The sequence below is a fragment of the Mixophyes fleayi genome (assembly GCF_038048845.1).
Source record: "Mixophyes fleayi isolate aMixFle1 chromosome 1 unlocalized genomic scaffold, aMixFle1.hap1 SUPER_1_unloc_2, whole genome shotgun sequence".
Taxonomy (NCBI): Eukaryota; Metazoa; Chordata; class Amphibia; order Anura; family Limnodynastidae; genus Mixophyes; species Mixophyes fleayi.
Genome location: NW_027445876.1, coordinates 983 through 73071, shown reverse-complemented (window position 1 = coordinate 73071; position 72089 = coordinate 983). Strand labels below are relative to the sequence as shown.

The 72089-nt window shown below is 47.6% G+C and overlaps 3 protein-coding genes and 1 long non-coding RNA gene across 11 annotated transcripts in view; 1 reads left to right on the top strand and 3 right to left on the bottom strand.

The window, feature by feature from the left end:
* Positions 1-1388, top strand: part of LOC142109488 (uncharacterized) — a 24356-nt gene extending 22968 nt beyond the window's left edge. For all 8 annotated transcript variants that reach the window (XM_075193661.1, XM_075193664.1, XM_075193663.1 and 5 more), the window contains one exon: positions 1-1388. This exon is cut by the window's left edge and continues 222 nt beyond it. In XM_075193661.1, the coding sequence (XP_075049762.1) occupies positions 1-1164 (1164 nt within the window). In that variant the 3' untranslated portion in view covers positions 1165-1388.
* A 1566-nt stretch (positions 1389-2954) lies between these two features.
* LOC142109491 (retinol dehydrogenase 11-like) lies at positions 2955-28287 on the bottom strand. Its single transcript, XM_075193667.1, has 6 exons — positions 28069-28287; positions 21783-22022; positions 18636-18725; positions 11893-12084; positions 9386-9495; positions 2955-3376 (listed from the first exon to the last, which is right to left on the bottom strand). Exons 1-6 carry the CDS (start codon positions 28223-28225, stop codon positions 3182-3184), a joined length of 984 nt encoding a protein of 327 aa, XP_075049768.1. The 5' UTR covers positions 28226-28287; the 3' UTR covers positions 2955-3181.
* Positions 28288-55613: 27326 nt separating this feature from the next.
* Positions 55614-62891, bottom strand: C1H2orf81 (chromosome 1 C2orf81 homolog). The gene is made up of 3 exons (XM_075193653.1): positions 62636-62891; positions 61981-62187; positions 55614-57491 (listed from the first exon to the last, which is right to left on the bottom strand). The coding sequence occupies exons 1-3, from the start codon at positions 62858-62860 to the stop codon at positions 56487-56489; spliced, it is 1437 nt and encodes a 478-aa protein (XP_075049754.1). The 5' UTR covers positions 62861-62891; the 3' UTR covers positions 55614-56486.
* On the bottom strand, positions 60327-60839 carry LOC142109493 (uncharacterized). The gene is made up of 3 exons (XR_012680396.1): positions 60608-60839; positions 60516-60552; positions 60327-60460 (listed from the first exon to the last, which is right to left on the bottom strand). It is a non-coding gene; the product is annotated as an uncharacterized LOC142109493 (long non-coding RNA).
* Positions 62892-72089: the final 9198 nt, after the last annotated feature.

Here is a 72089-nt window from a genome sequence, read left to right as displayed (position 1 = left end):
GATAGTAGAAGGGCCGGCTTCTCATGCCAGGCTCTGAGAGTTCTGCTGCTACAACATGTGAAGCCACAAGGCAGCCCCGAGCAGTGGGTGTATGCCTTATGCTGTGTTTTACTGGCTCTTCCCAACATTGAGCAACTCTCCCACCCGTCCCTACCCAATGCCCTACGACTCATACATACCAATCATTTTACCCAGAGTGGAATCTCCTCTGATAGCTTCCTTTCCCTGGCTGAGGTTGTACTCACCAGAGCGGAGAAAGAAAGTGAGTGTAATGGACTAATGAATGGGAGGGACAAGAATGTGGCATCTCCATCGAAAGCAGAGTATGATCAAGGTTCAAATACATTCAGAGGAAAAGTCACCACTAGGACCAGCCTACGTCTAAAAAAGCTGGAAGACCTAGAGGAGGAGGATGTGTCCAAGCTGGGATGTCTGTGCCAAGAGGTGGAAGAGGCCGTCATCTCTCTTGGGATACGGACAGGGAGTACTTGGAGTCTTGTACAGTGGCCAAACCTCAGCCAGCTGACTCTGCATTGCCCAGAACAGCCAAACAGGACATTGGAAGAGATTTTGACCAGTTTACATGCTATCGGGAATAGTCTGCGTGTCCTGTCGCTCCAAAATCTGCTTTGGTGCCAGCAGGAATCATTGTCTACCCTGCTCACCCTGTGTCCAAACCTGCGGAGCTTCCAGAGTCATCTCACTGTGCTCTACCAAGCTTTATTCCACGATGACCCTGAACCTCCTCCCTGGCCGAGTGACCCCCTTCCACTATCTCATCTGCACACCTTCAGCTTTCTTCTGGAAGGGGAAGATTCTTCTCACCCCACCTTTCAACATAAACTGGGAGGCTTCTTGGTGTCACTTTTGAAGGGGTGCCTCAAACTGGAATCCCTCTCTCTCTGTGGTGTTCCTACATTGCTTGACAGGGTGCTTGAGGTCGTTTATGCATCAGGCCCACCTCACCCTCTCCAAAAACTACGTATGGTATCGCTGTGCAGCAGTAATGTCACCCAATGGGGAGCATCTCTGCTACTTAGGTCAAACAATGACTTAAAGAACCTAGACTTGTCCCATTGCAAGGACGTCACCTGCAGAGACTACCACAAGCTTCAGGAGAGGGCACGAAAGGAAGGTTTAAGTGTCAACATCACATGGCTGTAACAGCGTTCACGGAAGACTTTAATATCTCTCTCTAAACATAGATTTGTTTGCCTTTGCCTAGTTTGTATAGTGGTACGAGCGCTCTTACTGATGTGGGATGATGTAGGATTGCTATCGACTATTTCACTGATGTCGTTATTGTAAACTAAATGAGTCACATTTCAGACCTCGGTGTGATCTTCAAACCAGTTACCACCTTCTAAATGTTTTCTTGTCCCACATTGCACATTACATTGCAGAAGCCATTCTCTCTCCTCTAGGCACTTACCTGCCTCATTATATTGTTATACCTGCACTGTCTTCTATGAGTACCTGCACCTTATTTGCACTACCCCATTGCAGTAACCAACCTTTCTCCTCTAGGTACTCACCCGTACCTCACTACATCACATTGCAGTAACTCTTCTCTTTGCACCATCACATAACCATCCTCTCTCCTCTAGGCCCTCTCATGTACCCCTCTCCTCTAGGCACTTATCTGTACTACACTACAACCTTACTTTGCAGTAACGATCCTCTTTCATCTAGGCCCTCTCATGTACCTCACTACATCACATTGTAATAACCATTCTGTCCTCTAGGCACTCCCGTGGAACAACACATTGTAATAACCATCTTGTCTAATCTATTCACTCACCAGTACCTCACTCCACCATCACATTGCATTAACTCTCCCCCAGGCTTCATCGCACTGTCACCCCGTCTCCTCTAGGCTCCATCGCACTGTCACCCCGTCTCCTCTAGGCTCCATCGCACTGTCACCCCGTCTCCATCGCGCTGTCACCCCCGTCTCCTCTAGGCTCCATCGCACTGTCACCCCGTCTCCATCGCACTGTCACCCCGTCTCCACTAGGCTCCATCGCACTGTCACCCCATCTCCTCTAGGCTCCATCGCACTGTCACCCCGTCTCCTCTAGGCTCCATCGCACTGTCACCCCGTCTCCTCTAGGCTCCATCGCACTGTCACCCCGTCTCCTCTACACACCAGGTTATGAGCACAGGTCTGATGACAGTATGTCTGAGAAGATATATATCTATATACATGCACACCAGACTGAGATGATCTATCTGGGGCACAATCACCACAAGGTTTCACCTTCTAGCTTGACCAGGGCTCTGTCCACTGTGCACCACCTCCGTGCCTCACGTTACACCAGCACAGACTAATACTGGATGTATGGCTACAGGGATATAATGTATTGTGATAATGAGAATGGATCTATTTATGTGTATCCAGGGCTGCTTTGTGAATATTGTTTTTATGTTAGTATTTTATAGCAGTTTGTGAATACTACAAGGGAAGACTTTATATCCTTCACAGGTTTATAATATTTTTATCATTCTAAAATATTTTTAGTTTTTATTATTCTTCAGAATTTATAAAGCCAAATTGCTTAGATGTCTTTAGCACTTATGTTTAGGCTACTAGGAAGCTGATATCCTACCTCTACGGTACCCACCTCCATCCCGACAGTGCCCCGACCCTCACTTATCACCAACCCTAGTATTTCCTATGTGCCTTTTATATAGGTTGTAAGCTCTTGTGGTTCTGGAGCTGTCTGTGTGGGGTACCACTCTCCACACTATTATAAGATGAAAATTTATTTTTATTATGTTTACAAATATCTAATAATTAAATGGTTATTACATAAACTGTGGTGATTCTCTTCTCACTCGAAGGACAATGACGTCTCCATTGCTATCAGTGTCTTTATGTGTTGTGTATCTGCGGCAGCTGCTCCTGGGCAGAGATGTTATTCACAGACGGAGTGAATGAAATACACACAATACAGATAGGAACGTTTATGTTTATTGAGGGTCTCCGGGGGTCCACACTGGTTAATGATCCACCAGTTACTGTCTGGACGAGGTGATATTGGTCAGATCCAGAATAATACAGGACATTAGCTGCCACTCCAGCGACAGATGTTGATCACTCTCCCACATAGTTTTATTTATTAATTTCTAACTAAAATCTCATCTGTTGCACGTGTCCACTGAACGAACAGTTTCTTGGTCATTTTCCAAATTCAGCATTTAGATTAGTCGCTGACTCACAGGCCTCCCAAAGTTTTTTGTTAACAGCCGGATCCCGAGCCTTCTCTGAGGGAATTACAATGGAACATTCACTTTCTATGTACTTCCCAGTCAGCCCCTCAGCCTCCTCCGATACAGCGCTGTAAATAGTGCTGACAGCTCCCTCCGCAGCGGTCTAAGGGTGAGACAGGTCAGGAACGGATGAGTGAGGACAGAGAATCAACGAGAGGAACAGATTAAGGAGAAGGATAGAGAACCAATGAGAGAGACAGGTCAGGAACGGATGAGTAGGGAGGATAGAGAACCAATGATGGAGACGCGTCAGGAACAGATTAAGGAGAAGGATAGAGAACCAATGAGAGAGACAGGTCAGGAACGGATGAGTGAGGACAGAGAACCAATGATGGAGACACGTCAGGAAGAGTTGTGTGAGATGGGATTGGGAAACAATGAGTAAGGCATGATGGTGAATGTATGAGATGAAACAGGACGAGCAATGCATGAGAGTTACAAGATGAGGAACAGGGGAGTGAGGAAGATAGAGAACAAAGAGACAGGTTGGGGAAAGGATGAGTGAGGAGGACAGGGAACCGATGAATGAGACAGGATGGGGAATGGACGAGTGAGGAGGACGGGGAACCGATGAATGAGACAGGATGGGGAATGGACGAGTGAGGAGGACAGGGAACCGATGAATGAGACAGGATGGGGAATGGACGAGTGAGGAGGACAGGGAACCGATGAATGAGACAGGATGGGGAATGGACGAGTGAGGAGGACAGGGAACCGATGAATGAGACAGGATGGGGAATGGATGAGTGAGGAGGACAGGGAACCGATGAATGAGACAGGACGGGGAACCGATGAATGAGACAGGACGGGGAACCGATGAATGAGACAGGACGGGGAACCGATGAATGAGACAGGATGGGGAATGGACGAGTGAGGAGGACAGGGAACCGATGAATGAGACAGGATGGGGAACCGATGAATGAGGAGGACGGGGAACCGATGAATGAGACAGGATGGGGAATGGATGAGTGAGGAGGACGGGGAACCGATGAATGAGACAGGATGGGGAATGGACGAGTGAGGAGGACAGGGAACCGATGAATGAGACAGGATGGGGAACCGATGAATGAGGAGGACGGGGAACCGATGAATGAGACAGGATGGGGAACGGACGAGTGAGGAGGACAGGGAACCGATGAATGAGACAGTTCAGGGGAACGGATGAGTGAGGAGGACGGGGAACCGATGAATGAGACAGTTCAGGGGAACGGATGAATGAGGAGGACAGGGAACCGATGTATGAGACAGGATGGGGAATGGACGAGTGAGGAGGATGGGGAACCGATGAATGAGACAGGATGGGGAATGGACGAGTGAGGAGGACGGGGAACCGATGAATGAGACAGGATGGGGAATGGATGAGTGAGGAGGACAGGGAACCGATGAATGAGACAGGACGGGGAATGGACGAGTGAGGAGGACGGGGAACCGATGAATGAGACAGGACGGGGAACCGATGAATGAGACAGGATGGGGAATGGACGAGTGAGGAGGACAGGGAACCGATGTATGAGACAGGACGGGGAATGGACGAGTGAGGAGGATGGGGAACCGATGAATGAGACAGGATGGGGAATGGACGAGTGAGGAGGACGGGGAACCGATGTATGAGACAGGATGGGGAATGGACGAGTGAGGAGGATGGGGAACCGATGTATGAGACAGGATGGGGAATGGATGAGTGAGGAGGACGGGGAACCGATGAATGAGACAGGATGGGGAATGGACGAGTGAGGAGGACGGGGAACCGATGAATGAGACAGGATGGGGAATGGATGAGTGAGGAGGACGGGGAACCGATGAATGAGACAGTTCAGGGGAACGGATGAGTGAGGAGGACGGGGAACCGATGAATGAGACAGGATGGGGAATGGACGAGTGAGGAGGACGGGGAACCGATGAATGAGACAGGACGGGGAACCGATGAATGAGACAGGACGGGGAACCGATGAATGAGACAGGATGGGGAATGGACGAGTGAGGAGGACAGGGAACCGATGTATGAGACAGGATGGGGAATGGACGAGTGAGGAGGATGGGGAACCGATGAATGAGACAGGATGGGGAATGGACGAGTGAGGAGGACGGGGAACCGATGAATGAGACAGTTCAGGGGAATGGACGAGTGAGGAGGATGGGGAACCGATGAATGAGACAGGATGGGGAATGGACGAGTGAGGAGGACGGGGAACCGATGTATGAGACAGGATGGGGAATGGATGAGTGAGGAGGACAGGGAACCGATGAATGAGACAGGACGGGGAATGGACGAGTGAGGAGGACGGGGAACCGATGAATGAGACAGGATGGGGAATGGACGAGTGAGGAGGATGGGGAACCGATGAATGAGACAGGATGGGGAATGGACGAGTGAGGAGGATGGGGAACCGATGAATGAGACAGGATGGGGAATGGACGAGTGAGGAGGACGGGGAACCGATGTATGAGACAGGATGGGGAATGGACGAGTGAGGAGGATGGGGAACCGATGAATGAGACAGGATGGGGAATGGACGAGTGAGGAGGACGGGGAACCGATGTATGAGACAGGATGGGGAATGGACGAGTGAGGAGGACGGGGAACCGATGAATGAGACAGGATGGGGAATGGACGAGTGAGGAGGACGGGGAACCGATGTATGAGACAGGATGGGGAATGGACGAGTGAGGAGGATGGGGAACCGATGAATGAGACAGGATGGGGAATGGACGAGTGAGGAGGATGGGGAACCGATGAATGAGACAGGATGGGGAATGGACGAGTGAGGAGGACAGGGAACCGATGAATGAGACAGTTCAGGGGAACGGATGAGTGAGGAGGATGGAGAACTGATGAATGAGACAGGATGGGGAATGGACGAGTGAGGAGGACGGGGAACCGATGTATGAGACAGGATGGGGAATGGATGAGTGAGGAGGACAGGGAACCGATGAATGAGACAGGATGGGGAATGGACGAGTGAGGAGGACGGGGAACCGATGAATGAGACAGGATGGGGAATGGACGAGTGAGGAGGACGGGGAACCGATGAATGAGACAGTTCAGGGGAACGGATGAGTGAGGAGGATGGAGAACTGATGAATGAGACAGGATGGGGAATGGATGAGTGAGGAGGACAGGGAACCGATGAATGAGACAGGATGGGGAATGGATGAGTGAGGAGGACGGGGAACCGATGAATGAGACAGGATGGGGAATGGATGAGTGAGGAGGACAGGGAACCGATGAATGAGACAGGATGGGGAATGGATGAGTGAGGAGGACGGGGAACAGATGTATGAGACAGGACGGGGAACCGATGAATGAGACAGGACGGGGAACCGATGAATGAGACAGGACGGGGAACCGATGAATGAGGAGGATGGGGAACCGATGTATGAGATAGGACGGGGAATGGACGAGTGAGGAGGACGGGGAACCGATGAATGAGACAGTTCAGGGGAACGGATGAGTGAGGAGGACAGGGAACCGATGAATGAGACAGGATGGGGAATGGACGAGTGAGGAGGACGGGGAACCGATGAATGAGACAGGATGGGGAATGGATGAGTGAGGAGGATGGAGAACTGATGAATGAGACAGTTCAGGGGAACGGATGAGTGAGGAGGACAGGGAACCGATGAATGAGACAGGATGGGGAATGGACGAGTGAGGAGGACGGGGAACCGATGAATGAGACAGTTCAGGGGAACGGATGAGTGAGGAGGACAGGGAACCGATGAATGAGACAGGATGGGGAATGGATGAGTGAGGAGGACGGGGAACCGATGTATGAGACAGGACGGGGAACCGATGAATGAGGAGGATTGGGAACCGATGTATGAGACAGGATGGGGAATGGACGAGTGAGGAGGACGGGGAACCGATGTATGAGACAGGACGGGGAACCGATGAATGAGACAGGACGGGGAACCGATGAATGAGGAGGATGGGGAACCGATGTATGAGACAGGACGGGGAATGGACGAGTGAGGAGGACGGGGAACCGATGAATGAGACAGTTCAGGGGAACGGATGAGTGAGGAGGACGGGGAACCGATGTATGAGACAGGACGGGGAACCGATGAATGAGACAGGATGGGGAATGGACGAGTGAGGAGGATGGGGAACCGATGTATGAGACAGGACGGGGAACCGATGAATGAGACAGGATGGGGAATGGACGAGTGAGGAGGACAGGGAACCGATGAATGAGACAGGATGGGGAATGGACGAGTGAGGAGGACAATGAACCGATGAATGAGACAGGATGGGGAATGGACGAGTGAGGAGGACAGGGAACCGATGAATGAGACAGGATGGGGAATGGACGAGTGAGGAGGACAGGGAACCGATGAATGAGACAGGATGGGGAATGGACGAGTGAGGAGGATGGGGAACCGATGAATGAGACAGGATGGGGAATGGACGAGTGAGGAGGACGGGGAACCGATGAATGAGACAGGATGGGGAATGGACGAGTGAGGAGGACGGGGAACCGATGAATGAGACAGGATGGGGAATGGACGAGTGAGGAGGACGGGGAACCGATGAATGAGACAGGATGGGGAATGGACGAGTGAGGAGGACGGGGAACCGATGAATGAGACAGGATGGGGAATGGACGAGTGAGGAGGATGGGGAACCGATGAATGAGACAGGATGGGGAATGGACGAGTGAGGAGGACAGGGAACCGATGAATGAGACAGGATGGGGAATGGACGAGTGAGGAGGACAGGGAACCGATGAATGAGACAGGATGGGGAATGGACGAGTGAGGAGGACGGGGAACCGATGAATGAGACAGTTCAGGGGAACGGATGAGTGAGGAGGACAGGGAACCGATGAATGAGACAGGATGGGGAATGGATGAGTGAGGAGGACGGGGAACCGATGTATGAGACAGGACGGGGAACCGATGAATGAGGAGGATTGGGAACCGATGAATGAGACAGGATGGGGAATGGATGAGTGAGGAGGACGGGGAACCGATGTATGAGACAGGACGGGGAACCGATGAATGAGGAGGATTGGGAACCGATGTATGAGACAGGACGGGGAACCGATGAATGAGACAGGACGGGGAACCGATGAATGAGGAGGATGGGGAACCGATGTATGAGACAGGACGGGGAATGGACGAGTGAGGAGGACGGGGAACCGATGAATGAGACAGTTCAGGGGAACGGATGAGTGAGGAGGACGGGGAACCGATGTATGAGACAGGACGGGGAACCGATGAATGAGACAGGATGGGGAATGGACGAGTGAGGAGGATGGGGAACCGATGAATGAGACAGGATGGGGAATGGACGAGTGAGGAGGACAATGAACCGATGAATGAGACAGGATGGGGAATGGACGAGTGAGGAGGACAGGGAACCGATGAATGAGACAGGATGGGGAATGGACGAGTGAGGAGGACAGGGAACCGATGAATGAGACAGGATGGGGAATGGACGAGTGAGGAGGATGGGGAACCGATGAATGAGACAGGATGGGGAATGGACGAGTGAGGAGGACGGGGAACCGATGAATGAGACAGGATGGGGAATGGACGAGTGAGGAGGACAGGGAACCGATGAATGAGACAGGATGGGGAATGGACGAGTGAGGAGGACGGGGAACCGATGAATGAGACAGGATGGGGAATGGACGAGTGAGGAGGATGGGGAACCGATGAATGAGACAGGATGGGGAATGGACGAGTGAGGAGGACAGGGAACCGATGAATGAGACAGGATGGGGAATGGACGAGTGAGGAGGACAGGGAACCGATGAATGAGACAGGATGGGGAATGGACGAGTGAGGAGGACAGGGAACCGATGAATGAGACAGGATGGGGAATGGACGAGTGAGGAGGATGGGGAACCGATGAATGAGACAGTTCAGGGGAACGGATGAGTGAGGAGGATGGAGAACTGATGTATGAGACAGGATGGGGAATGGACGAGTGAGGAGGACGGGGAACCGATGAATGAGACAGGATGGGGAATGGATGAGTGAGGAAGGACATAGAAGATTTAGATATTTAGCAATTGAATAATGACAAAGCACTGATGAAGGGGTTGGACACAGTGAAAGGAATATATGACGAGTTCACATTTACTTCTCATGACATCGTTCTGACCTTAAAGAAGAAGAATCCAATGAAGTTAAAGATCCATCTCATTGCAAAGTTGTAGTTCCGCATGGCTTCTGTCATCACAATTCCAGGATTAACGCTGGTCACCGTCACTCCTGAAGTTATAAAATTAAATGGCATTTTATATTAAATTCTGGGGCAACTAAAATTATTTGAAATGTGGGTGGCAAGGAGAGTCACGCAATGATTACAGGGGTCCAGGATGGGAGCGATGAGGAAGGTTTATATGTGCAGGCCCGGAGCTCCCATTAGGCAAGGTTGGGCAGTTGCCTAGGGCGCCGGGCTCTGGAGGGCGCCACAGAATTAAAATTACTTTAAAACTGTGCGACGACCGCTGACCATACCTTCCACGGCCGCCGCACAGCTTCAGATAAATCCACGGGGAGGGGAAAGGGGCTATGGATCACCACCGCCGCCCTCCCATCCAACAGCTGATGGGGCGCTCCGTCACCTCCCCTCCACTCACTGACTGTCAGGCGTGACATCATCATCACGGCCCGACAGTGTCAGTGAGTGGAGGGGAGGCGACGGAGAAGAGAGGAGCAGCTTTATGGAGGCAAGATAAGGTAAGGAAAGACGGGGGGGTGGGGGGCGGATTTTGAAAGTGCCTAGGGCGCCAAGGACCCTAGCATCGGCCCTGTATATGTGTATCGTTCTACATGGTAATGATGTATACCTGTGTATATGTGTATTATACCGTATGGTAATGAGTGTATACCTGTGTATACCTGTGTATATGTGTATTATACCGTATGGTAATAAGTGTACACCTCTGTATATGTGTATTATACCGTATGGTAATGAGTGTATACCTGTGTATATGTGTATTATACCGTATGGTAATGAGTGTATACCTGTGTATATGTGTATTATACCGTATGGTAATGAGTGTATACCTGTGTATATGTGTATTATACCGTATGGTAATAAGTGTATACCTGTGTATATGTGCATTATACCGTATGGTAATGAGTGTATACCTGTGTATATGTGTATTATACCGTATGGTAATGAGTGTATACCTGTGCATATGTGTATTATACCGTATGGTAATAAGTGTATACCTGTGTATATGTGTATTATACCGTATGGTAATGAGTGTATACCTGTGTATTATACCATATGGTAATGAGTGTATACCTGTGTATATGGGTATTATACCGTATGGTAATGAGTGTATAGCTCTGTATATGTGTATTATACCGTATGGTAATGAGTTTATACCTGTGTATATGTGTATTATACCGTATGGTAATAAGTGTACACCTGTGTATATGTGCATTATACCGTATGGTAATAAGTGTATACCTGTGTATATGTGTATTATACCGTATGGTAATAAGTGTATACCTGTGTATATGTGTATTATACCGTATGGTAATGAGTGTACACCTCTGTATATGTGTATTATACCGTATGGTAATGAGTGTATACCTGTGTATATGGGTATTATACCGTATGGTAATGAGTGTATACCTGTGTATATGTGTATTATACCGTATGGTAATAAGTGTACACCTCTGTATATGTGTATTATACCGTATGGTAATGAGTGTATACCTGTGTATATGTGTATTATACCGTATGGTAATGAGTGTATACCTGTGTATATGGGTATTATACCGTATGGTAATGAGTGTATACCTGTGTATATGTGTATTATACCGTATGGTAATGAGTGTATACCTGTGTATATGTGTATTATACCGTATGGTAATGAGTGTACACCTCTGTATATGTGTATTATACCGTATCGGTAATGAGTGTATACCTGTGTATATGGGTATTATACCGTATGGTAATGAGTGTATACCTGTGTATATGTGCATTATACCGTATGGTAATGAGTGTATACCTGTGTATATGTGCATTATACCGTATGGTAATGAGTGTATACCTGTGTATATGTGCATTATACCGTATGGTAATGAGTGTATACCTGTGTATATGGGTATTATACCGTATGGTAATGAGTGTATACCTGTGTATATGGGTATTATACCGTATCGGTAATGAGTGTATACCTGTGTATATGTGTATTATACCGTATGGTAATGAGTGTATACCTGTGTATATGTGTATTATACCGTATGGTAATGAGCGTATACCTGTGTATATGTGTATTATACCGTATGGTAATGAGTGTATACCTGTGTATATGTGTATTATACCCTATGGTAATGAGTGTATACCTGTGTATATGTGTATTATACCGTATGGTAATAAGTGTATACCTGTGTATATGGGTATTATACCGTATCGGTAATGAGTGTATACCTGTGTATATGGGTATTATACCGTATGGTAATGAGTGTATACCTGTGTATATGTGCATTATACCGTATGGTAATGAGCGTATACCTGTGTATATGGGTATTATACCGTATGGTAATGAGCGTATACCTGTGTATATGGGTATTATACCGTATGGTAATGAGCGTATACCTGTGTATATGGGTATTATACCGTATGGTAATGTCCCTTCGTCTTACCGGTGTCGTGCAGTCTCTTCGCCAGCTCATTAGCGCAGATTAGGTTCATTAGTTTGGTACAGTTGTATGAGTTGTTCATTTTATGGTTCTCCAGATGTTTCCCCCATAGGTGTCTCGTGTCTATATTCCCGTTTCCATGCATGAAAGATGAGACAAACACTATCCGGCTCGGTGCTGTGCGTTTCACCAGACCTGATGGACAAGAGAAAGAATTTGGGCGACACCAGTACGGACTTTACTTGCTCCTCCAGATGCTGTACTATGGGCACATACATGTGGTTCCATGACGTCCGCTGTAATGTGCACACGGGCTGGGACATACCAAGGGGCTATGACCAAGCTGACCCCATCTATAGGGACAGATTGGCTGCGTGGTCCCGACAGACATAACCAAATTTCCAGCCACTACAGTAAGAAATCTTCGCTCATTTTCGCCTCACTTCTCTATGTAACGTTACACACATATCCTGGTACCTTCAACCGAACTGATTCTTCCCCATAGCGTCCCCTAACTTACACACGTGTGGGATAAAGACATAAGAACACGAATAATAGAGGGAGGTCAGATTACAATATTGTGGGAGACTGCCAGGTACAGTCGTACACTCGGGGTATCGCCGGGTACAGTCGTACACTCGGGGTATCGCCGGGTACAGTCGTACACTCGGGGTATCTGCGGGTACAGTCGTACACTCGGGGTATCGCCGGGTACAGTCGTACACTCGGGGTATCTGCGGGTACAGTCGTACACTCGGGGTATCGCCGGGTACAGTCGTACACTCGGGGTATCTGCGGGTACAGTCGTACACTCGGGGTATCTGCGGGTACAGTCGTACACTCGGGGTATCTGCGGGTACAGTCGTACACTCGGGGTATCTGCGGGTACAGTCGTACACTCGGGGTATCTGCGGGTACAGTCGTACACTCGGGGTATCTGCGGGTACAGTCGTACACTCGGGGTATCGCCGGGTACAGTCGTACACTCGGGGTATCGCCGGGTACAGTCGTACACTCTGGGTATCGCCGGGTACAGTCGTACACTCTGGGTATCGCCGGGTACAGTCGTACACTCTGGGTATCGCCGGGTACAGTCGTACACTCGGGGTATCGCGGGGTACAGTCGTACACTCGGGGTATCGCGGGGTACAGTCGTACACTCGGGGTATCGCCGGGTACAGTCGTACACTCGGGGTATCGCCGGGTACAGTCGTACACTCGGGGTATCGCCGGGTACAGTCGTACACTCGGGGTATCTGCGGGTACAGTCGTACACTCGGGGTATCTGCGGGTACAGTCGTACACTCGGGGTATCGCCGGGTACAGTCGTACACTCGGGGTATCGCCGGATGAATGAATACAGTTGGGGAAGGGGGGGTGTTGTGTGTTTAACGGATGCTGAGGTGGGGCCATTACTTGAACACCTCTCGGGGTGATGATATCTTCACCCTCCGATGCTGATAACAATCACAGTCATTGATGTAAATCTTCAGGAACTGCTCAGAAGATACTGAGATGAAGCTCTGCTAAGAGATGTTACTGCGCAGTGACGTCGGGGGGACCACCCTGCTCACAGAGACCTTGGGGCAGGATACTACAGAGGTACAATGTAAGATGTAAATACCATGTTAGATATCTGGGGCCTGATTCATTAAGGAAAGTAATACAAACTAAATATTAAGTTTTCTCCTGGACAAAACCATGTTACATGCAAGGGGTGCAAATGAGTTTATTATTTTGCACATAAGATAAATACTGGCTGTGTTTTCATATAGCACACAAATACTTGATAGCTTTATTTTTACATTGAAATATACAATTTATCTAGCTCCTAACCCAACTATAAATCTGTTGCACATTTTATATTCACCTCCCCTCCAATGCAACATGGTTTTGCCCAGGTGCAAAGTTACTAATATTTTTTTGCTTCACTTTCCTTAATGAATCAGGCACATGAAGTTCTACCAAGGTACGGAAACCTTTACCGTAAGTACAAGAGCTATGGACAACATATATGTACTTTTTCTTTAATAAGCAGATTTGATGAAGTTGCCTGTTATGTGTAGTTTGCTGTATTGGCCAGCAGGGGTCACTGTGTATATAAAGGCTCAGCCCACAGCTGGACTCTATTAATAACATATTACAGAGCTACAGGACAGGGCAGACATCCGAGCCCGTGAGAAATCAGGATATACTCCAGAGACCCATGATGAGGACACACTCCCCTGCCATAGATATAGCACACGTAGGGGTCATTACATGGATGTAACACACGTAGGGGTCATTACATGGATGCAGCACACGTAGGGGTCATTACATGGATGCAGCACATGTAGGGGTCATTACATGGATGCAGCACACGTAGGGATCATTACATGGATGTAGCACACGTAGGGGTCATTACATGGATGCAGCACATGTAGGGGTCATTACATGGATGCAGCACACGTAGGGGTCATTACATGGATGCAGCACACGTAGGGGTCATTACATGGATGCAGCACATGTAGGGGTCATTACATGGATGCAGCACATGTAGAGGTCATTACATGGATGTAGCACACGTAGGGATCATTACATGGATGCAGCACACGTATGGGTCATTACATGGATGCAGCACATGTAGAGGTCATTACATGGATGCAGCACACGTAGGGATCATTACATGGATGCAGCACACATATAGGTCATTACATGGATGCAGCACACGTAGGGGTCATTACATGGATGCAGCACACGTATGGGTCATTACATGGATGTAGCACACGTAGGGGTCATTACATGGATGCAGCACACGTAGGGGTCATTACATGGATGCAGCACACGTAGGGGTCATTACATGGATGCAGCACACGTATGGGTCATTACATGGATGTAGCACACGTAGGGGTCATTACATGGATGCAGCACATGTAGAGGTCATTACATGGATGTAGCACACGTAGGGGTCATTACATGGATGCAGCACACGTAGGGGTCATTACATGGATGTAGCACACGTAGGGGTCATTACATGGATGCAGCACACGTAGGGGTCATTACATGGATGTAGCACACGTAGGGGTCATTACATGGATGCAGCACATGTAGAGGTCATTACATGGATGCAGCACACGTAGGGATCATTACATGGATGCAGCACACATATAGGTCATTACATGGATGCAGCACACGTAGGGGTCATTACATGGATGCAGCACACGTATGGGTCATTACATGGATGCAGCACACGTAGGGATCAATACATGGATGCAGCACACGTAGGGATCATTACATGGATGCAGCACACATATAGGTCATTACATGGATGCAGCACATGTAAGGGTCATTACATGGATGTAGCACACGTAGGGGTCATTACATGGATGTAGCACACGTAGGGGTCTTTACATGGATGTAGCACACGTAGGGGTCATTACATGGATGCAGCACACGTAGGGGTCATTACATGGATGTAACACACACAGGGGTCATTACATGGATGCAGCACACGTAGGGGTCATTACATGGATGCAGCACACGTAGGGGTCATTACATGGATGTAGCACACGTAGGGGTCATTACATGGATGCAGCACACGTAGGGGTCATTACATGGATGCAGCACATTTAGGGATCATTACATGGATGTAGCACACGTAGGGGTCATTACATGGATGCAGCACACGTAGGGGTCATTACATGGATGCAGCACACGTGTGGGTCATTACACGGATGTAGCACACATATGGGTCATTACATGGATGTAGCACACGTAGGGGTCATTACATGGATGTAGCACACGTAGGGGTCATTACATGGATGCAGCACACGTAGGGGTCATTACATGGATGCAGCACACGTAGGGGTCATTACATGGATGTAGCACACGTAGGGGTCATTACATGGATGCAGCACACGTAGGGGTCATTACATGGATGTAACACACACAGGGGTCATTACATGGATGCAGCACACGTAGGGGTCATTACATGGATGCAGCACACGTAGGGGTCATTACATGGATGTAGCACACGTAGGGGTCATTACATGGATGTAGCACACGTAGGGGTCATTACATGGATGCAGCACACGTAGGGGTCATTACATGGATGCAACACATTTAGGGATCATTACATGGATGTAGCACACGTAGGGGTCATTACATGGATGCAGCACACGTAGGGGTCATTACATGGATGCAGCACACGTGTGGGTCATTACACGGATGTAGCACACATATGGGTCATTACACGGATGTAGCACACGTAGGGGTCATTACATGGATGTAGCACACGTAGGGGTCATTACATGGATGTAGCACACGTAGGGGTCATTACATGGATGTAGCACACGTAGGGGTCATTACATGGATGTAGCACACTTAGGGATCATTACATGGATGTAGCACACGTAGGGGTCATTACATGGATGCAGCACACGTAGGGATCATTACATGGATGCAGCACACGTATGGGTCATTACACGGATGTAGCACACGTAGGGGTCATTACATGGATGTAGCACACGTAGGGGTCATTACATGGATGCAGCACACGTAGGGGTCATTACATGGATGTAACACACACAGGGGTCATTACATGGATGCAGCACACGTAGGGGTCATTACATGGATGCAGCACACGTAGGGGTCATTACATGGATGCAGCACACGTAGGGGTCATTACATTGATGCAGCACACGTAGGGGTCATTACATGGATGTAGCACACGTAGGGGTCATTACATGGATGCAGCACACGTAGGGGTCATTACATGGATGCAGCACATTTAGGGATCATTACATGGATGTAGCACACGTAGGGGTCATTACATGGATGCAGCACACGTAGGGGTCATTACATGGATGCAGCACACGTGTGGGTCATTACACGGATGTAGCACACATATGGGTCATTACATGGATGTAGCACACGTAGGGGTCATTACATGGATGTAGCACACGTAGGGGTCATTACATGGATGTAGCACACGTAGGGGTCATTACATGGATGTAGCACACGTAGGGGTCATTACATGGATGTAGCACACGTAGGGGTCATTACATGGATGTAGCACACTTAGGGATCATTACATGGATGTAGCACACGTAGGGGTCATTACATGGATGCAGCACACGTAGGGATCATTACATGGATGCAGCACACGTATGGGTCATTACACGGATGTAGCACACGTAGGGGTCATTACACGGATGTAGCACACGTAGGGGTCATTACACGGATGTAGCACACGTAGGGGTCATTTTATGGATGTAGCACACGTAGGGGTCATTACATGGATGTAGCACACGTAGGGGTCATTACATGGATGCAGCACACGTAGGGGTCATTACATGGATGCAGCACACGTGTGGGTCATTACACGGATGTAGCACACATATGGGTCATTACATGGATGTAGCACACGTAGGGGTCATTACATGGATGTAGCACACGTAGGGGTCATTACATGGATGTAGCACACGTAGGGGTCATTACATGGATGTAGCACACGTAGGGGTCATTACATGGATGTAGCACACTTAGGGATCATTACATGGATGTAGCACACGTAGGGGTCATTACATGGATGCAGCACACGTAGGGATCATTACATGGATGCAGCACACGTATGGGTCATTACATGGATGCAGCACACGTATGGGTCATTACACGGATGTAGCACACGTAGGGGTCATTACACGGATGTAGCACACGTAGGGGTCATTACACGGATGTAGCACACGTAGGGGTCATTTTATGGATGTAGCACACGTAGGGGTCATTACATGGATGTAGCACACGTAGGGGTCATTACATGGATGTAGCACACGTAGGGGTCATTACATGGATGTAGCACACGTAGGGGTCATTACATGGATGCAGCACATGTAGGGGCCGTTTCTATTTTCTGCGTCAGTAAATGTCTTCCTATTATGGCCACTTTCACAAGAGGTGACCGACGCTAACACTGACATTATGGCCGATACCAGAAGACGCAGAGGAGACGACATACACAGGACAGAGATAGACTAATATTATTACTGCTTATTTATAAAGGTACCGAGCAGAGCTCACAGGAGACGTAATACATGTTAGAGGAGGTACGGATCATACATGGAGCGCTCTCTGCATTACATATGTCCTGTTCTCTTTATGCCGGGTGCAACGCTCAGTATCTGGCCTTATTCTGTGTATATGGAGCGCTGCACATTACCACTTCTCTTGCTCTATTTGCTGGGTGCAATGCTCAGTATCTGGACTTATTCTGTGTATATGGAGAGCTGCACAGTACCACTTCTCTTGCTCTGTATGCCGGGTGCAACACTCAGTATCTGGCCTTATTCTGTGTATATGGAGAGCTGCACAGTACCACTTCTCTTGCTCTATTTGCTGGGTGCAATGCTCAGTATCTGGACTTATTCTGTGTATATGGAGAGCTGCACAGTACCACTTCTCTTGCTCAGTATGCTTGGTGCAATGCTCAGTATTTGTCCTAATTCTGTGTATATGGAGAGCTGCACAGTACCACTTCTCTTGCTCTATTTGCTGGGTGCAATGCTCAGTATCTGGCCTTATTCTCTCTATATTGAGAACTGCACAGTACCACTTCTCTTGCTCTGTATGCTGGGCGCAATGCTCAGTATATGGCCTTATTCTGTGTATATGGAGAGCTGCACAGTACCACTTCTCTTGCTCTGTATGCTGGGTGTAATGCTCAGTATCTGGCCTTATTCTCTATATATGGAGAACTGCACAGTACTTACCCATCAGCAGATTGGTCAGCAGGAACGGGCCCAGATGGTTGGTGGCAAATGTGACTTCTAGTCCCTCCGGCGTCATGCCAAACGGTAGTCCTGAAATTACATAATTCATGCACACATTACACACGTATAGAGGGAGCACCTGAGCCGTGTATACATTACACACGTATAGAGGGAGCACCTGAGCCGTGTATACATTACACACGTATAGAGGGAGCACCTGAGCCGTGTATACATTACACACGTATAGAGGGAGCACCTGAGCCGTGTATACATTACACACGTATAGAGGGAGCACCTGAGCCGTGTATACATTACACACGTATAGAGGGAGCACCTGAGCCGTGTATACATTACACACGTATAGAGGGAGCACCTGAGCCCTGTATACATTACACACGTATAGAGGGAGCACCTGAGCCGTGTATACATTACACACGTATAGAGGGAGCACCTGAGCCGTGTATACATTACACACGTATAGAGGGAGTACCTGAGCCCTGTATACATTACACACGTATAGAGGGAGCACCTGAGCCGTGTATACATTACACACGTATAGAGGGAGCACCTGAGCCGTGTATACATTACACACGTATAGAGGGAGCACCTGAGCCGTGTATACATTACACACGTATAGAGGGAGCACCTGAGCCGTGTATACATTACACGCGTATAGAGGGAGCACCTGAGCCGTGTATACATTACACACGTATAGAGGGAGCACCTGAGCCGTGTACACATTACACACGTATAGAGGGAGCACCTGAGCCGTGTACACATTACACACGTATAGAGGGAGCACCTGAGCCGTGTATACATTACACACATATAGAGAGAGCATCTGAGTCGTGTATGCATTACACACGTATAGAGGGAGCACCTAAACCGTGTATACATTACACACATACAGAGGGAGCACCTGAGCCGTGTACACATTACACACGTATAGAGGGAGCACCTGAGCCGTGTATACATTACACACATATAGAGGGAGCACCTAAGCAGGTACAGGCTGCAGGCAGGGTGAAGTTTTGCACAGTAAAACTCCTAGGTTTAACACACACAGGTGGAGAATATGGTATAATTCTGTAATTAGACCAAAGGGAGAGGTTTAGGGTATGTAATGCGTATGTGTAGTGTGACCAATTCCAGCTGGTTGGCCGGTGACTTGTGTGTAGCTGGAGCGGGTCGTCTGACAACAGTGTGATGTGATATTTGTGATGTGAACAATAAAAGCAGCATTTTTCCAAGCAAGAAGTTGTTGTATCTGATCTGCGGTCTGTCAGTATCACAGTGATGTCATCCTGGGATTACAAACCTCAGCCAGTTCCCCGCTCACTGCCCAACCAACCAGATGCAATGGTGGTGAGTGAAATGTGTTCAATCCCACTATCAAGTAACAAACAGCTGTAAAACTGGAATGGGGAATTGCTGTGTTGCAGACACAGTAAAACATGATTTCTGCTGAGCAGCTTTCTGTTTTGCAGAGAAAACAAAAGTTTAAAACATTGCTGGTTATTGTAGTGCCACACCTGAGGATTCACTAAGTTGTGCCAAGGAGCTTGGCCACCGGCCTGTGGAAAGTGCTGGACGTATGGAAAGATCGAGCCTGTTTAAAGGCTTCAATAAAACAAAGGGAAGTTATTACCAGTACTTCAGCCAAGAAAAAGAATAACGTGTGCCAAAAAGAAAGTTAGTGCATGGGTATGTCTGAAGCTCAGTGCAGCAGGGTGAACTGGAATCCTTCCCTGGAGGTGGGAGATGAAGTTGGAAAATCTTTTGGCCTCTGAAAATCTGTTGTTTCCTGGAGTAGATTATGTGGCCAGGGAAGAGTTTGATTGCATGGAAAAAACTTTTAGAGAAGAAAATCTGTGGCTTGGAAAAGAGATGTGAAACTCAAAGCAACAGTTGTATGAATTACAAAAATCATATTAGGGAAGTGGGAAAGAAGTGGAAGCTCTTGAGTAGGCTGATAAAGAGATTGCAGTAGAGGAAGATCGAGAAATTGAAACAAAACCTTGTGATGGTTCAGAAAGAGTCAGTACCGTAAGTTGTGGACTTAGAGGCTTCGTCTAGCTGGAAAGCTTGAACAATTGCTCCAGGAAGAAACGACTCTTTCTGATAGATATACCGAGGAACCAGAGCAAGCGATAGCCTTGGCATACTCTCTGAGGGACTTGGTAAGCACTACGGATGAGAGCCTCCAAAACTGTGAACCCCAAGTCCTCCAAGAGCGAGTTCTGACAGACACCTCAGCAATTAAGTCACTGTCCAAAAGCAAAAGCTTGAGGATAAGGAGAGGAGAAGGGTCATGGGGGAGAAGGGTCATGGGGGAGAAGGGTCATGGGGGAGAAGGGTCATGGGGGAGAAGGGTCATGGGGGAGAAGGGTCATGGGGGAGAAGGGTCATGCTCTGCCATCTAAAAAGATGGGAGGAAAAAAGGTGAAACCAGCACAGAGTCATTGGTTGCCCAGACTAGAGCAACCAATAGCCGCAATGGCTGGTAACCATACAGAGGAACCTACCTTACCTTTGAGTGAAGCTGGTGCCAAACTCTGCACATGGCCAGATAGATGATGTGACTTTACAACGTGTCTTTAAATAATAAAATTGGAGATATTGCAATACCTGCCATCTCGTCAGGCTGTATGTCATTATATGTTGTCAAAAATTATGTGTTTCGAATTACTGCTGCGAAGGGGAGAAAGGTAGAACAATTAGCAGTTCCACAGGTTCATGTAGTGTTAGAGACTGCAGACACTCAGGTGGGTGGCGGACACTTAGGGGAAGGTAGAGCGAGGGAACAAGTACCATGCAGGTTTTACTGGCCATAAAAAGATTCTGCAGGACTTTTGCTGTGAGCCAGAAAAGCCGTCCCACTGTCACATTACCGGAGCGATGTACATAGCACACACATGTATCTCTGGGTAACGATCTGGTTACTGGAGCGGTGTACATAGCACACACATGTATCTCTGGGTAAGATCGGGGTACCTGAGCGATGTACATAGCACACACATGTATCTCTGGGTAACGATCTGGTTACTGGAGCGGTGTACATAGCACACACATGTATCTCTGGGTACCGGAGCGGGGTACATAGCACACACATGTATACATAGAGCTTTGGAGTAAAGTTTGGGGTACCTGACGCTCCAGCGTTATTGACCAGGATGTCCAGCCTCTTCTCCTCCTGTAGGATCCACTTGGCGAAGGCTCGGACAGAGACCATACTGCTGGTGTCCAGGATCCCCAGTACCACATTCCTGTTCCCCGTCTTCCTCTGGATCTCCTCCAGCGCTCTCTGACCCCGCTCACGGCTCCGACATGCCAGGATCACCCGGGCATTCCTCCGAGCAAGGTCCTCGGCCACACACTTCCCGATGCCTGTCACAGTAAGATCAGATTTCATCAGTAACAACTACCCAATGTACACCATTCAAATATAGCGTCTGTGTCTCAGGGTGTGCCCACCACCGTACTATATCACACTGTGCCCACCACCATACTATATCACACTGTGCCCACCACCATACTATATCACACCGTGCCCACCACCATACAATACCACACTGTGCCCACCACCATACAATACCACACTGTGCTCACCACCGTATTATATCACACTGTGCCCACAACCGTACTATACCACACCGTGCCCACCACGTATTGTACCACACTGTGCCCACCACCGTACTGTACCACACCGTGCCCACCACCGTATTATACCACACCGTGCCCACCACCGTACTGTACCACACCATGCCCACCACCGTACTGTACCACACTGTGCCCACCACCATACTATATCACACCGTACCCACCACCATATTATACCACAACGTGCCCACCACCATATACCACACTGTGCCCACCACCGTATTTTAGTAGACTGCCCTGCTCCCATATAACGCCACACTGTGCCCGTCCCCATGATATACTACACTGTGCCCTACACAGATATTATACCCCACATGCCCTGCTCCCACGTTATGCCCCACTGTGCCAACATAAAATCAAATGAACTTCTTATAAATATAGATAAAACACCACAATGTATATGGGGACTCTTATTAAATAAGTATGATTAAGTAATGAATGGAGGGAGAAGACACAGGATGGATGAAACAATAACTAAATAGCAGAATAATGAAATCCTTAGAAGAGAGGCAAAATAATGTAATTAAGCAGTCGTGTAGGGAAGAACGACGGAACCAACAGAGTGTCCCTCCGGCACACAGTGGCCCCTAAAAATACTTGTCCAGAGCCGGAAGGGCCAGGTCAGACTCTGGGCATGTGGGCAGGTGTGGCCCAGTGGAAGCGAGTCTGAATGCAGGCCTTCAGTTCCACTCATTTAAAAATAATAATTGTAAATAAAAAAAATATCTTAATATATTTATAAAAAGGAAAAAGTAAAACTAGTGACCATTCTTCCGATGAATAAAGGGGTTTTCCAGTGATATTATAGTACATGTAGACCACAAGATTTGTTACATACGGTTATCAATGCGTTCTGGAGCTAAATGCTGCCACCAGGAATACCTAATGATGGATATGACTTATCTCTATCTCCGGAGACAACACCCAGGTGTAAAGCTTTCCATAAATATAACCTCTGATCTAAGCGGCTTGTCCCCCCTGGAATACTGTAACCTGGTGTGGTATATGGGGGACCCCCTATTGCCGGAGGATCCAGAACCCGGAGGACACAGAAAACTGGATCCTTGTCCGCTGACAAAGGTAATGCTATCCATGACACTGAATCCCAGAGATCTACTTCCTTACTAAATACCATCTAAGCCCCTACTGACCCCCTCACCCAGATGGGTGCTGTCCCTGCCCCTACTGACCCCTCACCCAGATGGGTGCTGTCCCTGCCCCTACTGACCCCTCACCCATATGGGTGCTGTCCCTGCCCCTCACTCAGATGGGTGCTGTCCCTGCCCCTACTGACCTCTCACCCAGATGGGTGCGGTCCCTGCCCATGAACCCTCACCCAGATGGGTGCTGTCCCTGCCCAAGAGCCCTCACCCAGATGGGTGCTGTCCCTGCCCCTACTGAGCGCTCACCCAGATGGGTGCTGTCCTTGCCCCTACTGAGCCCTCAACCAGATGGGTGCAGTCCCTGCCCCTACTGACCCCTTACCAAGATGGGTGCTGTCCCTACCCCTACTGACCCCTCACCCAGATGGGTGCTGTCCCTGCCCATGAACCCTCACCCAGATGGGTGCTGTCCCTGCCCAAGAGCCCTCACCCAGATGGGTGCTGTCCCTGCCCCTACTGAGCGCTCACCCAGATGGGTGCTGTCCTTGCCCCTACTGAGCCCTCAACCAGATGGGTGCAGTCCCTGCCCCTACTGACCCCTTACCAAGATGGGTGCTGTCCCTGCCCCTACTGACCCCTCACCCAGATGGGTGCAGTCCCTGCCCCTACTGACCCCTCACCCAGATGGGTGCTGTCCCTGCCCCTACTGACCCCTTACCCAGATGGGTGCTGTCCCTGCCACTACTGACCCCTCACCCAGATGGGTGCAGTCCCTGCCCCTACTGACCCCTCACCCAGATGGGTGCTGTCCCTGCCCCTACTGACCCCTTACCCAGATGGGTGCTGTCCCTGCCCTTGTTGTCCCCTCACCCAGATGGGTGCTGTCCCTGCCCCTACTGACCCCTCACCCAGATGGGTGCTGTTCCTGACCTTACTGTCTGCTCACACAGATGGTGCTATCCCTGCCCCTACCCATGAACTCTCACCCAGATTGATGCTGTCCCTGCCCCTACTGACCCCTCACCCAGATGGGTGCTGTCCCTGCTCATGAACACTCACCCAGATGGGTGCTGTATCTGCCCCTGATGACCCCTCACCCAGATGGGTGCTGTCCCTGCCCATGACCCCTCACCCAGATGGGTGCTGTCCTTGCCCATTAACCCTCACCCAGATGGGTGCTGTCCCTGCCCATGAACCCTCACCCAGATGGGTGCTGTCCCTGCAGCTGACCCCTCACCCATATGGGTGCTGTCCCTGCCTCTGCCCCCAAACTCAGATGGGTGCTGTCCCTGCCCCTACTGACCCCTCACCCAGATGGGTGCTGTCCCTGCCCTTACTGACTCCTCACCCATATGGGTGCTGTCCCTGCCTCTGCCCCCTCACTCAGATGGGTGCTGTCCCTGCCCCTACTGACCCCTCACCCAGATGGGTGCTGTCCCTGCCCTTACTGACCCCTCACCCAGATGGGTGCGGTCCCTGCCCATGAACCCTCTCCCAGATGGGTGCGGTCCCTGCCCCTACTGAGCGCTCAAGCAGATGGGTGCAGTCCCTGCCCCTACTGACCCCTTACCAAGATGGGTGCTGTCCCTGCCCCTACTGACCCCTCACCCAGATGGGTGCTGTCCCTGCCCCTAATGACCCCTCACCCAGGTGGGTGCAGTCCCTGCCCCTACTGACCCCTCACCCAGGTGGGTGCAGTCCCTGCCCCTACTGACCCCTCACCCAGATGGGTGCTGTCCCTTCCCCTACTGACCCCTCACCCAGATGGGTGCAGTCCCTGCCCCTACAGACCCCTTACCAAGATGGGTGCTGTCCCTGCCCCTACTGACCCCTCACCCAAAAGGGTGCTGTCCCTGCCCCTACTGACCCCTCACCCAGATGGGTGCTGTCCCTGCCCTTGTGGTCCCCTCACCTAGATGGTTGCTGTCCCTGCCCCTACTGACCCCTCACCCAGATGGGTGCTGTTCCTGACCTTACTGTCTGCTCACACAGATGGTGCTGTCCCTGCCCCTGCCCATGAACCCTCACCCAGATGGATGCTGTCCCTGCCCATGAACCCTCACCCAGATGGGTGCTGTCCCTGCCCATGAACCCTCACCCAGATGGGTGCTGTCCCTGCCCATGAACCCTCATCCAGATGGGTGCTGTCCCTGCCCATGAACCCTCACCCAGATGAGTGCTCTCCCTGCCCCTACTGAGCCCTCACCCAGATGGGTGCTGTCCCTGCTCATGAACCCTCACCAAGATGGGTGCTGTATCTGCCCCTGATGACCCCTCACCTAGATGGGTGCTGTCCCTGCCCATGAACCCTCACCCAGATGGGTGATGTCCCTGCCCATGAACCCTCACCGAGATGGGTGCTCTCCCTGCCCATGAACCCTCACCCAGATGGGTGCTGTCCCTGCAGCTGACCCCTCACCCAGATGGGTGCTGTCCCTGCCCCTACTGACCCCTCACCCATATGGGTGCTGTCCCTGCCTCTGCCCCTCACTCAGATGGGTGCTGTCCCTGCCCCTACTGACCCCTCACCCAGATAGGTGCTGTCCCTGCCAATGAACCCTCATCCAGATGGGTGTTGTCCCTGCCCATGAACCCTCACCCAGATGAGTGCTCTCCCTGCCCCTACTGAGCCCTCACCCAGATAGGTGCTGTCCCTGCTCATGAACCCTCACCAAGATGGGTGCTGTATCTGCCCCTGATGACCCCTCACCCAGATGGGTGCTGTCCCTGCCCATGAACCCTCACCCAGATGGGTGATGTCCCTGCCCATGAACCCTCACCCAGATGGGTGCTCTCCCTGCCCATGAACCCTCACCCAGATGTGTGCGGTCCCTGCCCCTACTGAGCGCTCAACCAGATGGGTGCAGTCCCTGCCCCTACTGACCCCTTACCAAGATGGGTGCTGTCCCTGCCCCTACTGACCCCTCACCCAGATGGGTGCTGTCCCTGCCCCTACTGACCCCTCACCCAGATGGGTGCAGTCCCTGCCCCTACTGACCCCTCACCCAGATGGGTGCTGTCCCTGCCCCTACTGACCCCTCACCCAGATGGGTGCTGTCCCTGCCCCTACTGACCCCTCACCCAGATAGGTGCAGTCCCTGCCCCTACTGACCCCTCACCCAGATGGGTGCTGCCCCTGCCCTTACTGACCCCTCACCCAAATGGGTGCTGTCCCTGCCCCTACTGACCCCTCACCCAGATGGGTGCAGTCCCTGCCATTACTGACCCCTCACCCAGATGGGTGCCGTCCCAGCCCTTGTTGTCCCCTCACCCAGATGGGTGCTGTCCCTGCCCTTGTTGTCCCCTCACCTAGATGGTTGCTGTCCCTGCCCCTACTGACCCCTCACCCAGATGGGTGCTGTTCCTGACCTTACTGTCTGCTCACACAGATGGTGCTGTCCCTGCCCCTGTCCATGAACCCTCACCCAGATGAATGCTGTCCCTGCCCATGAACCCTCACCCAGATGGGTGCTGTCCCTGCAGCTGACCCCTCACCCAGATGGGTACTCTCCCTGCCCCTACTGAGCCCTCACTCAGATGGGTGCTGTCCCTGCCCCTGAGCCCTCACCCAGATGGGTGCTGTGCCTGCCCCTGCCCATGAACCCTCACCCAGATGGGTGCTGTCCCTGTCCTTGTTGTCCCCTCACCCAGATGGGTGCTGTCCCTGCCGTTGTTGTCCCCTCACCCAGATGGGTGCTGTCCCTGCCCCTGTCCATGAACCCTCACCCAGATGGCTGCTGTCCCTGCCCCTACTGAACCCATACCCAGATGAATGCTGTCCCTGCCCCGTCACCCAGGCTGGTTCTGTCCCTGCCCCGACCCCTCACCCAGATGGGTTCTGTCCCTGCCCCTGACCCCCCCTCCCAGATGGGTGCTGTCAGTGCCCCTACTGAACCCTCACCCAGATGGGTGCTGTCCCTGCCAATGAACCCTCAGCCAGATGGATGCTGTCCTTGCCCATGAACTCTCACCCAGATGGATGCTGTCCTTGCCCATGAACCCTCACCCAGCTGGGTGCAGTCCCTGCCCCTATTGACCCCTTATACAAATGGGAGCAGCAGATATAGGAACTGCAGAAACAGCCCTATCACATGCAGATTAGTTGCTGATACAAGTTTGATAAGAGCTTGCAGGTTAGCTGGTGGCGGTACTGTGGGGTTAGTTGGGGCCAAGCTGTCAGCACGGGAAACAACCCCTATCAGACACCATTACTATTGGACCAGGATTAGCAGCCGGTTTCTGTTTGAGGTCTTGGAATTCACAGGTTTGAATACTTTTCATTCTTAAGTGTTTACCAAGTTCCTTATCTTATCAGACAGCTGCTTCTAACTCTGCGCTCATATGAAATGTACCTTTAAAAGACAGCAGCAGCGGGAGAGCAGGAGCATTATATGTGTATAGATGTAACATACATGGAGGACACATGTGCACTATATACAGAGAGCAGGAGCATTATATGTGTATAGATATAACATACATGGAGGATACATGTGCACTATATACAGAGAGCAGGAGCATTATATGTGTATAGATATAACATACATGGAGGATACATGTGCACTATATACAGAGAGCAGGAGCATTATATGTGTATAGATGTAACATACATGGAGGATACATGTGCACTATATAGAGCAGCAGGGGGAGAGCAGGAGCAGAATATGACTCACCTGTGTTAGCTCCGGTCACTATAGCAGTTTTCCCAGTCAGGTCTGTGCGGCACTTGCGGGGGTCCCAGCTCCCCTTCCTCTGCAGCCGGAGGATGACAGCCAGAAGCAGAGAGCAGAGGACCCAGACGGGGTGAGACAGGTAAGTCGGGATCTCCATGATGATCTGATCACAGTGCAAAGAGCAGTGACCTGAGCTCCCAATTATATCACCTCTGACTGCTGCACCCAGGTCCTAGCACCCTCCTGTATAGTGATAATAGTGCTCTGTATAACACATTATATCACCTCTTACTGCTGCACCCAGGTCCTAGCACCCTCCTGTATAGTGATAATAGTGCTCTGTATAACACATTATATCACCTCTGACTGCTGCACCCAGGTCCTAGCACCCTCCTGTATAGTGATAATAGTGCTCTGTATAACACATTATATCACCTCTGACTGCTGCACCCAGGTCCTAGCACCTTCCTGTATAGTGATAATAGTGCTCTGTATAACACATTATATCACCTCTTACTGCTGCACCCAGGTCCTAGCACCTTCCTGTATAGTGATAATAGTGCTCTGTATAACACATTATATCACCTCTTACTGCTGCACCCAGGTCCTAGCACCCTCCTGTATAGTGATAATAGTGCTCTGTATAACACATTATATCACCTCTTACTGCTGCACCCAGGTCCTAGCACCTTCCTGTATAGTGATAATAGTGCTCTGTATAACACATTATATCACCTCTTACTGCTGCACCCAGGTCCTAGCACCTTCCTGTATAGTGATAATAGTGCTCTGTATAACACATTATATCACCTCTTACTGCTGCACCCAGGTCCTAGCACCCTCCTGTATAGTGATAATAGTGCTCTGTATAACACATTATATCACCTCTTACTGCTGCACCCAGGTCCTAGCACCTTCCTGTATAGTGATAATAGTGCTCTGTATAACACATTATATCACCTCTGACTGCTGCACCCAGGTCCTAGCACCCTCCTGTATAGTGATAATAGTGCTCTGTATAACACATTATATCACCTCTGACTGCTGCACCCAGGTCCTAGCACCTTCCTGTATAGTGATAATAGTGCTCTGTATAACACATTATATCACCTCTGACTGCTGCACCCAGGTCCTAGCACCCTCCTGTATAGTGATAATAGTGCTCTGTATAACACATTATATCACCTCTGACTGCTGCACCCAGGTCCTAGCACCCTCCTGTATAGTGATAATAGTGCTCTTTATAACACATTATATCACCTCTTACTGCTGCACCCAGGTCCTAGCACCCTCCTGTATAGTGATAATAGTGCTCTGTATAACACATTATATCACCTCTTACTGCCTGCACCCAGGTCCTAGCACCCTCCTGTATAGTGATAATAGTGCTCTGTATAACACATTATATCACCTCTGACTGCTGCACCCAGGTCCTAGCACCTTCCTGTATAGTGATAATAGTGCTCTGTATAACACATTATATCACCTCTGACTGCTGCACCCAGGTCCTAGCACCTTCCTGTATAGTGATAATAGTGCTCTGTATAACACATTATATCACCTCTGACTGCTGCACCCAGGTCCTAGCACCTTCCTGTATAGTGATAATAGTGCTCTGTATAACACATTATATCACCTCTGACTGCCTGCACCCAGGTCCTAGCACCTTCCTGTATAGTGATAATAGTGCTCTGTATAACACATTATATCACCTCTGACTGCTGCCCCCAGGTCCTAGCACCTTCCTGTATAGTGATAATAGTGCTCTGTATAACACATTATATCACCTCTGACTGCTGCACCCAGGTCCTAGCACCCTCCTGTATAGTGATAATAGTGCTCTGTATAACACATTATATCACCTCTTACTGCTGCACCCAGGTCCTAGCACCCTCCTGTATAGTGATAATAGTGCTCTGTATAACACATTATATCACCTCTGACTGCTGCACCCAGGTCCTAGCACCCTCCTGTATAGTGATAATAGTGCTCTGTATAACACATTATATCACCTCTGACTGCTGCACCCAGGTCCTAGCACCCTCCTGTATAGTGATAATAGTGCTCTGTATAACACATTATATCACCTCTGACTGCTGCACCCAGGTCCTAGCACCCTCCTGTATAGTGATAATAGTGCTCTGTATAACACATTATATCACCTCTTACTGCTGCACCCAGGTCCTAGCACCCTCCTATATAGTGATAATAGTGCTCTGTATAACACATTATATCACCTCTGACTGCTGCACCCAGGTCCTAGCACCCTCCTGTATAGTGATAATAGTGCTCTGTATAACACATTATATCACCTCTTACTGCTGCACCCAGGTCCTAGCACCCTCCTGTATAGTGATAATAGTGCTCTGTATAACACATTATATCACCTCTTACTGCTGCACCCAGGTCCTAGCACCTTCCTGTATAGTGATAATAGTGCTCTGTATAACACATTATATCACCTCTGACTGCTGCACCCAGGTCCTAGCACCCTCCTGTATAGTGATAATAGTGCTCTGTATAACACATTATATCACCTCTGACTGCTGCACCCAGGTCCTAGCACCCTCCTGTATAGTGATAATAGTGCTCTGTATAACACATTATATCTCCTCTGACTGCTGCACCCAGGTCCTAGCACCCTCCTGTATAGTGATAATAGTGCTCTGTATAACACATTATATCACCTCTGACTGCTGCCCCCAGGTCCTAGCACCTTCCTGTATAGTGATAATAGTGCTCTGTATAACACATTATATCACCTCTGACTGCTGCCCCCAGATCCTAGCACCTTCCTGTATAGTGATAATAGTGCTCTGTATAACACATTATATCACCTCTGACTGCTGCACCCAGGTCCTAGCACCCTCCTGTATAGTGATAATAGTGCTCTGTATAACACATTATATCACCTCTTACTGCTGCACCCAGGTCCTAGCACCTTCCTGTATAGTGATAATAGTGCTCTGTATAACACATTATATCACCTCTGACTGCTGCCCCCAGGTCCTAGCACCTTCCTGTATAGTGATAATAGTGCTCTGTATAACACATTATATCACCTCTGACTGCTGCCCCCAGATCCTAGCACCTTCCTGTATAGTGATAATAGTGCTCTGTATAACACATTATATCACCTCTGACTGCTGCACCCAGGTCCTAGCACCCTCCTGTAAAGTGATAATAGTGCTCTGTATAACACATTATATCACCTCTTACTGCTGCACCCAGGTCCTAGCACCTTCCTGTATAGTGATAATAGTGCTCTGTATAACACATTATATCACCTCTTACTGCCTGCACCCAGGTCCTAGCACCTTCCTGTATAGTGATAATAGTGCTCTGTATAACACATTATATCACCTCTTACTGCCTGCACCCAGGTCCTAGCACCCTCCTGTATAGTGATAATAGTGCTCTGTATAACACATTATATCACCTCTGACTGCTGCACCCAGGTCCTAGCACCTTCCTGTATAGTGATAATCGTGCTCTGTATAACACATTATATCACCTCTGACTGCTGCACCCAGGTCCTAGCACCCTCCTGTATAGTGATAATAGTGCTCTGTATAACACATTATATCACCTCTTACTGCTGCACCCAGGTCCTAGCACCCTCCTGTATAGTGATAATAGTGCTCTGTATAACACATTATATCACCTCTGACTGCTGCCCCCAGGTCCTAGCACCTTCCTGTATAGTGATAATAGTGCTCTGTATAACACATTATATCACCTCTTACTGCTGCACCCAGGTCCTAGCACCTTCCTGTATAGTGATAATAGTACTCTGTATAACACATTATATCACCTCTTACTGCTGCACCCAGGTCCTAGCACCTTCATGTATAGTGATAATAGTGCTCTGTATAACACATTATATCACCTCTGACTGCCTGCACCCAGGTCCTAGCACCACCCTGTATAGTGATAATAGTGCTCTGTATAACACATTATATCACCTCTGACTGCCTGCACCCAGGTCCTAGCACCTTCCTGTATAGTGATAATAGTGCTCTGTATAACACATTATATCACCTCTGACTGCTGCACCCAGGTCCTAGCACCTTCCTGTATAGTGATAATAGTGCTCTGTATAACACATTATATCACCTCTGACTGCTGCACCCAGGTCCTAGCACCTTCCTGTATAGTGATAATAGTGCTCTGTATAACACATTATATCACCTCTTACTGCTGCACCCAGGTCCTAGCACCTTCCTGTATAGTGATAATAGTGCTCTGTATAACACATTATATCACCTCTTACTGCTGCACCCAGGTCCTAGCACCTTCCTGTATAGTGATAATAGTGCTCTGTATAACACATTATATCACCTCTGACTGCCTGCACCCAGGTCCCAGCACCTTCCTGTATAGTGATAATAGTGCTCTGTATAACACATTATATCACCTCTTACTGCTGCACCCAGGTCCTAGCACCTTCCTGTATAGTGATAATAGTGCTCTGTATAACACATTATATCACCTCTGACTGCTGCACCCAGGTCCTAGCACCCTCCTGTATAGTGATAATAGTGCTCTGTATAACACATTATATCACCTCTGACTGCTGCACCCAGGTCCTAGCACCCTCCTGTATAGTGATAATAGTGCTCTGTATAACACAATATATCACCTCTGACTGCTGCACCCAGGTCCTAGCACCCTCCTGTATAGTGATAATAGTGCTCTGTATAACACATTATATCACCTCTGACTGCTGCACCCAGGTCCTAGCACCTTCCTGTATAGTGATAAGAGTGCTCTGTATAACACATTATATCACCTCTGACTGCTGCACCCAGGTCCTAGCACCCTCCTGTATAGTGATAATAGTGCTCTGTATAACACATTATATCACCTCTGACTGCCTGCACCTAGGTCCTAGCACCTTCCTGTATAGTGATAATAGTGCTCTGTATAACACATTATATCACCTCTGACTGCTGCACCCAGGTCCTAGCACCCTCCTGTATAGTGATAATAGTGCTCTGTATAACACATTATATCACCTCTGACTGCTGCACCCAGGTCCTAGCACCTTCCTGTATAGTGATAATAGTGCTCTGTATAACACATTATATCACCTCTGACTGCTGCACCCAGGTCCTAGCACCTTCCTGTATAGTGATAATAGTGCTCTGTATAACACATTATATCACCTCTGACTGCTGCACCCAGGTCCTAGCACCTTCCTGTATAGTGATAATAGTGCTCTGTATAACACATTATATCACCTCTGACTGCTGCACCCAGGTCCTAGCACCTTCCTGTATAGTGATAATAGTGCTCTGTATAACACATTATATCACCTCTTACTGCTGCACCCAGGTCCTAGCACCCTCCTGTATAGTGATAATAGTGCTCTGTATAACACATTATATCACCTCTGACTGCTGCACCCAGGTCCTAGCACCCTCCTGTATAGTGATAATAGTGCTCTGTATAACACATTATATCACCTCTTACTGCTGCACCCAGGTCCTAGCACCTTCCTGTATAGTGATAATAGTGCTCTGTATAACACATTATATCACCTCTGACTGCTGCACCCAGGTCCTAGCACCCTCCTGTATAGTGATAATAGTACTGTGTATAACACATTATATCACCTGTGACTGCTGCCCCCAGGTCCTAGCACCCTCCTGTATAGTGATAATAGTGCTCTGTATAACACATTATATCACCCAAGTACAAATATTGTTTCCTAGACCCAGTTCTCTTATTTAGTAAACCAACCTCTTGTGTGACACTGTATCAAAGGCCTTTGCAAAATCTGAGTAGACCACATCTACTGTGCTGCCCTGGTCTAAGGTCCCACTAACTTCCTCGTAGAGACTAATTAGATTAGTTTGACATGACCTATCCCTCACAGATCCATGCTGATTCCCACTAATAATCTTATTGCGCACCAAGTAATCCTGAATACTGTCCCTTAAAATACCTTTCAGTAGTTTCCCCACTATTGATGTCAGGCTTACAGGTCTATAATTCCCTGGTTTTGATTCCGTCCCCTTTTTAAACAACGGCACCCTTTTCTGCTATTCGCCAATCCCTTGGCACTGAGCCTGATGAGATTGAATCCCAGAAAATTAAGACTAGCGGTCTAGCTATTTCTGAGTTTAGCTCCATAAGAACCCTTGGGTGTATGCCATCTGAAACTTTATCTTAATTTTATTCAGTCGCCTTTGGACTTCTTCCTCTGTCAGCCAAGTATTAATTAATGGTATGGTTTCATTTCCATTTTTATGTATTACTCCTGCCATTTGTTCCTCTCTAGTAAATACTGAAGAAAAGAAAGTGTTTAATACCTCTGCTGTTCCCTTAGTATCATTTATCAATTCACCCATCTCACTTCCTTGGGGTCCTATATTATCTTTTTTAATCCTTTTTCCATTTATATACTTAAAACACGTTGTGGGCTTTGTCTTACTTTCTTATGCAACGTGCCTTTCATTTTCTAATTTAGCCAATATTATTTTTCTTTTTGCATGTTTTATTACATTCCTTGTACCTACGGAAGGACTCATCTGCGCCTCTTCCTATGCATTCCTTTCCTTACCTTTTTATATAGACACATTGGTTTAGACTTCATTTCCATTTAATAAACTAATTATCTATTATTCATGTTGTTGTGTACAGGAGTGGAGGTTGGTCTGGCCTCAGCGATGTACATTCTGTTGTTATTTCTGTGAATTGTTTGCAATCTCACGTATTTCCTGTACAGCATCCGGACAGTCTACTATTAATGGTTTGGATTTATCTACTGTGCACCATCAGGAGTTTTTCTTTTGTTTATTATGTTAGGAGCGGGCCCCATATTCTAGCAATCCTCTCATATTACACGACGCAAGTAAGCTGGACAGCAACAAATCCGGTCCTGCAGGTTTATAAATTGATATATCTGGAGGGTACATTCCTAACATAGCGGCAAACCTTAATGACAAAGGCTCGTGTAGAAAAGTCACATACACTAATTAGCAGCTTATCACATATGCTTCAATCCAACGGTTTCCCCAGAACTGGGAGCCAGGAGCAGGATATAGGGGGCTCAGCGGGGAAGTGTAAGGGGACATCCTGAGCAGGGACCTTACATTCCTCTCTTTATGAACATGTTCCTGCTAATTCTCTGCTGCTTTGGGCACTTACCACAGAGTAAAGAGTGTAAGTGGTTTGTTATGGCTTAGGGTGCTCTCGCCACACGGGGGGCCCTGGAGTGTATGCTCAGAAGGGGCCCCTATATGAATGGCATTGCGAGGCCTTTTTCCAAGCTCAGCAATGGGGCCCAGCTGATCCGCCCATGCTCTTACACCAATGTATATATAAAACCAGCAGACACCAAAAGGTTTATCTTATCCCGCAGGGGGCGGCTGGTGGGAGAAGCCAGTCTGTATACTGGGTGTGACAGGATGGACCGCCTATACCACCCTGTCTATTGTTGCTGGGAACCTGCTGGGCTTACTTTGCCACCGTTCCCTTTCGTTATCCCAAATGCGCCCTCTTGCCGCCGCAGTAGGAGGGGCTTATAATGCTGCCACCACTGAGCTCCTTTATGGCGCTCAGAACCACGTTCCTTCTGGGTAACTGTCACTGCTAGTGTACTCCTGTGCTGGTACACTGGAGCTGGTAACTCTGGACCTCTTACCATGGATCTGGGTTACTGTGGATGGATCCTCCCTGCCCTATCACACTGACAAGAGCTGCAGGTAGCAGGCAGAGCGGTGGTACTGGGAAAGCTGGGTCTAAACCTCAGAATCAGCTGGAGAACGGATTAGATTTTAGGGTCTAATCGGCAGGTCACAGGATTACAGTAATATTGAAGAAGTTGTCAGGCAGGTCTTTGAAGCAGAGTGATGTTTATTGCTCAGGTGTCCTGACAAGGACAGCCCTACTGATTTAAGGTATCAGTGGTCAGGTCAGATGGAACATCAGAATGATACATTTCAGTGTACAAGTCAGTGCATTTATACCTTTCAGACACATGCTATTTTTAGCATCAGGATATACTCTATTTACACAAACATAGATTTACATGCATTGCAAAGCTACTAATATTTATACTTAGCTATGAAATTCTTAAAAACCTTGCTGTGATTTCCTGCATCTTTGTTTGAGACGAAGGAAATGTAGCAGCACGTTTTAAATTAAACCTTCCCGTCTCCATGTTAAACCTCACACATCAAAAAGCCTGATTAGCATTAGACCTTTTTGTTCCAACAGTTGCAGAATATACATCCCAAAAACAGGTTTAAACTTCTAACAAGTCATTTTCCCACATCACAATACACAGCAGACTTTCTAAACAAAGGCTCATTGTATCAGCTATATACATCAGAAATAAGGTGTTTGCTTTTGAAAGGTTACAACAGCAAAACCAAATTTTCTACCTTAGTCTCAGAAATAACGATTTCCTATCTCATAATATACACAACATCAAAAATAAATGCACGTGTAATTACATAAATAAGTGCCCTGCGCTATTTGCTTTAAATAAATTTTTACCAAAAGTTATTTAATAGTGATCCAGTCACACTGGGACATGGCTGTAGGAGACTGTCTGATGTCACATGTGTAGAATCAGCCACGTTGTGTGCTCTGTGCTGATCTGTCTTTACTGGCCTGTCTTATAGGACAATGACCCAGTGGGTTAATTATTACCAGAACTACCAATGTTTATTTTCAAGAGAGCACTTAATCTCTGTTTACAGCAGCCCTGAATGGTAGTACAGATAACCCTAGAAAGATTGTTGTACTCAGACTTTACAAGGCCGTTGTCTAGGAATGCTACAAATCAAAATAAATACTGAGATATTATAGCACGACAGGTGTGGACTCTTTCTGAGGTCCCCGGTGTGATATGAAGATCTCTTACAGACGTTTGGCTTCATGTAGAGTCGGATGCAGTTTACGTAAAAAACTCAGCCGTAAAATGCGCCCAAACAAAGCCGCAGTTACGAGCGTAGGCTGAGCGGCGCCTGTCTGATGACATGTACGGCTCAGAATACTATGTAAAGTAGGACGTTTAAAGCGTTTCATGCAGTAAAGAGACCACCAGGTGTCATCTTCAGCCTGTTGATGGAGACTGGTCCCCGCACGAGTGCAGTAGTCATTTTGAAATGGATGGGAGGGTTAATTCCCGGCGCTGGAGGGGTTAACTCACCGTCGCTAGGCCCTGCATAAATGTTTTTCATAAAAATGTTTTAAATGTCAATAAAAATGTATTTCAAAATGTGCGCTGCAGCGATGGGTGAGTAGCACCCAGCACTGCAGCAGAGAATGGGTTAAACACCGGCGCTAGGTGCCCGGGAGTGTAAAAGTGTAATCACAATAAGAATGAATGACAATGTGTATGTGTAGGTGCTGCAACGGCGGTAAAGAACTGGCGCACAGCAATGAACGGGTTAACTCCCGCCGCTAGGCGCCAGGAGTATAACTGTGTATAATGTGTATTTTAAATGTACAGTGTTGAAAGAAATAAAATGTATATGTGTAAAGTAAAGAGAGTACTTACCCTGTGTTGGGGCTGCAGGAGCAGCCCTGGACCCTTCACCCCCCGGCAGCCAGCTTCAGTGGCTGCCAGAGGGACTTAACAACCAGCCTCCTGGAATCCAATGGGTCCAGAAGGTGCAGCGTCTCCTGGGGGTCCTGGGAAACTAAGTCCATAGCTGGAGCTCAGAGAGCTTCAACTAGCGACAGGGCCGGGACTGCTGCCCGGGCTCTGGCTGCTCTCCCCTGATACTATTTTCGGCCAGGGAGCAGAGCCAGACCCCAGAGCAGGGTCTCTGGAAATAACTATGGGCGGGAGATTTAAAAGATGAATCTCCCACCCCAGACAGAGAGGTACCAGGGGAGGAGATTGTGCTGAGCCCCCCTCTCCCTGGCAGCTCATGGACAGGGGGTGAAGTATACCTCCCTGACGCTAGCAGCAGTCTTACAGGTGGTAAACCTCTGTGGGTTGATTGACGTGCAGACTGCATGAATCAGCACAGACCCGACTCTAATCTGTTCCTGGCTGTCCTGAGGTTTGGACCCAGCACCCAGTACCACCGCTCTGCCCGCTACCTGCAGCTCAGTGTGATAGACCAGGGGGGATCCATTCACAGCATCCCTGATCCATAGGAAGAGGTCAGGGGTACCAGCCCAGGTGCACCAACAAGGGGGTACCCCAGCAGTGACAGTTATCCAGAAGGAGCCCGGTTCTGGATGCCGGTAAGGATCCAGTGGTGGCAGCATTGATAAGCTCCTCCTACTGCGGTTAGAGGGCACATTTGGGATAACGAAAGGGAACGGTGGCAAAGTAATCCCAGCCGGTTCCCAGCAGTAACAGACAGGGTAACATAGGAGATCCATCCTGTCACATTGTCTCTTTATTAAATTGTAAAATAAATTGTGTCATCCTCCAAAATGTGTTGCCAGCATTAGCGGTCATAGCCTAGGCTGGGAGACACAATTGTGGGGGAACCAACGACGTTCCCCCCCTCTCAATAAAATCTGCACTGAGCACTAGGCTGGTGACACTATTACGCTCACACGGAACCAGCTAAACACGTGAACTTAACAGGCTAGAAAGATGTTTATGTGGTGCCCCAAAATCTGAGTACCCCGGGGTGTTCTATATGTTTTTCATTTGTTAATTGTTAAAAGTGTTTATAAAGATTTTTAAAAAAAAATATATATATATTTCCTGAGGGAGAAGTGACAGTTGGGAGTGGTTGGTGGTTGCCGGGAGTAACAGGAAGGAGGAGTGTGTGGCATAGCAACAAGTCCACTAACTTTGGTAATAACTGTGAACTCCCAGAAGGCAGTGGGAAGAGAGATCCCTGCGTCCGCGTAGACTGAGGGAGATCCCTGCGTCTGCGTAGACTGAGGGAGATCCCTGCGTCCGCATAGACTGAGGGAGATCCCTGCGTCCGCGTAGACTGAGGGAGATCCCTGCGTCCGCATAGACTGAGGGAGATCCCTGCGTCTGCACAGACTGAGAGAGATCCCTGTGTCTGCATAGACTGAGAGAGATCCCTGTGTCTGCATAGACTGAGGGAGATCCCTGTGTCTGCATAGACTGAGAGAGATCCCTGTGTCTGCATAGACTGAGGGAGATCCCTGTGTCTGCACAGACTGAGAGAGATCCCTGTGTCTGCATAGACTGAGGGAGATCCCTGCGTCTGCACAGACTGAGAGAGATCCCTGTGTCTGCATAGATTGAGAGAGATCCCTGTGTCTGCACAGACTGAGGGAGATCCCTGCGTCCGCACAGACTGAGGGAGATCCCTGCGTCCGCGTAGACTGAGGGAGATCCCTGCGTCCGCGTAGACTGAGGGAGATCCCTGCGTCCGCGTAGACTGAGGGAGATCCCTGCGTCTGCGTAGACTGAGGGAGATCCCTGCGTCTGCGTAGACTGAGGGAGATCCCTGCGTCTGCACAGACTGAGAGAGATCCCTGTGTCTGCATAGATTGAGAGAGATCCCTGCGTCCGCACAGACTGAGGGAGATCCCTGCGTCCGCACAGACTGAGGGAGATCCCTGCGTCCGCATAGACTGAGAGAGATCCCTGTGTCCGCATAGATTGAGAGAGATCCCTGCGTCCGCGTAGACTGAGGGAGATCCCTGCGTCCGCGTAGACTGAGGGAGATCCCTGCGTCCGCGTAGACTGAGGGAGATCCCTGCGTCCGCGTAGACTGAGGGAGATCCCTGCGTCCGCGTAGACTGAGGGAGATCCCTGCGTCCGCACAGACTGAGAGAGATCCCTGCGTCCGCACAGACTGAGGGAGATCCCTGCGTCCGCGTAGACTGAGAGAGATCCCTGCGTCCGCGTAGACTGAGGGAGATCCCTGCGTCCGCGTAGACTGAGGGAGATCCCTGCGTCCGCGTAGACTGAGGGAGATCCCTGCGTCTGCGTAGACTGAGAGAGATCCCTGCGTCTGCGCAGACTGAGAGAGATCCCCGTGTCTGCATAGACTGAGAGAGATCCCCGTGTCTGCATAGACTGAGAGAGATCCCTGTGTCTGCATAGACTGAGAGAGAAGAAGAGAAGAAGTGGCCAAAGAGAGGTGTGAGTAAAAAGGAAAGTACTGAAAACAAATAAGCAGTATAGAGATCTGTGACATCACACTAAACAGACTGAGCTATGTACTGAGAACAGTGTGAGAGGAGAGAGAATAGAGAGGTCTGTGAATACACACAAAAGAGACTGTAATACAAAATATCATCAGTTTATTTGGCGTGAAGAAGTAATTTATGGGCCCCAACCACGTGCAGCACTTCTACTAAATTCCTGTGCACAGTTCAACCCAGGACTGAGTGTAAAATATGGTAACGTTACCAGGGATAATATTGGTGCACCAAATGTTTTAGTTGAATATTAATGTTAAGTGATTTACCTGAAAATTGATTTATTATTATATGTTAAATGCTATTGTGCTCTATGTTGATCAAATGAGTGTTTTGTCATTACCATTGAGTTGAAGGGGTCAGTGGTGCGGTGACCAAAATTATCTTTACTGCGTTATTAATAAACCCAAGTTATTTGACCAATCCTTGTCCCTCTCATTGAAGTATTTATCTCCTGACCACCGGATGTCCGAATATAAAAGAACCTGACTCGTGTCTGGAGGACAAGGTAAGGGAAGGACAAGGTAAGGGAAGGACAAGGTAAGAGAAGGACAAGGTAAGGGAAGGACAAGGTAAGGGAAGGACAAGGTAAGGGAAGGACAAGGTAAGGGAAGGAAGTCCCATCAGTACTCGGCCACCACAATTATAACTGGATCGGTCTCGGTTCCTCGCTGTGGAGAACGTCTCACTAACAAATGGTTTCCAGAATGTTAGGAGGGAGATTCATCTATAACTCGCAGGTCTTCTCCTGCCTTACAACGACCACTCTGACCGGGGTGGGCACAGGATCACAGCTGCCTCCTTGCAGTAGGGATGAAAACCTTCCAATTACACCGAGGCTGAGATGTGTTTATAAGTTGTAGTAAGACCGGGACCAGGGGCTGAGGCGGACGCATTATTACCACATGCAGGATTTCCTCAACTGTGATTTCTCAATGAAGAAAAGTAGATTGCAATGAGGAAACCTTGTATAGATTTATTTCATATATTGAGGCCAGTTGGGAGGGGGGTGATGAACTTATTTATTTAATGGAATGCTATTAATTTAATACCAGGTCTGGCTGGGGGAGGGGGCGGCTTATTTAGAAAAAAGTGGGTTTTAATAATTTGATGTTGGGGCTGGTCGGGGGGAGCGAGGCCTAACGTGGGCACTCTTTGCTCAGCTTTCCAGGAGGTGAATTGTACCAAACAGGCCCCAACATTCCAGGATCCTGCCGAGCGGCAACAGAGTTAAACAACCACATCAGGTAGTTAAAGCTGCCAGAACAGGAGAGAGCGCTGCCACACACACAGGCGGGTCCCTTGGGGCCACAGAAAGAAAATCATTTATCCACATAAATCTTCACCTCCTGCATGCACCCAGCAAGTGAACGCACTCTGGATGGACTGGAGGCAATAAATTGTGGACTCTACGTCCGTTAATATTACTGATCTAGGCATCTAAACCTTTATTAGTGTCCACACCCAGCAGAGAGCCCTCCAAAGATGGCAGCTCAGAGGGGCCTCAATCTGCCCCAATTCAACTTCTTTCATTAACTTGTCCCTGACCAGGGTAATCCCATGTACCATACAAGGGATCCGAGAGCACGTGGAGAACATACAAACATGGGGAAATCATGCAAACACGAGAACAAACAGACTCCACAAAGATAGTAGAATTGAATCCATGGCCCCAGCAATGCTAACCACTGTGCCATCCACAGTCACACAGCTGTAGTGTGCGCCCCCATAAGGAGGTGGCTGGAACTGTGTGTGTACAGCGCGGCGTAGAGTGTCAGCTCTTGATGTAATCTGCGTATAGCTGTCCCCAGCATTGTGTATCATCTTAGTGCTTCACTGTATACCTTATCTGAGCAGCTTATCCAGAAGTTCAAGGACCACGTTTACTTATCACAGTGTGTTGTAAAAGTCTTCACGCGGCCTTGTACATTATTCATGCTACACAGATAATACAACGTTATAAAGATGGACTTTCTATTCCTCCCTGGTACCAGGGTAGTGGTTAAAATTAAAGAATAAATACTATTGTCGAACTACAAGTTCCAGCTTGCCCTGGCAGCCAAGCTCCATAGTTTCACAATAGTGTGTAATAAATAAACACATCGACACAAGTTTCCTTTTTATAATAACTCCACAGGGAATGATTATAACACAATATAACGGACACAACTTACACCTAGCGGAGCCGCAGCCGGAATGAACTGTCAATAGGTTACTATATGAGCGGTCTGCATCTGATTGGCTGGAGTGTGGGAAAACCTCACTGATTGGCTGACCCATCCAGATTATGTAACTTCATCCATTCTGTGAACGTGCCACCGGTACTCAGTTGCCCCCAGGTTGTGTAGTTCTAGACGTTTATCTGTAGGATGGGCACTGGCATAGGTAAGACACAGCTGATGTCCACCCAGTGGGGGTAAGACGAATGACAATGATGGGCCAGGCGAAGGTCGGGACAGAGGGCTGTGACAGATACAAGTTTGGGCAGAGGTAAGGGTAGTCGGTTATCAGTAGTTGTCAAAGTCCAGGAAGAGGTCAGGGCAGCCAGAATGGTCCAAAAGGCAAACCCACACCGTAACACGCGTAAAACTCAGCCATGCCATGTACTACAGGCCGTAGTCTGGGCCTACTCTCTGGCCTATCTACCACCGGCTCTGCAGTCTCCGAATCCCTCTGCCTAATTGCCTCCTACCCGATGCCTTACCTGTACTGCTGCTCCTTACCTGTTCCTGTGGACACTTACCTCCTGTACTCACCTGAGCTGCGGCTTCTTACCTGTTCCTGTGGACACCTACCTGGGTTCACCTGTACCAGAAGCCTCTGCCTGGCTTTACTTAGTTATTATTGCACTGCAATTTATTTTTACTTAGTCTTTCATTAGCTTCATTTTAGTCTGATTCACTACCGGTTGCCTATTGTTGCTCATTGTCTTTTATGCCCCTGTATCTCTTTCTCCTTTCCCAGTCTCTCATTATGTCTCTTTGTTTGTGTCCTATACCCATCCTCTCCCCATGCTCAGCTCCCTGCCCATCGCTCCTGCAACCTGGCCAATATCATCCACATCTCCCCCCTTCCCTTCCACCCCTTCACTTGTGCTCTCTGGAACTACAGATCAATCTGTAATAAACTGCCGTCTATCCACAACCTCTTCATCTCCACCTCTCTTAACCTTCTTGCTATTACTGAGACCTGGCTCTCTTCTACTGACAGTGCTTCCCCCGCCGCCCACTCCTATGGGACCTCTCCTCCCACTCCACTGCCCCTCACATCTCCAACCTCCTCTCCATTCACACTCCAACCCGCTCTCTGCGATCGTCCAATGACCGTCGCCTCTCTTTTACTCTGATCACCTTATCCCACTCCAGAATCCAAGACTTCTCCCGCCCCCCCTCCACTTGTACGACCTCCCACGCTCCATCCGACTGTCCCCTAACTTGTGCACCTTCAACTGGGCACTTAAAACTCATCTGTTCCTCAAAGACTACCAGTCATCTTCCTAACCAGCTCTCCATGTCTGGCTACCTCACCCTCTCTCATGCTCCTTTACTCGCTCCCCACGCGCCTGATCCCCTCTTCTGACTCCCTTTGTGCCTCCTGTCTGTCTGCCCTTCCTCTACGATGTAAGCTCCTATGAGCAGGGCCCTCCTGTCTTTCTTTTCTTCTGCTCCAACCTCACTATCCAGCTATGTTTGGAGCATTTGAAGTCCTGGCATTTTTTGCTTAATGTTCGGTACTGTTTTACCCTGTATGGTCCACTGTCTGTTTTCTGTACGGCGCTGCGGAAATTTTGTGTTGAACTATAAATAAAGGTTAATAATAATAATAATAATAATAATAATAATAATAATAATAACTCAAAGACCACATGTAAAAATGCACCTATTTTCCTGCATTATGCATATATGTTGCAGTCTCATTTTTACATTATTACTCTAAACATGGAATTAATTTGCCTGTGATGTGTTTTGGAGCAGCTCCGGTTCGGTCTCAGTACCATTCTGCGGTGATGCAACGTTGCAGATTTCCCTCACACCCCAGATGCGCAGAAAAATGTACAATTTTGAGGTACCGTGTAACCTGGAAGTGTGCGTAGTCCAACATTGCGCTGATGTTTGGTGTCACATCGAAGAGGCAATTGAATTCCCCCCTAAATCTATTCATCATTCACCAACACCAACATGTTGCATCAGGCTTCTCTGAGCATAGGGAAACCGAGGGGGGGGGGGTGTCTAGTGCCAGGAAACCCCCTTCAAGCCTGGGGCACTGTATAATTGAGGTGGCTGGACTCTGCCCCGCTTCACACGGCTCCGCTTGAAAAGGAAGAGCTGCGTGCACCTAACAGTAGTACACGCAGCATTGCCCATGTATATTACGGGGATAGGAAGAGTTGGAGAGCAGCCAAGCACTGTCTTATATTATAGCCACGCCCCCATGCATGCTGGTCACGCCCACTGGTGGCGTGGTGTGGAACCCCTCCTCTACAAATCCTGTATTTGCCCCTGCTGAGGGCGTGCTATTCAGTGAATAGTGTCTATTTCTTTATTAAAGGATGTATATAGGTCCGATAGAAAGTGATTTCCACTTCAGAAAACACTGAATCCGTGCAGCACATTGTAACAATAAAATGTTTTATGCAGGAATGTTTCCAGAAAATACTTCTTCTCAGAGTAGTATATGATAGAGATCCCCTGGAGGACATAGGTATGACCCCGAGGCCTGGCTATTATACCTGTTCTCTGTGTAGTATATGATAGAGATCCCATGGAGGACATAGGTATGACCCCGAGGCCTGGCTATTATACCTGTTCTCTGTGTAGTATATGATAGAGATCCCATGGAAGACAATGGTATGGCCCCGAGGCCAGGCTATTATACCTGTTCTCTGTGTAGTATATGATAGAGATCCCCTGGAGGACATAGGTATGGCCCCGAGGCCTGGCTATTATACCTGTTCTCAGAGTTGTATATGATAGAGATCCCATGGAGGACCATGGTATGACCCAGAGAATTGGCTATTATACCAGTTCTCAGAGTTGTATATGATAGAGATCCCCTGGAGGACAATGGCATGACCTTAAGGCCTGGCTATTATACTTGTTTTCTGTGTAGTATATGATAGAGATCCCCTGGAGGACAATGGTATGACCCTGAGGCCTGGCTCTTATACCTGTTCTCAGAGTTGTATATGATAGAGATCCCCTGGAGGACAATGGCATGACCTTAAGGCCTGGCTTTTATACTTGTTTTCTGTGTAGTATATGATAGAGATCCCCTGGAGGACAATGGTATGACCCTGAGGCCTGGCTATTATACCTGTTCTCAGAGTTGTATATGATAGAGCTCTCCTGGAGGACCATGGTATGACCCTGAGGCCTGGCTATTATACCTGTTCTCAGTTATATATGATAGAGATCCAATGGAGGACCATGGTATGCGCCTGAGGTCTAGCTATTATACCTATTCTCTGAGTATGATAGAGATCCCATGGAGGACCATGGTATGACCCAGAGGCCTGGCTATTATATCTATTCCCAGAGTCCCTGCCTCATTGAAGATTATAGTCTACGGGCAGCACGGTGGCTCAGTGGTTAGCACTTCTGCCTCACAGCGCTGTGGTCATGAGTTTGATTCCCGACCATGGCCTTATCTGTGTGGAGTTTCTATGTCCTCCCTGTGTTTGCGTGGGTTTCCTCCGGGTGCTCCGGTTTCCTCTCACACTCCAAAAACATACTGGTAGGTTAATTGGCTGCTAACAAATTGACCCAAGTCTCTCTCGGTCTGTGTGTGTGTGTTAGGGAATTTAGACTGTAAGCTACAATGGGGCAGGGACTGATGTGAATGAGTTCTCTGTACAGCGCTGCGGAATTAGTGGCGCTATATAAATAAATGATGATGATGATGATGGTCTCTGATTTGGAAACATGTTTTTTGTAGCCGAAAATCACACCATAATTGACCATAATATAGTATAACTTTGGGTAGGATAGCTTAGGCTGTGTAAGTGACAACAGAATGGTGCCTTCAAATAGAGATACCTTGAAGTTAGAGACCCCCTCCTCCACCCTGTGTACATCAAGTGAGGATCTGAATACTGTTGGAAGGTCTCTATCACCAGGAGAAAATTAGGGAAGACAATGGACATCCCTGTCTGGTGTCGTTGCTGATTGAGACTTTTTCCGAGGGGGTGACGTTGTTCGGCTCTTTGCTGATGGAGAAGAGTATATGGCTTGTACTGTCACCTCTAAGAAAGTCTCTGGTCATGACAAAGGCTTTCAAAGCTTGGTTCATAAGCTAGCAGGAAATCTGATCAGACACTGGAAAGATAGACAGGGTTTTCCTGGTATTTATGGCTTAGATCAGGTCAATGTGTTGCCCCTGGCCTGACATCGCAAAATAAACCCCACCTAATCCCAGTGAATCAGTGCAGAGAACACCTGGTTCAGGCTCTGAGAGGTGGGTCTGACGCTCACACAGTTATAGAAACTTCTTTGGGAATTACAACAATCCAAGGTATAAAATGGCATTAGATATTGAGCGGAGGTGAGGGATCAAAAGTCTGGACAATATTTTTGTAATAGCCCACTGGATTTTGGTCTTTATTGGCCTGGGCTATCTTCTCTGTGATATGATTTCTGCTGAGCTGTTCTGTCGTCTGGTGAGAGTGTTTAGGAATATTCATTAGATGATCATTCAAATTGGATTGGGCCTGTGGATGTTGTAGTAGAATATTTCTGGAATCCACGGAAATGGATTTGTGGTTATAAGTGAGATGTCTTGAGAGAGAGTTTGTGGCTCTACGTCTGTTAGGTATAATGTAACCTACTTTGTCATTTTGTTGAAACGTTATCTTGACCATATGAGGTTTTTGGCCTCCTGATCAAAAAATAGGTTCAGTTCCCCTCTAACTTATCTGAATTGTCTGAGCAGGATCTGGATCATGTCTGTGTCTGGATATTAATTCTTGGACTTGTCTAGTAAGTTCTGAGGGTAAATGTATCAAGCTGAGAGTTTTCCGGTGGGTTTGAAAAGGGGAGATGTTGCCTATAGCAACCAATCAGATTCTAGCTGTCATTTTGTAGAATGTACTAAATAAATAATAACTAGAATCTGATTGGTTTTTCAAATCCGCCAGAAAACTCTCAGCTTGATACATTTACCCTCTGGTGTTGGTTTTGTAGAGACCATACTAAGGTGATTCCTCAGGGCTGCTTTAAGGGCATCCCAGAAGATAATAGGGGGGTTCTCCGCAGGGTATTGCAGGCAAAGTATTCATGAAGGAGTTCTAGCAGAGAACTGAGATATCAGCTGAAATAGGGACTTGATCGGATCATACAATTGGGCGGATCTGGATTTGGTGTTACAGATAAGTTATGGCTGAGCAGAACCAAATCATTTGTGGAGTAACCAAGAGTACGGTCACTGTGGAAGTGTCTGCCATTAGGACTGTGATTGGCATTACAGGGGCACGTGGGCCCTAATTGGAAAACAATGTTGTTTCTATATTTTGTTACTAGAGATAGTCGCTGAACACATGACAACAGAACAGACCCTGCATCATAGATAAATCATGGACTTTGTTTAGCTAGTTAGGAGCTCTAAGGAAACAGATATTATATGAGGTCTTGTTATATGTTTATTTTATCATGGATTTGTTTCTCATGTTTATTAAATGTTGTCTTCTGAAATATCCAGAGATTCTGTACTATTTAATATTATACAAAGAAAGCAAATTGAAACTATGTACTTTGATATAAAGAATACAAATGAAGACAGTGATACATCTGTGGGTGCTCTTATAAGTATTAACATTACTCATGTTTAAGACTGAAAGGCTCAAAAGATGGGAGGTGGAGCTAGGCCTTAGTAACCAGACCCCCACAAGATAAATGTGTGTGTGTGTGTAATAACATTGGAATTTGTTTCTGTAAGAAATGATGTGCTAAACAAGTGTGTTTAATCCCCTCCACACAGTGGTATAACTCTGTCAGTGCTGGGCACAATAATTGTAACCTTTACTTTAAAAACAACAAACAATTGAGGCAAATAATTAACTTATTACTATAGTAATCACCAAAACAATGGGTGTATCATATACCTAAAAGACAATTATGGCGTCTTAAGAGAAATTGTTCTTCAATAGAAAAATTTGAAGAACAGACGAAATCTGAATGGTTCCTGAAACTTTGCATCCATCAGGTTTATATTGAGATAAATGCCCTACAGAAAGCGTATTGAGAAGTAAATCTCCTAAATCACAATCTAATAGAGAGGAGGATTGTAGAAGTCTATATATTTCTAAGCGTAATAGTACCTTGTATGAAATTTGAAAATAAAAAAATAATTATTTAATTTTAAAACATCTTATTCTTGATAGAAGCTATTTATAAAAAGATAATCTAAAACATTTGTTAGCACCAAATTATGTTACGAGACTAAAATATCTTCACAGTTGGTTGTCCCTAAAACCGAGGGGATCGATAGATGTAATAACTAATATGTATTATCTGTACGTTTATTGCTAATAAACATCTGAGATAATGTCAAGAGTTACAAAATAAACAATTATGATAAAATGTTTTACTGGCTGTAATTGATGGTAATATATGTAATATATAATGTAATGCACCTGAGGTCAGACAACATTATATGATGATAATATCATCCATTTTACCCTATTATATTTAGCACATTTTTCATCATAACAGAAGACATATTTTCCCTCTTTTTTCTAATTGTGACAGATTAAGAGATTTCTGTGTATAAAATGACATCATTAAGAATGGAATAAATATTTATTTTCAGTTATTTATGATTGACATTAGTCTTAACAACTGTGCCACCTAGTGGTGACAAACCTTAGAGTCTTGGGGCCTGATTCATTAAGGAACTTAGGCAAGAATTTGAGTAAGTTTTCTGGACAAAACCGTGTTACAATGCATGGGGTGCAAATGAGTCTTTTATTTTGTACATAAGTTAAATACTGGCTGTTTTCTCATGTAGCACACAAATACTTGATAGCTCATTAGTACACTGAAATTTAAAGCTGATCTAGGAAAAACAGACAATATTTAACTTATGTGCAAAATAATAAACTATTTTGCACCCCTTTCATTCATTACTCAATTTGTTTACTTAACTTTCCTTAATGAATCAGGCCCTTTGTGATTATTTCTAGCACATACTTAGACATAAAGGCCCTGAACCATCAAGGAATGTAAATGCCATATTTTGCGTAAAATCATTCTGTGTGTGACAGGATGGACCGCCTATGCCACCCGGTCCTGTGTTGCTGAGGACCGACTGGTCTTACTTTTCCACCTTTCTTTATACCAATTGCGCCCTCTAATCGCAGTAGGAGGGGCTTATGCTACTGCCACCACTCGACTCCTTAGCAGCACCTACAACCTTCCTTCTGGGTAACTGGCGCTGCTAGTGTACCCCCAACCTCTTCTTATAGATCGAAATTGCTGTGGATGGTTCCCCCTGGTTTATCACACTGGCCAGAGCCACAGGGTAGTGGGCAGAGCGTTGGTACTAGATGCTTGGTCCAAACCTCAGAACAGCCGGATAACGGATTAGATTGGGTCTAATCTGTATATCACAAGAAATTACAGCAGGTAAGCAGCCGTCAAAGCAGGGTCTTGAAGCAGTGATGTTTATTAGCTCAGGAAGTCCTGAAAAGGACAGTTACACCCTGGTTTGTGGTACTAGTGATCTTTCAAGAGTTACAAATAGAATAATACTAATACATGGTCAAACAGTGTGCTTTTTATACACATATCCTGGCAGTAGTTAATCCAGCCTTCTGCCCCTCTGACCAATCCAGGTGCTTCATGCAGTCTGTATATAACTCAGCCTGGAGGGGTTTAACACCTTCTTACATTGCTGCTAGCGGCACCACTATGTCTAAGGTTTTATATTGAATGTTTACCATCAGGATGTAACATTATACTATAATTTTTATTTGAACGCAATTTAACTTGCAAAATTCACATTCATCTGTGATCGCTTGCATAGGGAGTCAAGTATAATTACCTCCTCCTGTCTTTCAGGCTCAACAGACGTTTTGGTCACTGAGAACAGCTAGAACATGTATTTGTAATCAGTAGCAACTGTAACAATGTATTTTATGTATAGTAGACATTAATAAGTTCCAGATAAATGTATTTAATGGGAAAAAAATGTTTTGTCATTAATGACTATGGGCCTGATTCATTAAGGATCTTAAATGAAGAGGTATCTTATTTTAGTCTCCTGGACAAAACCATGTTACATACAATGCAAGGGGTGCAAACTAGTCTTCTGTTTTGCACATAAGTTAAATACTGACTATTTTTTCATGTAGGACAGAAATATCAATTTTAAAATTCAGTGTACAAATAAGCTATCAAGTATGTGTGTGCTACATGAAAAAACAGTCAGTGTTTACCTTATGTGCAAAACAGGAAACTAGTTTGCACCCCTTGCATTGTATGTAACATGGTTTTGTCCAGGAGACTAAAATAAGATACCCCTTTATTTAAGATTGTTAATTAATCAGGCCCTATGTTATTAACAGGTGACATTAATTGAACAGTTTTTTTTTCTGTGCTTTCTTTTCAGACTTTATATTCCACTTATGTATTGGACGTATCCTGCAGTGTATTGTCTGTTAGAGCAGAGCGCACCTAGACCCATATTCAGCAACAGATGTATACAGACGTCCATATGCCTGATGTACAGAAGTATTTTTTAAAAAAAACGCATATTAGGTTTTTTTTTTGCATCCATTGACGAATCAGTCCCATTATCATTTTACAGCATTCACATGAATGTATTTCAATTATTGAACCTCCTCTCTCAGGGGACTGACTCTTCTACTCATTGTGATGTCCGCTGCCTCGTCCTCTCTCAGGGGACTGACTCTTCTACTCATTGTGATGTCCGCTGCCTCGTCCTCTCTCAGGGGCCTGACTCTTCTACTCATTGTGATGGCCACTACCTCATCCTCTCTCAGGGGACTGACTCTTTTACTCATTGTGATGTCCACTACCTCCTTCTCTCTCAGGTGACTGACTCTTCTACTCATTGTGATGTCCACTGCCTAGTCCTCTCTCAGGTGATTGACTCTTCTACTCATTGTGATGTCCACTACCTAGTCCTCTCTCAGGGGACTGACTCTTCTACTCATTGTGATGTCCACTGCCTTGTCCTCTCTCAGGGGACTGACTCTTCTACTAATTGTGATGTCCACTGCCTAGTCCTCTCTCAGGGGACTGACTCTTCTACTAATTGTGATGTCCACTGCCTCGTCCTCTCTCAGGTGATTGACTCTTCTACTCATTGTGATGTCCACTACCTCGTCCTCTCTCAGGGGCCTGACTCTTCTACACATTGTGATGTCCACTGCCTCGTCCTCTCTCAGGGGACTGACTCTTCTACTCATTGTGATGTCCACTGCCTCGTCCTTTCTCAGGGGACTGACTCTTCTACTCATTGTGATGTCCACTGCCTAGTCCTTTCTCAGGGGACTGACTCTTCTACTCATTGTGATGTCCCCTGCCTCGTCCTCTCGTCCTCTCTCAGGGGGATTGACTCTTCTACTCATTGTGATGGCAACTGCCTTGTCCTCTCTTCTACTTATTGTGATGTCCACTGCCTTGTCCTCTCTCAGGGGACTGACTTTTCTACTCATAGTGATGTCCGCTGCCTCGTCCTCTCTCAGGGGACTGACTCTTCTACTCATTGTGATGTCCGCTGCCTTGTCCTCTCTCAGGGGACCGACTCTTCTACTCATTGTGATGTCCGCTGCCTTGTCCTCTCTCAGAGGACTGACTCTTCTACTCATTGTGATGTCCACTGCCTCATCCTCCCTCAGGGGACTGACTTTTCTACTCATTGTGATGTCCACTGCCTCGGCCTCTCTCAGGGGACTGACTCTTCTACTCATTGTGATGTCCGCTGCCTCGTCCTCTCTCAGGGGCCTGACTCTTCTACTCATTGTGATGGCCACTGCCTCGTCCTCTCTCAGGGGATTGACTCTTCTACACATTGTGATGGCAACTGCCTTGTCCTCTCTCAGGGGCCTGACTCTTCTACTTATTGTGATGTCCACTGCCTTGTCCTCTCTCAGGGGACTGACTTTTCTACTCATAGTGATGTCCGCTGCCTCGTCCTCTCTCCGGGGACTGACTCTTCTACTCATTGTGATGTCCGCTGCCTTGTCCTCTCTCAGGGGACTGACTCTTCAACTCATTGTGATGTCCGCTGCCTTGTCCTCTCTCAGGGGACTGACTCTTCTACTCATTGTGATGTCAACTGCCTCATCCTCCCTCAGGGGACTGACTTTTCTACTCATTGTGATGTCCACTGCCTCGGCCTCTCTCAGGGGACTGACTCTTCTACTTATTGTGATGTCCACTGCCTCGTCCTCTCTCAGGTGATTGACTCTTCTACTCATTGTGATGTCCACTGCCTCGGCCTCTCTCAGGGGACTGACTCTTCTACTCACTGTGATGTCCACTGCCTCGTCCTTTCTCAGGGAACTGACTCTTCTACACATTGTGATGTCCACTGCCTTGTCCTCTCTCCGGGAACTGACTCTTCTACTCACTGTGATGTCCACTGCCTTGTCCTCTCTCAGGGAATTGACTCTTCTACTCATTGTGATGTCCACTGCATCATCCTCTCTCAGGGGACCGACTCTTTTACTCATTGTGATGTCCACTGCCTCGTCCTCTCTCAGGGGCCTGACTCTTCTATTCACTGAGATGTCTACTGCCTCGTCCTCTCTCAGGGGATTGACTCTTCTACTCAATGTGATGGCCACTGCCTCGTCTTCTCTCAGGGGTCTGACTCTTCTACTCACTGTGATGTCCACTGCCTCGTCCTTTCTCAGAGGACTGACTCTTCTACTCACTTTGATGTCTACTGCCTCGCCCTCTCTCAGGGGATTGACTCTTCTACCCATTGTGATGGCCACTGCCTCGTTCACTCTCAGGGAACTGACTCTTCTACTCATTGGGATGTCCACTGCCTCGTCCTCTAAGGGGACTGACTCTTCCACTCATTGTGATGGCCACTGCCTCGTCCTTTCTCAGAGGACTGACTCTTCTATTCTTTGTGATGTCTACTGCCTCATCCTCTCTCAGGGGACTACTCTTCCACTCATTGTGATGGCCACTGCCTTGTCCTCTCTCAGGGGACTGACTCTTCCACTCATTGTGATGGCCACTGCCTCGTCCTCTCTCAGGGGACTGACTCTTCTACACATTGTGAAGTCCACTGCCTCATCCTCTCTCAGGGGACTGACTTCTACTCATTGTGATGTCCACTGCCTCGTCCTCTCTCCGGGAACTGACTCTTCTACTCATTGTGATGTCCACTGCCTCGTCCTCTCTCAGGGGCCTGACTCTTCTACACACTGTGATGTCCACTGCCTCGTCCTGGATCATACAGCGCCACTAAGCAGCGTTCCCATTGGACTAATATACCCTCATGTATCTAACGCCTATAGATTGTAAGCTTGTGAGCAGCGCCCTCTTACTGATTCTTCTATTATTACTCAGTCTCTTTTTATTACCGAGTTTGTCCCCAATTGAAAAGCACTGTGGAGTATGCTGGGGGTACATAAATACATGTAAATAATACAATGTGTGATGTTATGTATAGAAAACACAGACTAGGGGTCTGATGCAGAGTTGAACGCACACCTATTTGTGTAGCACAAATTGCATGTTTAAAAGTTAAAACAATATACCGAATAAAAGGAAGAGACACATTGTTACAAACTACAACAGACACAACTGACAATACAGAAAGAAGGAGCTGTGGATGCAGGTGAAGGCTGGGGGCTGTCAATGAGCTGCCCACCTCTGGACTGGCTGCATTTCTAGGCCATACATTATGCCCATGTTACGTTCATTTCTGCATCATGCCCTAGGTCTCAATATTCACCATCCACCTTGAGTCAGACTCACCAGGAGTCGTAACGTGTTGGGTGAAGGGCGTTACATGTTTGATGGGGTATCCTGCCAAGATTGTTTCCATCTGAATAAGAGCTATCTCAGTGCTATCACCACCCCGGGAGACTAACGATAAGATTGGTAACACGCTGCATGTTTACTGCTGATTCTGGTGCGGTCTCCTACATATACAATATTGTTTATATGAAAATGATTGCAACGTGAGGTTTTTTTAAAATACTAAAATATATGTGAATTTAAAACAATATTGCACCAGATATTTTTACATGATCTTCATATCTCCTATACATCTATGATGAGGATCTAAGACGTGTGTATTACACGCGGGGAAGATTGCTGTATCATAAAGACATTAACTGAAGGCTACATACAAAGAATAGTTCCTGTAAGTTTATTACCACTGAGGGGCTTCACGTTTGGAAGATAAGTTGCACCGTATATCAATATAAAGACCCAATATATTAATGAACACTTAGGAGTATATTTACTAAACTGCCAGTTTGAAAAAGTGGAGCTGCTGCCTATAACAACCAATCAGATTGTAGCTGTCATTTATTTAGTACATTCTACAAAATGACAGCTGGAATCTGATTGGTTGCTATAGGCAACATCTCCACTTTTTCAAACCTGCAGTTTAGTAATTATACCCCTTAGAGTAAGAAAATATCTTGCGCGCTGATTACCATTGGCGGTACCTATTTTAAGCAATTGTGAATACAAATACTTAGTTTACTTTATTTATTTTTTTATCATTTATGTCACAGAATTACACTATTCACTATTTCATGTTTATTTGGTTGGATTGACTATATGGAAAATAAGAATATATAGAGATCTTGCCACCGCATTTGAAATAAGTATACTATATATATATTTTTCAAATTGTCACTAAGAGTTTAGACAGCGTTTTATTTGTCCCATTATTTACTGGTTGTAAGTTTATGTATAGTTTAGGTTAAAGTACACAAGGCAGTAGTGACGAGCTGTAGGAATGAGCATTATTAGGATGTACATTATGCCCAGGTTACGTTCAACTCTGCATCGGTCTCATTACTCAAGATATATAGAGAAGTAGTGTGTAATTACCAAGGAGAAAGCAATGTGTACAGAGAACGGTCTTATTGTGCACTGTGTCGCATGTTACCCTGTTTTCATTGTATGAAGCTGACATTGTAATCCCCAGATAGCAGAGCTGTGTTCTCTGCTATGTACCTGATCACTGAATAAACAGACTCTGGTCATTCTTACTTTATAGAAGCCTCATCTGAAGTACTTTGTGCTGCTGTGAGCATTCTGATTAACCAAACAGTGTGCTTCCTCCTGTTGATTAGATTAGATATTTAGATCATTCAATTAGATTATTTTTCACTACACAAACCCTAACCGTCCCAGATCCCTATCCAGCCCCTGTGCGCCTATTTCCCATCTGATTTGACTGTACTTTAGGCTAGCCTGCATAGTACACGATTTTCCTGCAAAATAATTTATTTCCAAAACATATGCATATTTCTCTCATTCAATAAGAAGCAGCTTCCGCCACCATAGAGAATAAGCATCACCACGTAAGCCAATACATAAAATGCAGACTTAAGTCATGCAATTTCTGCTGGAATATAACAATATTTTTTCTACTTTCAGCAAAAATTACTACTAACAAAACTCAAACAATTGTCCCTCAGTTGAACATGATAGAAAATTATCAAACAGAAGATGTGCTGGACAGTCCTCAGGCAAGAAGTGTAATGTAGAGCCCTTCGGTTGGAGGCGATATTGGCACACAAAGGTAGTAGAGTTCTCAAGTCGGAGATGTGGTGGAAAGACCTCAGGTCGGAGATGTGGTGGAGAGACCTCAGGTCGGAGATGTGGTGGAGAGACCTCAGGTCGGAGATGTGGTGGAGAGACCTCAGGTCGGAGATGTGGTGGAGAGACCTCAGGTTGAAGATGTGGTGGAGAGACCTCAGGTCGGAGATGTAGTGGAGAGACCTCAGGTCAGAGATGTGGTGGAGAGACCTCAGGTTGAAGATGTGGTGGAGAGACCTCAGGTCGGAGATGTGGTGGAGAGACCTCAGGTCGGAGATGTGGTGGAGAGACCTCAGGTCGGAGATGTGGTGGAGACCTCAGGTCGGAGATGTGGTGGAGAGACCTCAGGTCGGAGATGTGGTGGAGAGACCTCAGGTCGGAGATGTGGTGGAGAGACCTCAGGTCGGAGATGTGGTGGAGAGACCTCAGGTCGGAGATTTAGGGGATAGTTCTCAGGTAGGGGATGTAGTGGATGAGTATCAGGTAGGGGATGTAATGGAGACTCCATAGCTTCTAGATTTTGGCACACAAAATTTAGGATCAAATGAAGGACACGAGCGGCTGTACCTGTGGGATGTTGTTCTTAATAAGCTGTTCCACAGAGAGGCTTGGTAATGTTATGGACGCTTTGATAGGCTGGAGTGTTCTTCTGTCTTCCCTCCAGCCCTGCTCCCTCTGCTGAAGGCTGTATACAGATCCTCGCTTTGTTGTGTTGCCGTCTCTCAGTATAACCCCATGGGAAAGCTGTATGGTGTCTAGAAGGATGCCTGCTGACACAGGGTTAAGACCTTGCATATCCTCTGCTCTGCTGGACATGGTTAGTGCTTGAGATTTAAGTGTCTTATCATCAAGTACCAGCATCTGAGAGGCAAATGACGAAGGGTCTAACTGTAAACCATTATTGTGAGAGTATTTAATGGCTTCTTTCCCACTGGGTCTTCTGCTTCTTTTAGGTGGAAGACTAGGTGCTTGTACACCTACATTCATTACTTTCCTACCCCTAACCTCAGCTTTTTTACTGACATCCAAAACTTCCACCTGGGGGTTTACATGGTATTGCGGAAGTTTAGAGAGATCCATTTTTGGCACCGAGAGAATATTTCCTGCATCATCATAGATGAGATCTTTCTTCTGAGTTGGCCTCATGAGCTGGATCTTCAGGATGTTGTGCAAAGACGTTGGCAAAAGGTTAAAGCTTTCATCTACTTTATTATCTTCCTTTTCCCTCAGATATTGATCCAACAATATCTCTTTTTCTGTCTCTTCGAGGGACTTGGTAATGTTCTTTAGCCCAGCTGAACGTAGAGGCCCACGATGAGGACGGTATCGGTTCTTGGTCTTTTTTGGTTCAAGGGGAGGTATAGGCTGGATATGTAGTTGAGAACTTTGGACTGCAGTAGTCCCATTTGGGATCTCTTCTGCTTGACCAGGGTCTGGTAGAGGGGGGTCTTCACAATTATTTGGAGGTTTTGGGAGGTTCATTGTCTGGGTTTTATCATCTGCTTCCTGTTCGGGGATATCTGCAATGAGGTGCTCGGACCACACCTGTTGTGGAGCAGATGGACAGAGGATTAATAAACAGCTGCTGCGCTTAACGTTCGGAGAAAAAGAAATCCCAACAAAAAGTGTCTGTTTTTGGCAATATTTGTACTCAGAAGCTTTTATTTTTATATAAATGTCACGATCTGATGGGAAGTGGATTAGACCTAGCCCAATACTAATATGCAGCATAAAAATACAGCTAGTCTGGCAGTGTGGTCAGCAGCATCTCTGTCCTGCACTAACCTGGTCTTATCCGCAACTCTCACAGTGCAACATGATTTATGTATCTAACGCTAAATCAGTCCCAAAGGGTCTATTATATAATATAATACAGAAAGCCTGTGTTATTACCCAGCTAGTAACATAATACAAGGAATCTTCATTATCAGTATTAATTGTCAGATTGTACAGCATGGTCAGTATTGTCAGATTGTACAGCATTGTCAGTATTGTCAGATTGTACAGCATGGTCAGTATTGTCAGATTGTACAGCATGGTCAGTATTGTCAGATTGTACAGCATGGTCAGTATTGTCAGATTGTACAGCATGGTCAGTATTGTCAGACAGGGAAAATGTTGGCTCATGTTCCATATTATCAGCAAGGAGTTTGCTGCAGAGTACAAAGTGTTCAGGACAATGGAGACCTCAGAGGTTTAACAATTCCTTCACTGTCCATCAATGTTAAGTGTGTCAGTCAAAGGAGCCAATACTTTATGAAAATGGGGCATAGGACAAGCTCATAACGAGTGGTCAGAAGGGTAGTATAGTAACTTAGAGGGTTGGGGTGACTGCTGGCTGTGTCAGGGCTGAAGTACATTATCGGGGTGACTGCTGGCTGTGTCAGGGCTGGTGTACATTATCAGGGCGAGTGCTGGACTACATTATCGGGGCGAGTGCTGGCTGTGTCAGGGCTGGAGTACATTATCAGGGCGAGTGCTGGCTGTGTCAGGGCTGGAGTACATTATCAGGGCGAGTGCTGGCTGTGTCAGGGCTGGACTACATTATCGGGGCGAGTGCTGGCTGTGTCAGGGCTGGAGTACATTATCAGGGCGAGTGCTGGCTGTGTCAGGGCTGGAGTACATTATCAGGGCGAGTGCTTGCTGTGTGAGGGCTGGACTACATTATCAGGGCGAGTGCTGGCTGTGTCAGGGCTGGTGTACATTATCGGGGTGACTGCTGGCTGTGTCAGGGCTGGACTACATTATCGGGGTGACTGCTGGCTGTGTCAGGGCTGGTGTACATTATCAGGGCGAGTGCTGGACTACATTATCGGGGCGAGTGCTGGCTGTGTCAGGGCTGGAGTACATTATCGGGGCGAGTGCTGGCTGTGTCAGGGCTGGAGTACATTATCGGGGCGAGTGCTGGCTGTGTCAGGGCTGGAGTACATTATCAGGGCGAGTGCTGGCTGTGTCAGGGCTGGACTACATTATCGGGGCGAGTGCTGGCTGTGTCAGGGCTGGAGTACATTATCGGGGCGAGTGCTGGCTGTGTCAGGGCTGGAGTACATTATCGGGGCGAGTGCTGGCTGTGTCAGGGCTGGAGTACATTATCGGGGCGAGTGCTGGCTGTGTCAGGGCTGGAGTACATTATCGGGGCGAGTGCTGGCTGTGTCAGGGCTGGAGTACATTATCGGGGCGAGTGCTGGCTGTGTCAGGGCTGGAGTACATTATCAGGGCGAGTGCTGGCTGTGTCAGGGCTGGAGTACATTATCAGGGCGAGTGCTGGCTGTGTCAGGGCTGGACTACATTATCGGGGCGAGTGCTGGCTGTGTCAGGGCTGGTGTACATTATCGGGGCGAGTGCTGGCTGTGTCAGGGCTGGAGTACATTATCGGGGCGAGTGCTGGCTGTGTCAGGGCTGGAGTACATTATCAGGGCGAGTGCTGGCTGTGTCAGGGCTGGAGTACATTATCGGGGCGAGTGCTGGCTGTGTCAGGGCTGGAGTACATTATCAGGGCGAGTGCTGGCTGTGTCAGGGCTGGAGTACATTATCAGGGCGAGTGCTGGCTGTGTCAGGGCTGGAGTACATTATCGGGGCGAGTGCTGGCTGTGTCAGGGCTGGTGTACATTATCGGGGCGAGTGCTGGCTGTGTCAGGGATGGACTACATTATCAGGGCGAGTGCTGGCTGTGTCAGGGCTGGAGTACATTATCAGGGCGAGTGCTGGCTGTGTCAGGGCTGGTGTACATTATCGGGGCGAGTGCTGGCTGTGTCAGGGATGGACTACATTATCAGGGCGAGTGCTGGCTGTGTCAGGGCTGGAGTACATTATCAGGGCGAGTGCTGGCTGTGTCAGGGCTGGAGTACATTATCAGGGCGAGTGCTGGCTGTGTCAGGGCTGGTGTACATTATCAGGGCGAGTGCTGGCTGTGTCAGGGCTGGAGTACATTATCAGGGCGAGTGCTGGCTGTGTCAGGGCTGGTGTACATTATCAGGATGACTGCTGGCTGTGTCAGGGCTGGAGTACATTATCAGGGCGAGTGCTGGCTGTGTCAGGGCTGGAGTACATTATCAGGGCGAGTGCTGGCTGTGTCAGGGCTGGAGTACATTATCAGGGCGAGTGCTGGCTGTGTCAGGGCTGGAGTACATTATCGGGGCGAGTGCTGGCTGTGTCAGGGCTGGAGTACATTATCAGGGCGAGTGCTGGCTGTGTCAGGGCTGGAGTACATTATCGGGGCGAGTGCTGGCTGTGTCAGGGCTGGAGTACATTATCAGGGCGAGTGCTGGCTGTGTCAGGGCTGGAGTACATTATCAGGGCGAGTGCTGGCTGTGTCAGGGCTGGAGTACATTATCGGGGCGAGTGCTGGCTGTGTCAGGGCTGGAGTACATTATCGGGGCGAGTGCTGGCTGTGTCAGGGCTGGAGTACATTACCGGGGTGACTGCTGCCTATGTATGGATCTCCCTACCTGGACAGTGTGACCTGTTACGTATGGACCTCCCTACTTGGACAATATGACCTGTTACATATAGACCTCTGGGACCTCCCTACCTGGACAATGTGACCTGTTACGTATAGACCTCTGGGACCTCCCTACCTGGACAATGTGACCTGTTACGTATAGACCTCTGGGACCTCCCTACCTGGACAATATGACCTGTTACATATAGACCTCTGGGACCTCCCTACCTGGACAATATGACCTGTTACGTATGGACCTCCCTACTTGGACAATATGACCTGTTACATATAGACCTCTGGGACCTCCCTACCTGGACAATGTGACCTGTTACGTATGGATCTTTCTGCTTAATCTGTGTCTTATTCCCGTCACATAGTCACAAATCCCAATCACAGCTCACAATGTTTCCTAAACTGTTCTTCTTACTGTCCATCCATGACATGATTGTTCACATTACATGACCCCCCCTCGCTTCACAACCCTTTATTTATATTATCCCCTCACTAACTCGCTCCCCACTAACACGCATACACTCTTTTACTATCTTACATGTAATATCCTCAAACTGCCACCAGAAACACACATCTCTCATTACCTCTCTTTCCTTCCATCAGCTGGTGATATAGCCCCAAATCCAGGACCTCCCGCTTCTTTAGAGTGTAAGCTCTTATGGTCAGGGTCCTCTACCCTATAACTCCTGTCTGCCCACTCTCCGTCTTCCCCTGTCCCTGTCATGGCTTATCTATGCACATGTATGCTGCCTGTTCTCATGTATGTCTTATCTTACAGTCTCTTACTGTTAGCCTGTAAACTGTGGTTAAATAGCAACGTAAATAACAGGACAGAATATTTACCATCTATATAATGGTTACAGTATAATGTAATAGTGACTATTCACCCCATTGTGCTTTAAACATAACACTTGTCTGACCAGATGTGGAACAGAGGAGGGGACACTACCCCTAGATCTCCTGTGGTTTAGGTAAACAATAGTCTGATTTACCTGATAATATAATTATTGATGTATAGTTTCTACAAATCTAGAATACACATAAAATTACTCCTTTGCCATAAGTAGTGGTTAGCTCTTCTGCCTCACAGCGCCGGGGTCATGATTCCTGACCATGGCCTTATCTGTGAGGAGTTTGCATGAGTTTCCTCCGGGTGCTCCGGTTTCCTCCCACAATCCAAAAACATACTGGTAGGTTAATTGGCTGCTATCAAATGGACCTTAGTCTTTGTGTCTTTGTGTGTGTGTGTGTGTGTGAGAGCGTGTGTAAGGGAATTTAGACTGTAAGCTTCAGTGGGGCAGGGACTGATATGAGTTCTCTGTACAGTGTTTCGGAATTAGTGGCGCTATATAGCTGATGATGATGATCTATACACATATATGCTGACTGTTCTCCTGTATAGTATGTATTATCTGTGCACAAGTATGTTGACAGCTCTCCTGTACGTCTTGTACATGACTTGTCATATACTCAGCAGCTGTATAACAATGCATTGTGTATTCAGTGATTAATCTGTAATGTGTTCTCTGTTCCTCCCACCGTGTGCAGCGCTGTGGGCATAAAAGACAATAATTATAATACCGGAGACTGGTTGGAGTGGGGTGTGTGAGCCAGTTGGGTGATGGGCACACACCCCTGTGCCCACGAGTCATTGGCACACAGCTTGGGTTCCTCTTGCCGGTTGTTGTCTGTCTCCAGCTCATCCTCACTCCTATCTCTGGGCACAAATGTCCAGTTCACCATCTGTATCACTGCATCGCAGGCCTGGCTGATGGTGTACGGTACCACCTATAGATAATCATTACATCATTATATACTGCCCCCTACTACAACTACTTCTACTTTACGGTATCACCTATAGATAATCATCACATCATTATATACTGCCCCCTACTACTTCTACTTTCATATACATCTAGTATCTATATGCTGTTACATATACTGTTAATAAGAATACCAAATTATTATATAAATATATCCTTTACTATAACTCATTCAACTCCAAGTAACCCCTCCCTATATCCCCTCATTATAACCCCTCCTAGTACCCCATATATCCTATCATTATAACCGCTACTATTACCCCATATAGCCCCTCCCTATAACTCTTTCTACTCCATATAGCTCCTCTCTATAACCCTTCCTATTACTCCATATAACCTCCTATTACGCCATATAACCCCTTCCTATTACTCCTTATTTGACCCCTACTGGCTGATATCTTTGAGTTAGTTACCTGCCGTTTCAGGTAAATCGCATAGCACTCATTCATGACACGACTGATTAGAGAGTCCACTATCTCTCCCACCACATCTTCTCCATCTTCAGCGGCCACCAGAGACAACCAGTCTTCCTCAGTGAACCTTCCTGGTATGACGTCTACTGTCACTTGTTGGACTGGAGCCACAGTCACTGAGCGAGACTTGTCAACGCGAGACTTGGAGGCAGCGATTCGAGACATTGTCTACGGGACACAAGTCAACAGAAATGTAAATATGATGATGTAATCCTAGGGCTCCAGATATTGGTGGCCATCACAGTCCCCCTCTCTGGATGTTCGCTGTGCGTCAATGTTCCCTATCGGAGGTGCAGCCTTCATTTGTCACACGCGGGTAATATTAAATGCTCCTCTATAGCAATTAAAGCGGACAGAAGGACGACCCTAGTCCTGAAGGAGGATAAGGAGTGGGGCTTCACAGTGGGAGGGCATCGGCCCAGGGGAGGGCTGGGAAGAGCAGACCTATGATAACACTCAACTATGATCAACACTCATTTTATTGACAATCATAATAGAGTGATATGGGGGTAAGTTTGTGGTGCCGATTCCGAATATGGCATTGGTTTTGCTAGACTGGCTCTAATTTTTGACATAATTGGTACCCCAGTGGAAAACATAAAAATGCAAAAAATGTCCGGTAGAGGCTACTCACAAATTGCATTGAAATTGTCTTAAATCATCCAAAAGTAATCACATGACATACATAATGGAATTTTATTTGTATAATAGATAAACATAATGCGCTGATTCAGATAATTACAATTCTTTTATGTGAGTTACCGGTACAATCACGTCGGAGGCTCCAGCAATACTCAGCCATCATATGTCTGTCCCATCGGCCTTGATACCTTTCCTCCGTCACATTTATATCTGGATGACACCTCTCCCCTTGTTCTCACTAAAATCACCCAGATTACCCGGAAATCCGTGTAGGTGGCTATGGAGATAAAGTACCTTTATGCTGATATCAGTACCCACATTTTTAAAGTTGGTGAGTATGTTATGTGCCCGTTCTTCATAATTGTCAGCTCTGTGGTTACCCAAGAAGTTCTTTACCACTGAGACATAACTGCACCAGCAGAAGCTTCAGCACCATTCATACATTTTGTGACATTAGATTCCTTGATAAGTTTATGTATCTGAGAGACATCAAAGATTCCAGTTTTTAGCTTTTCCATACTTAGTCCAGGGAACGATCTACAAATGTATTTGAAGCAATCGCCATCTTTGTCCAAGGCCTTAACAACTAGTTTCGTTAGTCCCAGCTTCATATGAGGTGGTGGGAGAATGATTTACTCCCTGTCAACCAACGGTTCATTAATGACGTTCGCTGCATCTACAGACGTCTTCTCTAGAAGGCCAGGACACTTTCTCCAATGATCTTGCTTGGCCCCACTATCCCACAAGTAGATGACACAAGGGTACTTTGTATATATCCACTATGCTGCCCAAGAATGAAGTGGGGTTGGGTGACTGATCATTTATATACGGAGGGGGAATATTGCAGAATACTCGTGTATCACCTATCAGAATGTTCTGGCTGTTCCCATATCCACACTTTATGGCTAAGTTCACTATTAATTGAGGGTATCCATTATACCAAGAACTAGAGCCAGTTCAACAAAACTACTTTCATTTTTGAATTCAGCAACCACAAAATACCCTAAATTTGTTCAAATATTCTTTGCAACTAAAAAAAGAATTTGTGTAATATATGGGGAGTGATAGTATGTACAGAGTTATACACCGATCAGCGACAACATTAAGACCACCTGCCTAATATTGTGTAGGTTCCCCTCATACCACCAAAACACCTCTGACCTGTCCAAGGCATGGAAGCCAGAGTGGGGAGAAATCACAATTAAATAAAAAAATTAAAAAAAAACATTTTTTTTTTAAATTTATTTTTATTTTAAAAAAATGATCAAGGAAACAAATAAACCCAGCAAAAACAATAATACAGTTATTTTAAAATTCTGTATCCTTAATATATTAAATTTAAATGACTTGACAGTGTCGCCAATCATGGTACAGCAAACTACACACACATCACAACACAAACTGCAACAGGAAAGAAACAGCAATTATGTTAAAAGTTACAATATGGGTAGATACTCTGGCCTGATCTGTAAATCTGAATGTGTAGGCTCATTCAGATTTACAGAACACCTTAAAAAGAATAACAAGTTTTGCAGCTGTCAGTACCGGAGTGGATTCTCAGTTTTGAGGGCGCCAAACAAAATGTGGAAAATATTCTTTCTACCGAAGCCGATGATGCTGCTGTTAGACATTGCTCTACTGCTACCATGATATTATCATTACCAGCTACAGTTTGTGAACCAATGTGCATTGTCCAGCAGTCTATTGGTGCCACTGTGGACCCAACATCGTGGTCAGACATGAGGTCATTACACTGGGCTGCGTTTACAGTGATAAGTAACTGCTTTCTCTGAACCTGAGACACTGGTGTGGGCTGGTGTTGGTCGTTCTCTCTGGATCCTGGACTTGTCTGCTGCCTGTACCTCTTTGTATCACGAGTCAGCAAGCAATAGCCATTGATACAGACCTTTTATTAGCAGAGCAAAGGACTATGGACCACATTGCACAGTATGCCAATTACCATTAATGCTTGTTAAAGACCTTGATTTTTTTATAATGGTGATTTAAATCAATGCATTTAAAAAAAAAAACAAAAACAAAACAATCATGTGATTTAAATCATTATTAAAATTAAGTTGATTTAAATTGGTACACTCTGATGGAATCCTCCAAACCTCTGAAGGTGGCATCACACTGCCTCCCTGGCTGCCTTCTACCCATAGTGCATCTGGTGCCATCTCTTCCCCAGGTAAAAAACACACGCACCCAGCCGTCCACATGTTGTAAAACGTGACTCATCAGACCAGGCCACCTTCTTCCATTGCTCTATGGTCTAGCAGGGGCACTCTGATGGTCTGCGGCCACGCAGCCCCATACGCAGCAAGCTGCGATGCTCTGTGTGTTCTGACACCTTTCTATCATAGTCAGAAGTAACTCTTTCAGCAATTTGTGCTACAGTAGACTTTGCTCCCCACTCGCATCAATGAGTCGTAGGTGCCCATGCCCCTGTCGCTGATTCAGTGGTTGTCCTTCCTTGGACCACTGTTGGTAGGTACTAACCACTACATACCGGGAACACCCCACAACACTGGCTGTTTAGGAGATGCTCTGACCCAGCCATCACAATTTGGCCCTTGTCAGAGTTTCTCAGATCCTTATGTTGCCCATTTTTCCTGCTTCTAACACATCAACTTCAATAACTGACTGTTCACTCACTGTCCAATATATCCCACCCCTTGACAGGTGTCATTGTAACCAGATAATGTTATATACACTGCACTGTCAGTGGTTTTATGTTGTCTCTGATCGGTGTATAATACACAGGGGGCTGGAAGGGTGAAGATATAATACACAGCAGGGGCGCAGGATATAACACGGGGGGCAGGAAGTATGATACACGGGGCCGAATATATAATATATTATACAGGATATAATATGCAGGGGGGGGGCAGGGGATATAATATACAGGGGGGGGGGGCAGGGGATATAATATGCAGGAGGAGGCAGGGGATATAATATACAGGGGGGAGGCAGGGGATATAATATACAGGGGGGCAGTATATATAATATACAGGGGGGGGCAGGGGATATAGTATACAGGGGGAGGGTGGGGATATAGTATACAGGGGGAGGCAGGGGATATAATATACAGGGGGGGCAGTGGATATAATATACAGGGGGGGCAGGGGATATAATATACAGGGGGGGGGCAGGGGATATAATATACAGGGGGGGGGCAGGGGATATAATATACAGGGGGGAGGCAGGGGATATAATATACAGGGGGGGGCAGGGGATATAATATACAGGGGGGGGGCAGGGGATATAATATACAGGGGGGAGGCAGGGGATATAATATACAGGGGGGAGGCAGGGGATATAATATACAGGGGGGAGGCAGGGGATATAATATACAGGGGGGAGGCAGGGGATATAATATACAGGGGGGGGGCAGGGGATATAATATACAGGGGGGAGGCAGGGGATATAATATACAGGGGGGGGGCAGGGGATATAATATACAGGGGGGGGGGCAGGGGATATAATATACAGGGGGGAGGCAGGGGATATAATATACAGGGGGGAGGCAGGGGATATAATATACAGGGGGGGCAGGGGATATAATATACAGGGGGGGGGCAGGGGATATAATATACAGATGGGGCAGGGGATATAATATACAGGGGGGGCAGGGGATATAATATACAGGGGGGAGGCAGGGGATATAATATACAGGGGGGAGGCAGGGGATATAATATACAGGGGGGAGGCAGGGGATATAATATACAGGGGGGAGGCAGGGGATATAATATACAGGGGGGGAGGCAGTGGATATAATATACAGGGGGGGGCAGGGGATATAATATACAGGGGGGGGCAGGGGATATAATATACAGGGGGGGGCAGGGGATATAATATACAGATGGGGCAGGGGATATAATATACAGGGGGGGCAGGGGATATAATATACAGGGGGGGGGCAGGGGATATAATATACAGGGGGGGGCAGGGGATATAATATACAGGGGGGAGGCAGGGGATATAATATACAGGGGGGAGGCAGGGGATATAATATACAGGGGGGAGGCAGGGGATATAATATACAGGGGGGAGGCAGGGGCTATAATATACAGGCGGGAGGCAGTGGCTATAATATACAGGGGGGGGGGGCAGGGGATATAATATACAGGGGGGGGGCAGGGGATATAATATACAGGGGGGGGGCAGGGGATATAATATACAGGGGGGGCAGGGGATATAATATACAGGGGGGGCAGGGGATATAATATACAGGGGGGGGCAGGGGATATAATATACAGGGGGGCAGGGGATATAATATACAGGGGGGGGGGGCAGGGGATATAATATACAGGGGGGGCAGGGGATATAATATACAGGGGGGGCAGGGGATATAATATACAGGGGGGGGGGCAGGGGATATAATATACGGGGGGGGGCAGGGGATATAATATACAGGGGGGGGCAGGGGATATAATATACAGGGGGGGGGCAGGGGATATAATATACAGGGGGGGGGGCAGGGGATATAATATACAGGGGGGGGCAGGGGATATAATATACAGGGGGGGGGGCAGGGGATATAATATACAGGGGGGGGGCAGGGGATATAATATACAGGGGGGAGGCAGGGGATATAATATACAGGGGGGGGGGCAGGGGATATAATATACAGGGGGGAGGCAGGGGATATAATATACAGGGGGGAGGCAGGGGATATAATATACAGGGGGGAGGCAGGGGATATAATATACAGGGGGGAGGCAGGGGATATAATATACAGGGGGGAGGCAGGGGATATAATATACAGGGGGGGCAGGGGATATAATATACAGGGGGGCAGGGGATATAATATACAGGGGGGAGGCAGGGGATATAATATACAGGGGGGAGGCAGTGGATATAATATACAGGGGGGGGGCAGGGGATATAATATACAGGGCGGGGGGGCAGGGGATATAATATACAGGGGGGGGGGCAGGGGATATAATATACAGGGGGGGCAGTATATATAATATACGGGGTGGCAGTATATATAATATACGGGGGGGGCAGTATATATAATATACAGGGGGGGGCAGTATATATAATATACAGGGGGGGGCAGGGGATATAATATACAGGGGGGAGGCAGTAGATATAATATACAGGGGGGAGGCAGTAGATATAATATACAGGGGGGAGGCAGTAGATATAATATACAGGGGGGGGGGGGCAGGGGATATAATATACAGGGGGGGGGCAGGGGATATAATATACAGGGGGACAGTATATATAATATACAGGGGGGGGCAGGGGATATAATATACAGGGGGGGGGCAGTATATATAATATACAGGGGGGGCAGTATATATAATATACAGGGGGGGCAGTATATATAATATACAGGGGGGGCAGGGGATATAATATACAGGGGGGGCAGGGGATATAATATACAGGGGGGGCAGGGGATATAATATACAGGGGGGGGGGCAGGGGATATAATATACAGGGGGGGCAGGGGATATAATATACAGGGGGGGGCAGGGGATATAATATACAGGGGGGAGGCAGGGGATATAATATACAGGGGGGGGGGCAGGGGATATAATATACAGGGGGGAGGCAGGGGATATAATATACAGGGGGGAGGCAGGGGATATAATATACAGGGGGGAGGCAGGGGATATAATATACAGGGGGGAGGCAGTGGATATAATATACAGGGGGGGGCAGGGGATATAATATACAGGGGGGCAGGGGATATAATATACAGGGGGGGGCAGGGGATATAATATACAGGGGGGGCAGTATATATAATATACGGGGGGGGCAGTATATATAATATACGGGGGGGGCAGTATATATAATATACGGGGGGGGGCAGTATATATAATATACAGGGGGGGCAGGGGATATAATATACAGGGGGGGCAGGGGATATAATATACAGGGGGGAGGCAGTGGATATAATATACAGGGGGGGGGCAGGGGATATAATATACAGGGGGGCAGTATATATAATATACAGGGGGGGGCAGGGGATATAATATACAGGGGGGGCAGTATATATAATATACAGGGGGGGGCAGTATATATAATATACAGGGGGGGGCAGTATATATAATATACAGGGGGGGGCAGGGGATATAATATACAGGGGGGGGGGCAGGGGATATAATATACAGGGGGGGGCAGGGGATATAATATACAGGGGGGGCAGGGGATATAATATACAGGGGGGAGGCAGGGGATATTATATACAGGGGGGGCAGGGGATATTATATACAGGGGGGGGCAGGGGATATAATATACAGGGGGGAGGCAGGGGATATAATATACAGGGGGGAGGCAGGGGATATAATATACAGGGGGGAGGCAGGGGATATAATATACAGGGGGGAGGCAGGGGATATAATATACAGGGGGGAGGCAGTGGATATAATATACAGGGGGGGGGGCAGGGGATATAATATACCGGGGGGCAGGGGATATAATATACAGGGGGGGGGGGGGCAGGGGATATAATATACAGGGGGGGCAGTATATATAATATACGGGGGGGGGCAGTATATATAATATACGGGGGGGCAGTATATATAATATACGGGGGGGGCAGTATATATAATATACGGGGGGGCAGTATATATAATATACAGGGGGGGCAGGGGATATAATATACAGGGGGGGGCAGGGGATATAATATACAGGGGGGGGGGGGCAGGGGATATAATATACAGGGGGGAGGCAGTGGATATAATATACAGGGGGGGGCAGGGGATATAATATACAGGGGGACAGTATATATAATATACAGGGGGGGGCAGGGGATATAATATACAGGGGGGGGGCAGGGGATATAATATACAGGGGGGGGCAGGGGATATAATATACAGGGGGGGCAGGGGATATAATATACAGGGGGGGCAGGGGATATAATATACAGGGGGGGGCAGTATATATAATATACAGGGGGGGGGCAGGGGATATAATATACAGGGGGGGGGGCAGGGGATATAATATACAGGGGGGGGCAGGGGATATAATATACAGGGGGGGGGCAGGGGATATAATATACAGGGGGGGGGGCAGGGGATATAATATACAGGGGGGGGGGGCAGGGGATATAATATACAGGGGGGAGGCAGGGGATATAATATACAGGGGGGGGCAGGGGATATAATATACAGGGGGGAGGCAGGGGATATAATATACAGGGGGAGGCAGGGGATATAATATACAGGGGGGAGGCAGGGGATATAATATACAGGAGGGAGGCAGTGGATATAATATACAGGGGGGAGGCAGTGGATATAATATACAGGGGGGGGGCAGGGGATATAATATACAGGGGGGCAGGGGATATAATATACAGGGGGGGCAGGGGATATAATATACAGGGGGGGCAGTATATATAATATACGGGGGGGGCAGTATATATAATATACGGGGGGGCAGTATATAATATACGGGGGGGGCAGTATATATAATATACGGGGGGGGGGGCAGTATATATAATATACAGGGGGGGGCAGGGGATATAATATACAGGGGGGGGCAGGGGATATAATATACAGGGGGGAGGCAGTGGATATAATATACAGGGGGGGGGCAGGGGATATAATATACAGGGGGACAGTATATATAATATACAGGGGGGGCAGGGGATATAATATACAGGGGGGGGCAGGGGATATAATATACAGGGGGGGCAGGGGATATAATATACAGGGGGGGGCAGGGGATATAATATACAGGGGGGGGGCAGGGGATATATACAGGGGGGGCAGGGGTATAATATACAGGGGGGGCGGGGAATATAATTATACAGGGGGGGAGGCAGGGGATATAATATACAGGGGGAGGCAGGGGATATAATATACAGGGGGGGGCAGGGGGTATAATATACAGGGGGGGGCAGGGAATATAATATACAGGGGGGGAGGCAGGGGATATAATATACAGGGGGGAGGCAGGGCATATAATATCAGGGGGGGGGCAGGGGGTATAATATACAGGGGGGGGAGGGAATATATATACAGGGGGGGAGGCAGGGGATATAATATACAGGGGGTAGGCAGGGGATATAATATACAGGGGGAGGCAGGGGATATAATATACAGGGGGGAGGCAGGGGATATAATTTACAGGGGGGAGGCAGGGGATATAATATACAGGGGGGGGGCAGTATATATAATATACGGGGGGGGCAGGGATATAATATACAGGGGGGGGCAGTATATATAATATACGGGGGGGGGCAGGGGGATATAATATACAGGGGGGGGCAGGGGATATAATATACAGGGGGAGGCAGGGGATATAATATACAGGGGAGGCAGGGGATATAATATACAGGGGGGGGCAGTATATATAATATACAGGGGGGGGCAGTATATATAATATACAGGGGGGGCAGTATATATAATATACAGGGGGGGCAGTATATATAATATACAGGGGGGGGGCAGTATATATAATATACAGGGGGGGGCAGGGGATATAATATACAGGGGGGGGCAGGGGATATAATATACAGGGGGGGGGGCAGGGGATATAATATACAGGGGGGGGCAGGGGGTATAATATACAGGGGGGGGCAGGGGGTATAATATACAGGGGGGGCAGGGGATATAATATACAGGGGGGGCAGGGGATATAATATACAGGGGGGGCAGGGGATATAATATACAGGGGGGGCAGGGATATAATATACGGGGGGGGCAGGGGATATAATATACAGGGGGGGGCAGGGATATAATATACAGGGGGAGGCAGGGATATAATATACAGGGGGGGGGCAGTATATATATAT

Excerpts from the sequence above, each read along its gene's own strand:
- C1H2orf81 (XM_075193653.1), bottom strand. The coding sequence starts at position 62,860 with ATGTCTCGAATCGCTGCCTCCAAGTCTCGCGTTGACAAGTCTCGCTCA. Across the intron at positions 62,188-62,635 it reads CGATTTACCTGAAACGGCAG|GTGGTACCGTACACCATCAG; the intron begins GTAACTAACTCA and ends GATTATCTATAG. Across the intron at positions 57,492-61,980 it reads CCCACTCCAACCAGTCTCCG|GTGTGGTCCGAGCACCTCAT; the intron begins GTATTATAATTA and ends GCTCCACAACAG.
- LOC142109491 (XM_075193667.1), bottom strand. The coding sequence starts at position 28,225 with ATGGAGATCCCGACTTACCTGTCTCACCCCGTCTGGGTCCTCTGCTCT. Across the intron at positions 22,023-28,068 it reads AGTGACCGGAGCTAACACAG|GCATCGGGAAGTGTGTGGCC; the intron begins GTGAGTCATATT and ends TTACTGTGACAG. Across the intron at positions 18,726-21,782 it reads CAATAACGCTGGAGCGTCAG|GACTACCGTTTGGCATGACG; the intron begins GTACCCCAAACT and ends ATGTAATTTCAG.